Raw genomic sequence first — 72,089 nt, forward strand, 5'->3', positions numbered from 1 at the left:
AGCCCAATATATAAGCAGCTTCACTGAGGTCTTTCATTGAAAAATCCTATTCAAGCATCCTTTTATACTATCTAGAAATTCTGTATTATTTCCAATCAACAATATGTCATCCGCATATAATATTAGAAATGCTACAGAAACGCCACTAACTTTCTTGTAAATACAAGGTTCTCCAAAAGTCTGTATCAAACCATATGCTTTGATCACACTATCAAAGCGTATATTCCAACTCCGAGAGGCTTGCACAAGTCCATAAATGGATCACTGGAGCTTGCACACTTTGTTAGGACCATTAGGATTGACAAAACCTTCTGGTTCCATCATATACAACTCTTCTTTAAGAAATCCATTAAGGAATGCAGTTTTTTACATACGTTTGCTAGATTTCATAAAGTGTGGCAATTGCTAACATGATTTGGACACACTTACGCACTGCTATGAGTGAGAAAATCTCATCGTAGTCAAAACCTTGAACTTGTCAAAAACCTTTTGCGACAAGTCGAGCTTTGTAGATAGCAACACTACCATCAGGATCTGTCTTCCTCTTGAAGATCCATTTATTCTCAATGGCTCGCCGATCATCGGGCAAGTCAATCAAAGTCCACACTTTGTTCTCATACATGGATCCCATCTTAGATTTCATGGCCTCAAGTCATTTCACGGAATCTGGGCTCATCTTCGCTTCCTCATAGTTCGTAGGTTCGTCATGGTCTTGTAACATGACTTCCAGAAGAGGATTACCGTACCACTCTAGTGCGGAATGTACTTTGGTTAACCTACGAGGTTCGGTAGTAAATTGCTCTGAAGTTTCATGATCATCATCATTAACTTCCTCGCTAATTGGTGTCGGCATCACTGGAACTGATTTCTGTGATGAACTACTTTCCAATTCGAGAGAAGGTACAACTACCTCATCAAGTTCTAGTTTCCTCCCACTCACTTCTTTCGAGAGAAACTCCTTCTCCAGAAAGGATCCATTCTTAGCAACGAATATCTTGCCTTTGGATCTGTGATAGAAGGTGTACCGAACAATATCCTTTGGGTATCCTATGAAGACGCATTTCTCCGATTTGGGTTCGAGCTTATCAGGTTGAAGTTTTTTCACATAAGCACCGCAGCCCCAAACTTTAAGAAACGATAGCTTAGGTTTCTTGCCAAACCACAGTTCATACGGTGTCGTCTCAATGGATTTAGATGGTGCCCTATTTAACGTGAATGCAGCTGTCTCTAATGCATAACCCCAAAAACGGTAGTGGTAAATCGGTAAGAGACATCATAGATCGCACTATATCCAATAAAGTATGGACACACTATTACATTGTGGTGTTCCAGGTGGCATGAGTTGTGAATCTATTCCACATTGTTTTAAATGAAGGGAAAACTCGTAACTCAAATATTCGCCTTCGTGATCAGATCATAGAAACTTTATTTTATTAGTACGATGATTCTCCACTTCACTCTGAAATTCTTTGAACTTTTGAAATGTTTCATACTTGTGTTTCATTAAGTAGATATACCCATATCTGCTCAAATCATCTGTGAAGGTCGGAAAATAATGATACTCGCCGTAAGCCTCAACACTCATCGGACCACATACATCGGTATGTATTATTTCCAATAAGTCGGCGGCTCACTCCATTGTTTCGGAGAACAGAGTCTTAGTCATTGTGCCCATGAGGCATGGTTCGCAAGCATCAAATGATTCATAATCAAGTGATTCCAAAAGTCCATCCGCATGGAGTTTCTTCATTCGCTTTACACCAATATGACCTAAATGGCAGTGCCACAAATATGTTGCACTATCATTATCAACTTTGCATCTTTTGGCATCAATATTATGAATATATGTATCACTACGACCGAGATTCAATAAACTATTTATATTGAGTGTATGACCATAGAAGGTTTTATTCATGTAAACAAAACGACAATTATTCTCTGACTTAAATGAATAACCGTATCGCAACAAACATGGTCCAATCATATTCACAACGCAAACACCAAATAACATTTATTTTAGGTCCAACACCAATCCCAAAGGTGGAGGGAGTGTGTCGGAGTAAATGACCACGGGTAGCCTCATCAGCTCCCCATGGTATTTCAAGACATCGGGGTCGACTGCATCCCTCACACCTCCCGGAAAAATGACTGCCTTCTTGGGCCGGCTGGTCCAAGCGGCCGGCTGCTAGAAGGAGGCAGAATACGAGAAGGCGGGTACGAGGCGGCCCACTTCTAGCAGGCGGCCCCTCGTGCGCTCAAAGTTTGCACCCACATAACTGTGACGGGATGGGGCGTGGCTATAGTGCAACCTGCCACCCCCGAATCTAGGGTTGATCGTGGCTACAGTACGGGTGTACCCGGTGGGGTACTGTAGCCACGCTGCCCATGACATCACCTACTACATAGGGAGCTTCGCTCCCATGACGGCCTGTCGGTACGGCCCATAGGCGGCGGGCCCTAGCTGTCGGCGAGCCCCAAAAGGCAGCTAAACCCCTGCAGGCGGCAAAGGGGGCAGGCCGCCTCCTAGCAGGCGCCCCCTCAAGGTTTGTGCGTCATTAACCGAAAGAGATGGGGAATGGCTAAAGTGAATGCCCACCAGGCGGCGGTACTGTAGCCATGCTTCCCCCGACAAAGCATCCATCTTTAGTAGCAAGGCTATAGTATAGAGTGATTAACCAGACCCGCAAGCGGCGGGCATGGCCTGTCGGCCGAGTACACGACAGTCGATGGGACCCACCAAGCAGGGGGCCCAGCAGTCGGCGGAGAAGCCGACGTCTAGAGAGATTGACAGCCGGGTTCCACACCCAATCGGATTAGCATTGTACCCCTGGGGGTAGGCCTATATAAACCCCCCAGGTCACCCATGTAAAGGATTCAGAACCATAGAGGACACACACCCACATAGAGAGCGCAAAGTTGGGCTAGCCTTGTTCTTCGTCCTCCTCTAGACAAACAGCTCAAGGAGCAAGCTTGTAGCTACCTCCGGATGGCATCTGCATCGACACACTGCGCGGCGCAGAAGGCGCTTGTGCCACGAACAGTCTCGCCGACCTCGTCGGTGGGATCCGTCTCTCCGACGAGCCTGCGCCTGACGTGGGAGTAGCCCGCTCTAAAAGCTGCCTCATTGACCTCCTTGGCAGCGTCGATATCGCCAACGAGCCCGCCTTCTACATAGAGTCTGTTGGCTCCACCGACCTGATGCTCATCGACTTTGGCATGGCATCTCTCGATTCCTTCCCTGCCAACGTGGTGGTCATCGACGAACCGCTCCCTCCTACGACTAGCAATGCCAGCACCAGCACCGTCACGGAGGTGCTGGTCATCAGCCACAATGGAGCCTCCAATGGGGCTGCTCGTGACCCGCTGTAGGCGGCAGTGGGGGGGGGGGATTATCCGCACCCGTTGCGGAGAACATGGACGGAACGATGCTAGAAGTCTTCCGCGTCTCGCTCCTCGAGAGCGCCCCGAAGCTGGCAGCCATGAGACGCCTCAGCGAAGCCTACCAGCGCGAAATCGATCGCGCCGTCTGCGGCACGCCGGCTCCTGGTGAACCGAGCCGGATGGGCACCGTTCGGCAGCATGGTGCGGCTGTTGCCAGCATGCTGGGAGCTGACTGCCCCATCTACGCCACGCATTTGGAGAATCTGCATGCTGCCCAGGCAACAATAGACGAACTGGATCACCTGGAGGGTGACGAGCGACGCTGCATGATGGAGCGCGTCCAGCAGCTCCTTGACGCGGTAGCATAGCAAGAAGCTGGCCGCCGTGTGGCGGAACCTGGCCTGCATGCAAAGAACCTCCCCTCCCCCCTGCCGAGAACACAGCGCGACCTCCCGGACGCCAACAAGTGTCGCACGCGATTGAAGAGACCCAGAGCCGGCTGCTAGCCGTAGCCGGACACGCATCACCATCGAGCGCGACCAAGACGGCCGCCCTCGAGCAATCGAATAGTATGGCGATTGTCCGCCTGCCCGCGCAGGGAGAGGCGTGTATCCCCACTGGCCGTTGAGCACCCGACTCTCGGAGATCGGCTAGGCCCCCATGAATTGGAGAAAACAACGCCCGCCATCAAGTCGACCGACTGGCTCAATCCCTGGCAGTAGAAGAAGAAGATGCAATCAGCCCGCCTTGTTTCGACCCCCGCATTCGCGACGAGACCTTCCCCAAAGGGTTCTCGCTCCCTCTAGACACTCCCATGTACAACGGGTCCGTGAGGCCGGAAGATTGGTTGGTTGACTACTCCACTGCCATCAACATAGAAAATGGCAACGAGCGCGTTGCCGTGAAGTACATTCCGCTCATGGTCCAGGGCACGACCCAGACATGGCTGAACAGCCTCAAGCCCTACAGCGTCAACAGCTGGCTGGACTTCATCAAAGTCTTCGTCCGCAACTTCACCAGCACCTACAAGCGACCGCCCAAGCCCCTCCAGCTTTTTCTGTGCGTCCAAGGCCCGACCGAGTCCACCCGCGAGTACTTGACGTGGTGCATGAGGTGCAAGCCATAGAGTACTTCACTGTCGGGTGCCGGGAGGGCACCCTACTCAAGCACCAACTCCTCTGCAACGAGCCAGCTACACCGGACGAACTGCTGATCATAGTAGACAAATACGCCACTGCCGACTCCTCCATGAAGTCGGAGCTCCGAGTAGACGCGCGTGGGAAAGTGCTCCCTCCGGCTCCATAGATGTCGGCTGGTGACAACAATCGGCAACATCAATAGAACGACAACAAGCGCAAGGCCCAGCACCCGGCTTCCACCAGCTGGCAAGTGGCAACAGTTGAAGATCAACAGTCGAAGGGTCAGCCCGGCCCCAAGCGTCAGAAGGGCGGAAAGCCCGCTTGGTTTCCCGCCTTCTCCTATGAGCAAACCCTTGATGCTCCCTCCAAGTTGCACAGCGATGCAAAGCCATCCAAGCACACAACCTGGATGTGCCATTGGCTCACCTGAATTGCCAAGGGCAAACGACTGCCACCTCCACCTGCCGGCCAGCCGGCTCCGCCTCCTCATCAGCCGGCGGTCCGCCTGTTGCCGACATCCAACATGAGTTCCCTGAAGAACGCGGAGCCTATGTCTTCTTCACCAGTATGGCCGACGGCAGGCACAGCTGGCATCAGCAGCACCGCGAGGTGAATGCTATCACTTCCGAAGCCCCAGAGTTCATGCACTGGTCCGAAAGGCCCATCAGCTGGAGCCGCGCTGATCACCCAGAGGTGATGCCTTCTCTGGGTTCCTACGCCCTCATACTGGATGCCACCTTTTCAAGAGATAGGTGAGCTGCTCGCTTCTCCCGAGTCCTGATAGATGGCGGTAGCAGCATCAACATCCTCTTCCGCGACACCATGGAGAAACTACACATCAAAGAGAAGCAACTCCTGCCCAGTCGGACTGTCTTCCATGGCACTGTACCCGGCCTTTCCTGCTCACCTATCAGCAAGATCAAGATAGACGTCCTCTTCGGAGACAAAGATCACTTCTGCCGAGAGCCAATCTGGTTCGAGGTGGTTGACCTCGAGAGCCCCTACCATGCGCTCCTTGGGCGGCCGGCTCTGGCCAAGTTCATGGCGGTGCCGCACTATGGCTACCTCAAGATGAAGATGCCAGGAACCAAGGGCATTATCACTATAGCCGGTGACTACAAGAAGTCGGTCGCCTGTGCTACTGCTAGTAGCCGGTTGGCCGAGTCCCTCATGATTGCTGCCGAGAAGAAGCTCCTTGACTAGGTTGTGGCCATGGCTAGCAAGCAGCCAGACCTGTCGCCAGACCCCATGGAGTCAGAAGCACAAGGTTCCTTCCAGCCGGCCAAAGAAACAAAGATCCCCTTAGGCCCCGACAACCCAGAGAGGCACGCTATCGTGGGGACCAACCTCGATAGCAAATAGGAAAGCGAGCTTGTCGATTTCCTCTGTGAGAATCGGGACATCTTCACATGGTCTCACAAAGACATGCTGGGTGTTCCGACGGATTTCGCCGAGCACAAGCTACATGTCAGATCAGATGCAAATCCAGTCAAGTAGCCCCTCCGCCGCCTGTCAGAAGAAAAGAGAATGATTGTTGGTGAAGAGATCGCCCGGCTGCTAGCAGCCGGCTTAATCATAGAAGTGTTCTTTCCAGAGTGGCTTGTCAACCCAGTCCTTGTACTGCAGAAGAACAACAAGTGGTGCATGTGTATTGATTACACTAGCCTCAACAAAGCATGCCCCGAATATCCATTTGCTCTGCCCTGGATTGATCAAGTGATAGACTCCACAGTCGGATGCGAGTTACTGTCTTTCCTTGATGCTTACTTCGGCTACCACCAGATCAAGCTGAACATAGCCGATCGGCTGAAGACCGCCTTCATCACACCATTCGAAGCCTTCTACTAGCTGACCATGACATTCATCTTGACAAATGCCGGTGCCACTTTTCAGCATTGCATGCAGAAGTGCCTCCTCAAGCAACTCGGCAGAAATGCCCAAGTCTATGTAGACAATATAGTGGTGAAGACGAAGAAGTGTGGCACCCTCTTGGAATACCTAAAGGAGACTTTTGACAATCTGCGCTGTTTTCAAATCAAGCTCAACCCAGAGAAGTGTGTCTTCGGAGTCCCAGCCGGCCAGCTCCTTGGTTTCCTTGTCTCAGAACGCGGCATCAAGTGCAACCCTGTGATGATCAAGGGCATTGAGCAGATGGAGAGGCCCACCCCACTGCGAGAGGTCTAGAAGTTAACCGGCTGCTTGGCGTCCATCAGCCGTTTCATCGGCTGGCTGGGCGAGAAGGCTCTTCACCTCTACCAGTTAGTGAAGAAAACCACTCACTTCGAGTGGAACGGCAAGGTGGACGAGGCCTTCCTCCAGCTCAAGAAAATGTTGACTACGTCACCTGTCCTGGCGGCTCTGGTTGCTAAGGAGCCCATGTTCCTCTACATCGCCGCCACCAGCCTGGTAGTCAACACTGCCATTGTGGTAGAGCGCCCAGAAGACGGCAGGGCACAGCCGGTCTAGTGGCCCGTGTACTACTTGAGTGAGGTGTTGTCGGCCTCCAAACAGAATTACCCTCACTACCAAAAGATGTGCTACGGCGTGTACTTTGCCGCCAAGAAGCTCAAGAAACATTTCCAAGAGCACTCCATCATGGTCGTTTGCACCGCCCCGCTTGCTGAGATCATAGGCAACAGAGATGCATCAGGCCGGGTGGCCAAATGGGCAATCGAGCTGGCCCCTTACACCATCTTCTACCAGCCACTCACCGCCATCAAGTCCCAAGCACTGGCCGACTTCCTCGTCGACTGGGCCAAGACCCCGTACCTACCGCCAGCTCCAGACTCCACCCATTGGTAGATGCACTTTGATGGATCGAAGATGCACACCGGCCTGGGAGTCGGCATCGTCCTCACATCTCCCAAAGGCGACAAGCTCAGATACATGCTACAAATTCACTTTGCCACCTCCTGCAATGTGGCCGAGTACGAGGCGCTCATACACGGACTCCGACTGGCCAAGCAGATTGGCATCCGCCAGATTCTGTGCTACGATGACTCGGACTTGGTGGTCCAGCAGTCATCTAGCGACTAGGACGCCAAGGATGCAAACATGGCGAGCTACCGCTTCCTCATCGAGCAGATTAGTGGATACTTTGACGGGTGCGAGTTACTTCACGTGCCACGGGCCAACAACGAGCAAGCTGATGCCCTGGCATAGATCGGCTCCACCCGCCAAGCGATACCAGCCGTCGTCTCCCTCTAGTGCCTCCGCAAGCCATCTATCAAGCCTTCACCGGAATAAGAGTCCATCTTCGTACCAGCTGCTCCCGAAATAGCTGGATCCGACTCGGGGGCTGTAGCAGCCGGCCTGGGGACTTCGGTAGGCGGCTCGGGGACTACAATAGTCGCACTCGGCCCGGGGACTTTAGAACCCGGCCCGGGGGCAGCAGCAGGCGGCCCGGGAACTTCGGCAGGCAATTCGGGGCCTGCAGCAGTCACACCCGACCCGGGTACTTCAGAACCCAGCCTGGGGGTTGCAGCAGACGGCCCGGGGACTTCGACAACGCAGCCAGTGGCAGCTGGCTCCAACCCGCCGCCTCCCAACCCAACAACCCTAGTACTAGTGGCCGTGATGACAGTGGTTGAAGCACCATCATGGGCGCAGCCCATCCTCAACTTCCTGGTAAGCGGAGAGCTACCAGCCGATGAGATCCTGGCCAGGCAAGTGCAACGCCATGCAGCAGCATACACGATAGTAAAAAGAGAGCTCGTCCGAAGCAGTGTGACTAGCATATTCCAGCGTTGTGTAGAGCCGGAGAAGGGCAGAGCAATCCTCAAAGATATTCATCATGGCGAGTGTGACCACCATGCGGCCTCCAAATCCCTTGTCGCCAAAGCTTTCTGCCACAATTTCTTCTGCCCGACTGCTTTGGATGATGCCAAAGACTTGGTCAAGAAGTGCAACGGATGCCAACGTTTCAGCTCCAACAACACCTGCTGGCTTCTACACTCAAGACCATCACCCTCACTTGGCCATTTGCCGTCTGGGGACTGCACATGGTGGGCCCATTCAAGACAGCACGCGGCGGCATGACCCATCTACTGGTCGCCACGGACAAATTCACCAAGTGGATTGAAGCGAAGCCAATCAAGAAACTGAATGGTCTGACTGATGTGACCTTCATTGTAGATATCACTGTCCGGTATGGTGTGCCGGACAGCATCATCACCGACAACGGCACAAACTTTGCCAAAGGCACCTTGGCCCGTTTCTGCGCGACGCAAGGCGTCCAACTAGACTTAGCGTCTGTTGCCCATCCGCAGTAAAATGGCCAAGTCGAGCGAGCAAACGACCTCATCTTGTCCGGCATCAAGCCCCGACTGGTCAAGCCACCGGAGCGCTCGGCCGGCTGCCAGATCGACGAGCTGCGGGCCGTCCTCTGGAGTATCCGAACCACGCCGAACAAATCAACCGGCTTCACTCATTTCTTACTTGTGTACAGGGCTGAGGCCGTCATCCCAACTGACATCTAGTTTGACTCACCTTGCGTCACCATGTACACGGAGGTGGGAGCAAAGGAAGCACGAGAAGATGGCGTCAACCTGCTGGAAGAAGGACGGCTGCTAGCACTCAGTCGGTCCGCCATCTACCAACAGGGTCTGCGCCGCTTCCACAGCCGGAAGGATAGGCCTCGATCTTTCCGAGAGGGAGACCTTGTGCTCCGACTGATCCAGCGAACAACGGGCCAGCACAAGCTCTCGACCCCGTGGGAGGGACCTTTTGTCAGCAGCAAAGCCTTGGGAAACAACTCCTACTACCTCATCGACACGCAGAAGCATAGGGCGCGCAAGAGGGACGATTCCGGCAAGGAGATGGAGCGTCCATGGAACGCAAATCTCCTTCAAAGATTTTACAGTTAATGCAGTATGTACCACGCTACCTTTTGTATTAAGAGAAAAGACATCGAGTCCCTCGAGGAGAACTCGAGGGCTACCCTTTTATCTATATGATAATATTATTCCTATGAGTGTGTTATTCTTTTCTTCCTTCCGCCTGGCACCGGGTCCGACCAGTCATCCCACGCGCTCGCCACCTTGTCCTATGCTGATAATACCTGCAGTCGGACAAGTAGTGTGCCGACATTTAAACCCTCTCTTGCTATAAGCCACAACTCGCAGAGCGACTGTCCAGCTGGCAAGAGCTAAAGGCGGCAAAAGGTGTCTAAGGGAGTCCTGGATTAGGGGGTCCTCCGACAGCTGGACTATATACTTTGGCCGGACTGTTGGACTATGAAGATACAAGATTGAAGGCTTCACCCCGTGTCCGGGTGTGACTCTCCTTTGCGTGGAAGACAAGCTTGGCGATTCGGATATGTAGATCTCCTTCTCTGTAACCGACTCTGTGTAACCCTAGCCCCCTCCGGTGTCTATATAAACCGTAGGGTTTAGTCCGTAAGACAAGAACAATCACAATCATAGGCTTGCTTCTAGGGTTTAGCCTCTACGATCTCATGGTAGATTAACTCTTGTAATACTCATATCATCAAGATCAATCAAGCAGGAAGTAGGGTATTACCTCCATCGAGAGGGCCTGAACCTGGGTAAACATTGTGTTCCCCGCCTCCTGTTACCATCAGCCTTAGACACACAGTTCAGGACCCCCTACCCGAGATCCGACGGTTTTGACACCGACATTGGTGCTTTCATTGAGAGTTGAAATGTGCTGTCATGATAAAGGCTTGATGGCTCCTTCGATCATTGGCAACGATGCGATCCAGGGTGAGGTTTTTCCCCCCGGACAGATCTTCGTATTCGGCGGCTTCATACTGCGGGCCAACTCGCTTGGCCATCTGGAGCAGATCGATAGCTATTCCCCTGGCCATCAGGTCACATTTGGAAGCTTGAACTATACTACCGACATCCGCAGAGAGTTGATCTTCGACGGATTCGAGCCCACGTCAGGTGCGCCGCACAGTCACGACGAGCGTGACTTAGCTCTGCCGTCGGACGGTATTCGGGAGATCACACCTGCAGCTACTCCGGCCCTCAATCCGGAGCAGATCGTACCGTCCGAGGACGGGTGGATGGACCCCGCCATGGAGGCCGAACACTCAGCGGCAATAGAGTTGAATACTGACTTCACCTCCTATGAGACCTGTGTCATCGGACCCTTGGATTCGTCCCCGGCCACAGGCTCCGAACCGCTTGCATCCGTGCCAATTGAATCTGATTGGGAACCGATCATGGAGTTTACCTCCGTGGATATCTTTCAGCCCTCGCCCTTGGGTGACGTGTTAAATTCATTGAGGTCTCTCTCCTTGTCAGGAGACCTTTGGCCGAACTATGTCCGGCTTGAGTGGGAAGCGGACGACGAAGAAATTCATTCCCCACCCACCACCCACTTAATAGCTGACATGCTTGATTTCGGCTCCGAAGACATCAACGGTATGGACAACGATGCAGGAGAAGAACAGGAACCACCGCCCACAGGGCGCTGGACAACCACCTCATCATATGATATATGGTGGACACCCCCAAAGAAAGCGATGGCAATAAGGCAACGGAGGGTAATCCCCTCGAGAAGCAATCTAAGCACTGGCGTCATCGACGACGCTCTAAGCCCCACAAGAGAAAAACCAGCGATACCGGCACAAGAGACAATAATGCTATGGATGGTGCCGAAGACGAAGACAATCCCCTCCATCCAGGCTTCGAGCGGGAGGATGGGCAAGCCAGCCCTAAGGAACAGGCGACAGACGGAGAATCAGAGGATGACAATTACATGCCCCTCTATGAAGACGAGGTGAGCCTCAGTGACGAAGAATTCATCATGCCTGAGGATGCCGTCGAGCAGGAGCGCTTCAAGCGCCATCTTATAGCCACAGCAAAAAGCCTGAAGAAAAAGTAGCAGCAGCTTCAAGATGATCAAGATCTGCTAGTGGATAGATGGACCAAGGTCCTGGCAGCCGAGGAATACGAACTCGAGTGCCCAACCAAAAGTTAGCCAAAGTGCAGGTTGCTACCCCAACTCGAGGAGGAAGCATTAAAGCCTACACTACCAGCGTATGATGCGGCTGACCGGCCACCCCATGGCCGAGACGAAGCGGCGTATCAGCCCGATGTCCAGCCCGCACCACGTCGCCAGTCAAACAAAAACACCAAGGCCTGGGGCTACACGCAGGACCTGCGAGACATATTGGAAAACAAAGCAGGACATACAAGATCGGTCTACGGATCACGGGGGCGCGCCCAATGCGTGACGACCACCGTCACACCGGATATACTAAAAGCAAATCCGGCCGGGCCAAATACCGTAGACAAGACTCGTATGAACTGCCTCGTGATATAGCCAAGCACAGAGGTGCCGCACACCCCCTATACTTCACTGATGAAGTAATGCATCATGAATTCCCAGAAGGGTTTAAACCCATGAACATTGAATCATATGATGGTACTACAGACCCCGCGGTATGGATAGAGGATTTCTTCCTCGACATTCACATGGCCTGCGGGGATGATCTACACGCCATCAAGTATCTCCTACTAAAACTCAAAGGGCCGGCTTGGCATTGGCTGAATAGCTTGCCGGCAAACTCCATCGGAAGTTGGGAGAACCTGGCAGACGCATTTCTAGACAACTTCCAGGGCAGTTATGTGCGACCACCGGATGCTGATGATTTAAGTCACATAACCCAATAGCCCGGAGAGTCGGCCAGGAAATTCTGCACTCGGTTCCTAACTAAAAAGAACAAAATTGTCGAATGTCCGGATGCCGAAGCCCTAGCGGCCTTTATACATAACATCCGTGACGAGTGGCTTTCTCGATATCTCGGCCAAGAGAAGCCAAAATCCATGGCGGCCCTCATGACACTCACGACCCGCTTTTGCGCGGCCGAGGATAGCTGGTTGGCCCGTAGCAACAACACAGCAAGCAATCCTGGCACATCAGAGGCCAGAGATAGCAATGGCAAACCCTGACGCAACAAACACAAGCGTCGATAAAATGGTGGTAACGCCGAAGACACAACAATCAATGCCGGATTCAGTGGCTCTAAGTCCGGTCAGCGGAAAAGGCCATTCAAAAATGACAATTCAGGCCCGTCCAGTCTGGACCGCATATTCGACCGTGCATGCCAAAAACATTGCACCCCAGGAACACCAGCCAATCATACCAACAGAGAATGCTGGGTCTTCAAACAAGCCGGTAGGTTAGGTGTAGAAAACAAGGAGAAGGGGCCTCAAAGCGATGATGGCGATGAGGAGCCCAGATCACTGAATACAGGAGGGCAAAAGAAATTTCCCCCGCAAATCCAAACGGTGAACGTGGTAAACACCATCCACACTCCCAACCCGGAACAGATGCGCACCCTTAGTGATGTTGACTTAACGGAACCATTCGCCCCACAATATAAACTAGGGCCGATCACCTTCAACCGCACGGATCATCCGGTTAATACCAATCAGGGAAATTCAGCCGCACTAGTCCTCGACCCAATAATTGACATGTTCCACCTCAAATGAGTCATTATGGATGGAGGCAGCAGTCAAAACCTGCTATACCAGGACACAGTGCACAAGATGGGTAACGATCATTCGATGATCAAGCCCACTAAAGCCACCTTTAAAGGTATTACACAAGGTGTGGAGGCCAGCTGTATAGGCTCCATCGCCCTTGAGGTAGTCTTCGGATCACCCGACAATTACCATGTCGAAGAGTTAATCTTCGACATCGTCCCCTTTCGTAGTGATTATCAGGCACTACTCAGACGAACCGTGTTCGCTTGATTCAACGCGGTGCCACATTATGCCTACCGTAAGCTCAAGATGCCCGGTCCGTGCGGCGTCATCACGGTTAATGGCAAGCCCGAACTCCCCCTCAGTGCCAAAGAGTATACCGCTGCTTTAACAGCAGAAGCAATGAGTGGCACCTTTCAATTGAACCTCGAGTTGACGGCCAAGCTCCCGGACACCGCCAAAGGACTCCGAACTACTTCGCGGCAGGATAGCCCGGCTCGTCTAGAGCTCAATTAAACACTCCAGCAAAACCCAGGACAGGCCACATACTGCGGCTCAACTGCTCTGTGGCACACAAACATTTCTTACATTTTCTTTATAGGTTCATTTTTGCCCAGGCCAGGACTGGCAATATGGAAACAGCTCGAACACGCAAGGGAACCCTTAGATATTCCCCTCGATGACCATCCGACTGCACTCCGGATCTGCACACAGCTTCTTCCCGCCTGGTCTCAGTATCTTCCGCAGTCACTTTCTCTTTTTATTACATTACATGTACTCATACGCATCGACGTATTATTCAAATACAACATGTGGATTTATATGATGCTTATCTCCCGTTATCTCTTATTGAAACTCTTTTGTCAAATGGCATTCGTACACCGCGATATGCCTTAATATGCTAGGGGCTTCGTTTTACCCATAATACGACAATAAAGTCCGAACACCTTCATGGTAGTTCGGCACCCCGAACTTATAGCATTATATGCATCAGCTCCGAATCATGTCTTGGGTCAAATATTGGGTTTGCCCAGCTCCCATGTTTTGCTGCCTTACGTTCCACTATATCGGCTAAGGCGGCACATGGAGAACTAATGCGATTGTGTCCCGGTTCTTCCGGACGAGCACCTCAGTAGAGAAAGCCGAAAACTGACTGTCATGATACGGCGAGAGCTGGTCAGCTATTCAAGAGGTTGTAAAATCTTTAAAGATTCCTCCTGCATAATGCCATAACCAATGCGGCATGCGATGGATCGGCTTTTCTTCCAATCAGGTGCTTATAGAGCCCCTCGTGCGGTCTTCCGAACACCAGGGGCTGCGCCTACCTTCCTTTTCTAAAGATCCTATGGCTAAGTGAGAGTGATAAAGCCCTATAGTCCGATTGCCTCGTTCGTTGTGCTGAAAACCTCCTTCGAAGGACCCGAAACTAGGATAAAGAGTGATCAGGTTTATCCGGAACACCCCCGTACTTCCTACATGGGGGCAGAAGCCGACGACTGGCCAACTCTCAGGATTAATATATAAAACGGCCACGCAGGAGGATAAACTTTCATATAACATGCAATAAATAATAGAAATGACTTTGTTCAACATTACAAAGGACAACATGATTGTATTCATGGAAATATAATATCCTTGGTGCATTGCTCCGCCGCAAGGAAGGATCCCTTCAGGACACTTTCATAATATAACTCAGGCTTGCGGTGCTCCTTTCCCTCTAGCGGTCCCTCTCGGTCACTAGCTTTTCAGCATCCATCTTCCACAGTGCAACTTTGCACGGGCAATGGCCATTCGCGCACCCTCTATACAGACCGACCGCTTGACGACGTCCAGTCGAGGGCAGGCACTCGCAAGATGCTTCAAGAGCCCGAAGTAGTTGCTTGGAATCGGCTCAGTGAGCCATAGCCGGATAATCAAATCCTTCATGGCTAGCTCGGCTGCCTTATGCAGTTCGATCAGCTGCTTCAGTTGATCGGCAAAAGGCACCGAACAATTCGGTGCCAGATACTGTGACCAGAAGAGCTTATCCGCAGTGTTCCTTTCTTCGGCTCGGTAGAATTGTGCGGCATCAGATATGCTGCATGGGAGCTCCGCAAATACCCCTGGAGAAATCCGAACTAAAGATTAGAAACATGATTTTCTCCCCAAACACTTTCCTTACATGGAACAAGCCTTACCCGGTGCGATCTTCCTCGCCTCTTGGATCTCCTGCAGGGCACCTTGGGTTTCCCCCTGGGCATCGCATGTGGCCTTATGAGCCTTGGTAAGTTCGGATTCTTTCTCTGTTAGACTCTGCTCCAAGGCCTCGCATCTTTTCACGACCTCTTGAAGCTCTTGCTCAGCTTCAATAACCCTGGCCTCGTTCTTCTCACGAAGAGCCTGCTCTGTGGCTGCCTCTCTCTCGGCCTCCGCAACAGCCTTCTTAAGAGCCTCGACTTCGGTCATCGCCCCTGGCGCAAATCATAAAACATATTTTAAATTCGTTCACACTAAATGTGAGCAAGGTTTGTGCATACCTTGTTTATCCTCCAACTGCCTTTTCCACTGGCCCAATTCTTCTGTGGACTGTTCCAGACTTTGATTTAGTCCAGAGACCTCCGCAGTATGAGAGGCGTCAGTCGCTATAGACGCCTGTTTATAAAAGAAGAGAAGTGAATGTCATCAAGTGAGTCTCCTGCGAACATAGATTTGATCCTCTGTCCGGTTCTTTATCTAACCGAACAATGTATCAAGGGCTACTATCTATACTGTGACACTCTTCGAAACCTCATAAAACATACCTCAAAGCCTCTTATAAGGATAATACAGGCTTTATTCAGTCCACTCTCCACAGACTAAATCTTCTCAATCACCGCACCCATAAGGGCACGGTGTTTATCCACGATGGAGGCGTTTTCAGCGCCGCCAATAAAGTATCCAACACCTCTGGTTGGACAAAGGTTGCCGGTGGAGCAAGTACACCTCCTCTAGCCGAGGGAGCCCGCCTTCTTGATTCTGGAACCATATTGGTCTCCGGAATTGCGTCCGGCTGGGGCCCGAATTCAAGATGGCTCCCGCCGACGACGCCCATGGGAGCCTTCTCTCCCATGTGTCTGACCACTGAAGTTTGACCTCATGGCGCCACCTTTGCAATCTCCCCCCCTCCTTGGCCTGGGTCCTCCTAGAACGAAGCCTCGGTGTCATTCACATGTTTGGGGGAAGGGGCCTTTAGGGGTGTCCCGCTCTCCATAGCATCCGAGCCTAGCAAATCATCCGACTTGGATTTCTCGGCGCGGGACCTCGCTGGACTGCAAAAAGTATGGCCCAGATTAAAATATTATGCCATGATGAGTCTGGATGCATAAACGTGCTCGGATTTTATATACTCACGAGTTCACCAGGGGCTGAGCCCTGGGATCCCATTCCGGGCTGCTATCAGTGGCAGTGGACTCCTCTGGAAGACGATTTTTTCCCCTTCTTAGGCGACTCGGCCTCCAAGGATTTGGAGGCTGTCCTTTTCTTTCCTTCCCCCGCTGGGGATTCATCTTCCTCCTCCTCGTCATCCTATTCGGAGGAAGATGGGCATTGGAGTCTTCGGATATTGTGTCCAAGGCGCTACGATGACGGAGGACGCCCCTGGTCTTCTTGGCCTCTCTCTCGGCCTTCTTCTACGACGCCTTATAGGGTGCCGGGAACAATATCTTCGTTAGAAGCAGGTCGGTCGGTTCTTCAGGTAGCGGGGCCAGACAGTAGATCCGCCTCGCCTTCTTCGTCCAGTCGTAGGAGATTTGTGGAAAACACATTAAGCGTTTCTGTTGGATTATGCGAATAAAACTTATAATGGCTTACCGAACTTGCGGGGCGGGATAGGTGGAACCCGCGGTCCTCGGCTGAGTCCGGCCATGATTTCCTGGACTTAAAAAGCACCTTCCAGTTGTCTTTGTGTGAGGAGCCAAAGAGCTCTCGCAGGGTCTGGTGCTTGGCCGGGTCGAATTCCCATAAATTGCAAGCCCGGTGTTGACAAGGAAGGATCCGGCGAACTAACATCACCTGGACTACATTGACAAGTTTGATATTCTTGTCTTCCATATCCTTGACGCGCATCTGGAGCGCCGACAGCTCGTCGGACGAAGACCAATCCAGGCCCTTCTTGGGCTAGGATATAAGCCGCAGGGGGGCTCCGGATCGCAATTCAGGAGCAGCGGCCCATTTCGTGCCACGCGGCTCAGTGATGTAAAACCACTGCTGCTGCCACCCTTTGACAAAATCATTGAAAGTACCTGTTGGCCATGTGATGCTGGGCATCTTGCTCACCATGGCGCCTCCGCACTCGGCGTGCTCACCGCCCACTACCTTGGGCATCACATTAAAGATCTTCAGCCATAAGCCGAAGTGTGGCGAGATGCGGAGAAAGGCCTCGCACATGATGATGAACGTCGAGATGTTGAGGAAGGAATTGGGGGATAGATCATGAAAATCAATCCCATAGTAATACATGATGCCACGAACGAATGGGTGGATTGGAAGTACCAGCCCGCGGAGAAAATGAGGGAGGAAAACAACCCTCTCACAGGGTTCCGGAGTAGCGACGATCTGTCCTACAGTCGGGAGACGGTGGCTGATTTTCTGGGCCAGGTACCCGGCCTCCCGATGCTTTTTGATATCCTTCTCCCAGACGGTAGAGGCCATCCACTTGCCTCCTGCTCCGGATCCAGACATTTTTGGAAGGCCTTTGCGGGCGGAGAGGACGAATGCTTGGGCGCTGGGGCTCGAGTGAAGGGGAATGGATAAGCAGAAGAAGAAGACGTGGGTCAAAAAGGGGAGTCCTTATCTCCTTATAAAGGCGACAGGGATCCATCGCCTCCCCACTTTCAAGGTAAACTCGCTTATTCCCCAAGCGTCGCGTTGAAGACGCGGTTGGATTGCCCATACCCGTATTGATGAGAATCCCGAGATAGGGGGACACGATCTCTTCTTCGATAAGACATGCCCATAAAACCGCCTCGCAACATGCGCAGTAGCTGGCTAGGGAGAACGGTTCGAATAAAGACCGGGCCATGGTGTGGTGTCACGTTAGGAAAAGTTGTCAGCGGATTAGATTTCTGCAATATTGTACTTGATGTCTACTACACAACCTTCTTCTTGTAGACGTTGTTGGGCCTCCAAGTGCAGAGGTTTGTAGGATCGTAGCAAATTTCCCTCAAGTGGATGACCTAAGGTTTATCAATCCGTAGGAGGCGTAGGATGAAGATGGTCTCTCTCAAGCAACCCTGCAACCAAATAACAAAGAGTCTCTTGTGTCTCCAACACACCCAATACAATGGTAAATTGTATAGGTGCACTAGTTCGGCGAAGAGATGGTGATACAAGTGGTATATGGATGGTAGATAAAGGTTTTTGTAATCTGAAAATATAAAAACAGCAAGGTAACTAATGATAAAAGTGAGCGTAAACGGTATTGGAATGCGTTGAAACAAGGCCTAGGGTTCATACTTTCACTAGTGTAAGTTCTCTCAACAATAATAACATGCAACAAAGAGTTCCCTCAACATGCCTAGGGTTCATACATTCACTAGTGCAAGTTCCCTCAACATGCAACAAAGAGTCATTCCAAAGTCACTAATAGCGGAGAACAAACGAAGAGATTATGGTAGGGTACGAAACCACCTAAAGTTATTCTTTCCAATCAATCCGTTGGGCTATTCCTATAAGTGTCACAAACAGCCCTAGAGTTCGTAATAGAATAACACCTTAAGACACAAATCAACCAAAACCCTAATGTCACCTAGATACTCCAATGTCACCTCAAGTATCCGTGCGTATGATTATACGATATGCATCACACAATCTCAGATTCATCTATTCAACCAACACATAGAACCTCAAAGAGTGCCCCAAAGTTTCTACCGGAGAATAACAATGAAAACGTGTGCCAACCCCTATGCATAGGTTCATGGGCGGAACCCGCAAGTTGATCACCAAAACATACATCAAGTGAATCACGTGATATCCCATTGTCACCACAGATACGCACGACAACACATACATCAAGTGTTCTCAAATCTTTAAAGACTCAATCCGATAAGATAACTTCAAAGGGAAAACTCAATCCATTACAAGAGAGTAGAGGGGGAGAAACATCATAAGATCCAACTATAATAGCAAAGCTCGCGATACATCTAGATCATGCCACCTAAAGAACACGAGAGAGAGAGAGAGAGATCAAACACATAGCTACTGGTACATACCCTCAGCCCCGAGGGAGAACTACTCCCTCCTTGTCATGGAAAGCGTCGGGATGATGAAGATGGCCACCGGAGAGGGTTTCCCCCTCCGGCAGGGTGCCGGAACAGGTCTAGATTGACTTTCGGTGGCTACGGAGGCTTCTGGCGGCGGATCACCCGATCTATTATGCTCCCTGATAGTTTTAGGGTATATGTATATATATAGGCGGAAGAAATACATCAGGGGAGCCACGAGGGGCCCACGAGGGTGGAGGGCGCGCCCCCTGCCTCGTGCTCTCCTCGTTGATCCCCTCACGTGCACTCCAAGTCTCCTGTATTGCTTTCTTTCCAAAAATAACTTCCCCAAAGGTTTCATTCCATTTGGACTCCGTTTCATATTCCTTTTCTGTGAAACACTGAAACAAGGGAAAAACAGAAACTGGCACTGGCACTGGGCTCTGGTTAGTACTTTAGTCCCAAAAAATAATATAAAAGTGTATAATAAAGCCCATAAACATCCAAAGTTGGTAATATAATAGCATGGAACAATAAAAAATTATAGATACGTTGGAGACATATCAGTACTCTCTACAGTGGTATGTGGAATTTTTTTTGCAGATCCGGACACGATCCTTGTGTTCAAACTCTTCTATGGAGTATTCGGAGAAGGAACCCTCCTTGCAATGCCGAGGACAATCTGCGCGCCGTACTCATCGTCATTGAAGCCTGGTTCAGGGCCTACTCAGGGAGTCCTGGATTAGGGGGTCCTCGGACAGCCGGACTATATACTTTGGCCGGACAGTTGGACTATGAGATACAAGATTGAAGGCTTCACCCCGTGTCTGGGTGGGACTCTGCTTTGCGTGGAAGGCAAGCTTGGCGATTCGGATATGTAGATCTCCTCCTCTGTAACCAACTATGTGTAACCCTAGCCCCCTCCGGTGTCTATATAAACCAGAGGGTTTAGTCCGTAGGACAAGAACATTCATAATCATAGGCTAGCTTCTAGGGTTTAGCCTCTATGATCTCGTGGTAGATCAACTCTTGTAATACTCATATCATCAAGATCAATCAAGCAGGAAGTAGGGTATTACCTCCATCAAGAGGGCCCAAACCTGGGTAAACATTGTGCCCCCCGCCTCCTGTTACCATCAGCCTTAGACGCACACTTTGGGACCCCCCTACCCGAGATCTGCCGGTTTTGACCCCGACGGTGTCCACACGAAAAATGTCTAAGGAAAAAATCAGCATAGGCCAAGCCGTCTCCTTACCTCACCCTCCGGCTGCTGGGCAGCCGGCAGGCCGGCTTCTCACTTGAATTGCTACGTTCTAGGCGGCCAAAGTACTTGTCTATCCAAAAAATGGCCAAGTCCCTGACCCAGCCACACACTGCAGACCGGCTGTCAGGCTGGCATGGCGGCACCCAAAGGGAAGACGACAAAGGAAAAAGCCAAGATAGAACAGAAGAGCAAGGTAAAGTGGAACCCGGCAAAGCACAGACTTGTGCGAATAAATTAATTACATAAAGGCCCTTGGCCAGTATTCAACAGAGTTTGAAAATGTACCCCCAGCGGGTGGAATTGCGTGAAACTAACTTGTCTGAAAGATTATAAGAATAGGAAAAGATAAGATAAATTGGCCGTCTAGGCCAACGGAGCAGCACGCGGGTCTGGCAGGTTGGCGGAGGCAGCGGCGCCGGATGGTGGAGCGGCCAACTGTGAGGTCTCAGCCTGATCAGCTCCGGAAGGACTCGGCGTGGAAACACGCGGCTCGTCAATTGAGACTTGGTCGGGTTGAGGCCGTTGTCCGCTTCGTCGACTGGTCAATCGTATTCGCTGTCCTCGTCCTCCTCGTCTTCACCATCGTCGCTGCAGGCGATCTCCTCCGCCGAGTCGTCCCATACTCTGGGTTCAATCCGGACCAATTGGGCAGCACTTCAGCGCCCTCATCGTTCTGCTCAGGGATGAGCACGGTGATGTCGGCATAGTTGCGATCGCCGCCACGCATTGAGCAAGGTCGCGGCTCCCTACCGCCAGCTCTGGGGTGGCCTCCTGTCGGTAGGTGGCCAGCTGGGCCAGGTCCAGACCCGGGTACCATGCCTTGGTGAAATCCAAGGCCCTTTGAGCGCCAGCCCGGGCCGCGGCGCCCTTCCAAGCCTCGAAGCGGTCGACTGCTACCTCCAGCCAGTCGGTGGTCCGGCAAGGGGTGCGTGGGATCTAGGCATCCGGCCAGAGGGCAGTCAGGACCTGAGAACCGACGCGCTGTAGATGGCGGAGCATCCGATGAGCCGGCTGCAGGCGCGCCTGGTCGGCGAGAAGCTGCTCGCCAAGAGTCGAGGGCGCGTTGGGTGTGAAGGAAATATGCCCTAGAGGCAATAATAATGTTATTATTTATTTCCTTATATCATGATAAATGTTTATTATTAATGCTAGAATTGTATTAACCGGAAACTTAGTACATGTGTGAATACATAGACAAAGTGTCACTAGTATGCCTCTACTTGACTAGCTAGTTGAATCGAAGATGGTTAAGTTTCCTAGCCATAGAAATGAGTTGTCATTTGATTAATGGGATAACATCACTATATAATGATGTGATTGACTTGACCCATTACGTTAGCTTAGCTATGATGATCATTTAGTTTGTTGCTACTACTTTTTTCATGACTTATACATGTTCCTCTAACTATGAGATTATGCAACTCCCGAACACCGGAGGAACACTTTGTGTGCTACCAAATGTCACAACGTAACTGGGTGATTGTAAAGGTGCTCTACAGGTATCTCGAATGGTACTTGTTGAGTTAGCATATATTGAGATTAGGATTTGTCACTCCGATTGTTCGAGAGGTATCTCTGGGCCCTCTCGGTAATGCACATCACTATAAGCCTTGCAAGCATTGTGACTAATGAGTTAGTTGCGGGATGATGCATTACGGAACGAGTAAAGAGACTTGCCAGTAACGAGATTGAACTAGGTATAAGGATACCGACGATCGAATCTCGGGCAAGTAACATACCGATGACAAAGGGAACAACATATGTTGTTATAAGGTTTGACCGATAAAGATATTCGTAGAATATGTAGGAACCAATATGAGAATCCAAGTTTCGCTATTGGTTATTAACTAGACACGAGTCTCGGTCATGTCTAAATAGTTCTAAAACCCGTAGGGTCCGCATGCTTAAAGTTCGGTGACGATCCATAATATGAGTTTATGTGTTTTGATGTACTGAAGGTAGTTCGGAGTCTCGGATATGATCATAGACATGACGAGGAGTCTCGAAATGGTAGAGACATAAAGATCAACATATTGGAAGCCTATATTTGGACATCCGAATAGTTCCGGGTGAAATCGGGATTTTATCAGAGTACCGGGAGGTTACCGGAACCCCCCGTTAAATGTATGGGCCTTATTGAGCCATAGTTGAGAGAGAGAGGAGACCAGGGCAGGCCGCGCGCCCCCTCTCCCTCTGGTCCGAATTGGACTAGGAGGGGGGGCGCCCCCCTTTCCTTCCTCCCTCTCTCCCCCTTCCTTCTCTCCTAGTCCAACTAGGGAAAGGGGGGAATCCTACTCCTGGTGGGACTAGGACTCCTCCTAGAGTGCCCTGTTAGGGCCGGCGGCCTCCCCCTTGCTCCTTTATATACGGGTGTAGGGGCACCCCAAAACAGACAAGTTGATCACTTGATCTTTTAGCCGTGTGCGGTGCCCCCCTCCACCAAAATCCACCTCGGTCATATCATAGCGGTGCTTAGGCAAAGCCCTGCATCGGTAGCATCATCATCACCATCATCACGCCGTCGTGATGATGGAACTCTCCCTCAAAGCTCTGCTGGATCGGAGTTCGCGGGACGTCACCGAGCTGAACGTGTGCTGAACTCGGAGATGCCGTACATTCGGTACTTCGATTGGTCGGATCGTGAAGACGTACGACTACATCAACCGCGTTCTCATAACGCTTCCGCTTACGGTCTACGAGGGTACATGGACGAAACTCTCCCATCTCGTAGCTATGCATCACCATGATCTTGGTGTGTGCGTAGGAATTTTTTTGAAATTACTGCGTTCCCCAACAGTGGCATCCGAGCCAGGTTTATGCGTAGATGTTATATGCATGAGTAGAACACAAAGGAGTTGTGGGCGTGGGTATATACATATTGCTTGCCGTTACTAGTTGATTCTTGATTCAGCGGTATTGTTGGATGAAGCGGCCCAAATCGACATTACGCGTACTCTTACGCCAGACTGGTTCTACCGCCGTGCTTCGCACACAGGTGGCTGGTGGGTGTCTGTTTCCCCAACTTTAGTTGAATCGGATTCAATTAACATGGTTCTTTCTGAAGATCAAAAAGCAATCACTGTACTACGTTGTGGTTTTTGATGCGTAGGTAAGAACGGTTCTTGCTCAGCTCGTAGCGGCCACGTAAAACTTGGAACAACAAAGTAGAGGACGTCTAACTTGTTTTTGCAGGGCATGTTGTGATGTGATATGGTCAAGACGTGATGCGATATAAGTTGTTGTATGAGACGATCATGTTTTGTTGAAGTTATCGGCAACTGGCAAAAGCCTTATGGTTGTCTCTTTATTGCATAAGATGCAAGCGCCAAATAATTGCTTTACTTTATCACTATGCGATAGCAATAGTTGCAAGAGAAATAGTTGGCGAGACGACCATATGATGACACATTGATAGAGATCAAGATGACGGAGATCATGGTGTCATGCCGGTGATGATAGAGATCATGACGGTACTTTGGAGATGGAGATCAAAGGCGCAAGATGATCAAGGCCATATCATGTCACATATTTTGATTGCATGTGATGTTTATCCTTTATGTATCTTATTTTCTTAGTTCGGCCATAGCATTATAAGATGATCTCTGACTAAATTTCAAGGTATAAGTGTTCTCCCTGAGTATGCACCATTGAGAAAGTTCTTCGTGCTCAGAGACCACGTGATGATCGGGTGTGATAGGCTCTACGTTCACATACAACGGGTTTAAGCCTGTTTTGCACACGCGGAATACTCGGGTTAAACTTGACGAGCCTAGCATATGCAGATATGGCCTCGGAAAACTAGAGACCGAAAGGTCGAGCATGAATCATATAGTAGATATGATCAACATAGTGATGTTCACCATTGAAAACTACTCCATCTCACGTGATGATCAGACATGGTTTAGTTGATTTGGATCACGTGATCATTTAGATGACTAGAGGGATGTCTCTCTAAGTGGGAATTCTTAAGTAATATGATTAATTGAACTTTAATTTATCATGAACTTAGTCCTGATAGTATTTGCATAACTATGTTGTAGATCAATAGCTCGCGATGTAGCTCCTTGTTTATTTTTGATATGTTCCTAGAGAAAAACTATGTTGAAAGATGATAGTAGCAATGATGCAGACTAAGTCCATGATCTGAGGATTATCCTCATTGCTGCACAGAAGAATTATGATGACTACTTGATAGTTTAGTGCACCATGCTTTACGACTTCAAAAATGTTTTGAATGCCACAGAGCATATAAGATGTTCTAAGAGTTGAAATTGGTATTTCATACTCATGCCCGTGTCGAGAGGTAGAAGACCTCTGATAGTACTTTGCCTACAAGATGGAGGAGAATAGGTCAACTAGTGAGCATGTGCTCAGATTGTCTGGGTACTACAATTGCTTGAATCAAGTGGGAGTTAATCTTCGAGATAAGATAGTAATTGACAAAAGTTCTCTAGTCACTATCACCAAGTTACTAGAACTTCGTGATGAACTATAATATGCAAGGGATGATGAAAAACAATTCCCAAGCTCTTCGCAATGCTAAAATCGGCGAAGGTAGAAATCAAGAAAAGCATCAAGTGTTGATGGTTGACAAGACCACTAGTTTCAATAAAAAGGGCAAAGGGAAGAGGGGAACTTCAAGAAGAACGGCAAGCAAGTTGCTGCTCAAGTGAAGAAGCCCAAGTTTGGACCTAAGTCTGAGACTAAGTGCTTCTGCTGCAAAAGGACTGGTCACTAGAAGTGGAACTTCCCCAAGTATTTGGCGGATAAGAATGATTGCAAAGTGAACAAAGGTATATTTGATATACATATTATTGATGTGTACTTCACTAGTGTTTATAGAAACCCCTCAGTATTTGATACTAGTTCAGTTTCTAAGATTAGTAACTCGAAACGGGAGTTGCAGAATGAACATAGAGTAATTAAGGGTGAAGTGACGATGTGTGTTGGAAGTGGTTCCAAGATAGATATGATCATCATCGCACACTCCCTATACTTTCGGGATTAGTGTTGAACGTAAATAAATGTTAATTGGTGTTTGCGTTGAGCATGAATATGATTTGATCATGTTTATTGCAATACGGTTATTCATTTAAAGTGAGAGAATAATTTTTGTTCCATTTACATGAATAAAACCTTCGATGGTCATACACCCAATGAAAATAGTTTGTTGCATCTCGATCGTAGTGATACACATATTCATAATATTGAAGCCAAAGGATGTAAAGATAATAATGATAGTGCAACTTATTTGTGGCACTGCCATTTAGGCCATATTGGTGTAAAGCGCATGAAGAAACTCCATGCTGATGGACTTTTGGAATCACTTGATTATGAATCATTTGATGCTTGCGAACCATGCCTCATGGGCAAGATGACAAAAACTTGGTTCTCCGGAACAATGGAGCGAGCTACTGACTTATTGGGAATAATACATACTGATGTATGCGGTCCGATGAGTGTTAAGGCTCACGGAGGGTTTCATTATTTTCTGACATTCACAAATGATTTAAGCAGATATGGGTATATCTGCTTAACGAAACACAAGTCTCAAACAGTTGAAAAGTTTAAAGAATTTCAGAGCGAAGTTGAGAATCATCATAACAAGAAAATAAAGTTTCTACAATCTGATCGTAGAGCCAAATATTTGAGTTACGAGTTTGGCCTTCAATTAAAACAATGTGGAATAGTTTCACAAACTCATGCCACCTGGAACACCACAACATAATGGTGTGTTCGGACGTCATAATTGTACTTTATTGGATATAGTGCAATCTATGATGTCTCTTACCGATTTACCACTATCGTTTTGGGGTTATGCATTGGAGACAGCTGCATTCACGTTAAATAGGGCTCCATCTAAATCCGTTGAGACGACATCGTATGAACTATGGTTTGCCAAGAAACCGAAGCTGTCGTTTCTTAAAGTTTGGGGTTGGGATGCTTATGTGAAAAAGTTTCAAACTAATAAGCTCGAACCCAAATCGGAGAAGTGCGTCTTCATAGGATACCCAAAAGAAACTGTTGGTACACCTTCTATCACAGATCTGAAGGCAAGATATTTTGTTTGTAAGAATGGATCCTTTCTAGGGAAGGAGTTTCTCTCAAAAGAAGTGGGTGGGAGGAAAGTAGAACTTGATGAGGTAATTGTACCTTCTCCTGAATTGGAAAGTAGATCGTCACAGAAATCATTTCCAGTGATTCCTACACCAATTAGTGAGGAAGCTAATGACGATGATCATGAGACTTCAAATCAAGTTACTACCAAATCTCGTATGTCAACCAGACTATGGTTCGCACCAGAGTGGTATGGTAATCTTGTTCTCGAAGTCATGTTACTAGACCATGACAAACCTACGAACTATGAGGAAGCGATGATGAGCCCAGATTCCGCAAAATGGCTTGAGGCCATGAAATCTGAGATGGGATCCATGTATGAGAACAAAGTATGGACTTTCATTGACTTGCCCATTGATCGGTGAGTCATTAAGAATAAAGGGATCTTGAAGAGGAAGATAGACGCTAATAGTAGTGTTACTACCTACAAAGCTCGAATTGTCGCAAAATGTTTTCAACAAGTTCAAGGTGTTGACTATGATGAGATTTTCTCTCTCATATCGATGCTTAAAAGTCTGTCTGAATCATGTTAGCATTTGCCGCATTTTATGAAATTTGGCAAATGGATGTCAAAACTGCATTCCTTAATGAATTTCTTAAAGAAGAGTTGTATATGATGCAACCAGAAGGTTTTGTTGATCCTAAATGTGCTAACAAAGTATGAGAACTCCAGCAATCCATCTATGGACTAGTGCAAGCATCTCGGAGTTGGAATATACGCTTTGATGAGTTGATCAAAGCATATGTTTTATATAGACTGGTGGTGAAGACTGTATTTACAAGAAAGTGAGTGGGAGCACTACATCATTTCTGATAAGTATATGTGAATGACATATTGTTGATCGGAAATAATGTAGAATTTTCTAGAAAGCATAAATGAGTATTTGAAAGGAGTTTTTCAAAGAAAGATCTCGATGAAGCTGCTTACACATTGAGCATCAAGATCTATAGAGATAGATCAAGACGCTTGATAAGTTTTTTCAATGAGTACATACCTTGACAAGATTTTGAAGTAGTTCAAAGTCAAATAGTCAAAGAAGGAGTTCTTGCCTGTGTTGAAAGGTGTGAAGTTGAGTAAATACTCAAAACCCGACCACAACAGAAAATAGAAAGAGAATGAAAAGTCATTCCCTATGCCTCAGTCATAGATTCTATAAAGTATGATATGCTGTTTACCAGTCCTATTGTGTCGGGTGGTAGGTGCGACATATGCCAACGGGTGGCTTATCTTTGTGGGAACCAGTAAGACGTCGCCGGTGCCTGGAAGCGGGATGAGGCGAAGACATGCTCGCCGGTGGATCTTACCCAGCTTCGGGGCTCTCCGAGGAGATAACACCCCTACTGCTGCTCTGCGGGGTCTCCGCATGCTCACTAGATGAATCGAGTAGCTACGCAACGCTCCTTGAGCTGTTTTGGGGGAGGAGGAGGAAGAAAGGGCACGGCTAGCCTGCTTCTCCTCCTTGTATGGTATCTAGAACTAGCGGGGGGTCGAACCCTTTGCATGGGTGCCCCGGGGGGTTTATATAGGCCTACCCCCCGGGGGTACAATGGTAATCCGGCTGGGCACGGGCCCAGCCGTCTGTGACTGCACTCGCCGGCTTCTGCGCCGACTGCTGGGGCCCGCCGGCTGGTGCGTCCCGCCGGCTGTCAACTCCTTGGTCACTGTGGCTTCATCTTGCTGACGTGAGCTTCATCGTGGCAAGCGCGGCTACAGTACCGCCGCCTGCCGGGTGATCGCTGTAGGCTTACCGCGTCTTCTCTCCTTAATGGGGCGTCCTCTTCAAGGGAAGCGGCGGGCCGGCTGGCGGAGCCGGCTCCGTCTTGGGCCGGCTGGTTGGAAGCGCGGCCGCCTTCGGCCGTCTCCCTGCTCTAAGGGGCCCACCACCTGTGGGCCACGCTGGCGGCCCGTCGTGGGTGACGCCAGGGTCAACATGGCAACTATGCTGCGTCGGACGGGTCATGCCTACCTCGTACGGCGCACTGTGCCAGGCATGCTCCGGGATTCGGGGGTGGCAGGCTCTTCTGTAGCCATGCCCCGTCGCACCGCCGTTAGGTGGGTGAAAACTTTGTGGGTACGGTCTAGACTACTTTATGGGGAGCCGGCTTGAAGGAGTCGGCTTTCTCGTAGCCGGCTTCTTGGAGTCGGCCCTCTCATGAAGGTTGAAGTCGGACCGCCTTCCCAAAGCCGGCCTAGATCGCAGCCGGCGGGGGGAAGGCGGCCCCGTGTCTTGGATTTTTGAGAGCCGGGCAGGCTCGTAATTTTTGCAGAAGTGCCAGGGGAAGCCGGCTAGGCTACCCATGGCCATTTACTCCGACAGTAGTCCCCGAAGCTGATCGAGCTCCGAGGTGAACAAGGGGACGAGAAGCTTGGTCAGCTTCCTATCCCGGAGAGCCGGCTTCGCGGGCGTACGCCGACTTCTGATAACCCGCGTAAGCGGGAGGAGAGGGGGCCTGCATGCTGACCACGGGCCCTCTTGCGGCCACGTGGCGGCAGGATTCTGCGAGCGCACGCGCCTGATGGGACGCCGCCGCAGGCCCGGGCCCGCCACTCGCGAGCCTCGGTCCGGGCGCGGATCTCCCGTGGCCCATAGGGCCGCTCGCCTTCTCTAGGCAGTTTCGCCTCGCCATTAAGGATCGGTAATCGTGGGGCGTGGGAAGTGGGCACGATCGACCCCCACGCTTCCCCACACCCCGCCTCCTCGACTCCGTCACGTGAGCCTATAAGTAGGGGGAGGAGAGGGAGCGACAGAGGTTCGCGCGCTCCCTCCCACTCCGTCCCTCCTAGCCCTCGTCTCCTTACTCTCGCTGCCGCCGCAGCCTCCTCCTCAACGCCGTCGCTTCTCCACGCCACCTCGTCGCCATGGCACTGTCAAGCTCCTGGGACGGCTCCAACGTCCATGAGGATCACGTGGAGTTCCTTCGCCAGACCCGGCACCTGCCCGGCGCCGACCGCGTTCAGGTCCGTCTGGCGCCCGAGAGGGAGATCTCGCTGACGCCGGAGGAGAGCGAGCGGGTCGGCTTCCGCTCGCACTGCCTGCGCGGCTTCGGCCTCCCGGCGAGCGGGTTTCTTCGTTCCTTCCTCGACTTCTACAAGCTCCAGCCGCATCACCTCACGCCCAATGCGGTGATGCTGCTGTCGGCCTTCGTCTCCCTCTGCGAAGGCTTCTTGGGGCTGCTCCCCACCCTGGAGCTCTGGGGAGAATTCTTCCAGAGCAAGCTCGGCACGGTCGTCGCCGGCGTGCCCGCCCCCTGCGGAGCCTTCATCACCATGAGGAGGGCGAGCGAGAACAATCCATTCCCGCCCATCCCCCTGATCCAGTCGGTGAAGGTCTGGTAGAGATCTTACTTCTATGTGAAGAACGTCGCCGAGCAAGAAGACTACATCAACTTGCCGGCTTACGTAGCCGGCCCGCCGGCTGGGAGGCAGCCCTCGTGGAGCTTCCGATCCCGGTCGTTGTCTCCGGCCGGGAACGCCGCCATCTCCCGGCTTCGGGTGCTCATTCAGTCGGAAGGCCTGCGCGGGGCCGACTTGGTGGCCGCCTTTGTGGAGCGCCGGATCCTTCCTCTCTAGAGCCGGCCCCACATGATGTGTCAGATGAGCGGCCGGTTCGACCCAAGCCGACTCAGCACATGGGAGATGCCCCACGCGGAGGTGGCGCTTATGGTTAATTACATCGCCAATTGCAAGCTCAGCGGGGACTGGCAGTACGGCAAGGCGCCGTACTCTCGCGCGAATCCTCCACCCGTGGTAAGCTTCTCTCTTTATCCTCTTTTTCATTGTCAGCCGGCTTCGCGACGGCCGGCTTCTGACCTTCCGGCTCTTTGTGCAGAACCCTCTTCTCCCGCCGCCGGCTGGGGTGGCAGGGATCGAGCGCCAGTACGTCCCCGACCGCACGGTGGATGATGTTGACGACCCGGACTTGGGGGCGGCTGCCATGGAGGATGCCGTCGTGGGGGACAGCGCCGAGCACGGAGGCTCAAAGTTCACCGCGAGCTTAGAGGACTAGCCGGACGACTTCGAAGCCGAAGTCGTTCCACGCCGCCAGCCGGCGGCCGATCAACAGGGCGCCGGCTCGTCCGTCGTGCCGGCTGTCGGCGGCGCGCAGAAACGTCGGGCCGCTCTAGGCCTCTTCGGCAGCCGGCCGAAGAAGTCCAAGCCCTCCGCCACGGCGACGAAGCGAGAAGAGGAGGCCGCGAAGGCGGCCCGCTTCCGTAAAGCCATGAAACAGCCCCAGGCGGTCTCGGCGTAAGTTTTTAACCGCTTGCCGTAGTCTCGTCATTGTTCTTTTTTCTTCAAATGCACTCTTAGCTTTCTTCGTTTGCTGGACAGGGCGCCGCTTTCTCTCGAGCGGGGCCCAGGCGGCTCCGTCGTGGGGCCGGCTGTAGGTTCTTCGAGCTCCCGCCGCGTGGACCCCCGCGCCGATCTTAGGGAGGCCACAGAGCGGAACGCCCGCGAAGCGCGGGAGGAGCGCGAGGCGGCGGAGAAGGCGGCCGCCCAGGCGGCAAAGGGGCAGGCTGAAGCCGTAGCCAAGGCCCAGAAGGAGGCGGCTCCTGCAGAGACGGAGGCGGAAAGCTCGCGCAGCCAGCCTCCACTGCTCGCCGTTCCCCTCCGAGCCGTGGCCCCCAACACCCCGTTGCCCATGGCGTAGGAGATCATCCAAGACCCACCGCTGTTGGAGAGGGAGGAGGAGCCCGTGGTCTTGGCTGGGAGAACGCCGCCTGCGGCGCCAACCGGGGTGGGCCAAGGCAGTCGATCGCCAGCGGGGTCGGAGGAGCCGGCCGTAGGTGAGCCAGGGAGCCGGGCCGGCCTCAAGGTGCAGCTGGCGACGGGCCGGCGTGCTGAAGGAGGCGCCGCTCCGCCGGAGTCGCGCCGAGCCGCGGGCGCAGGCCAGCCGGCAGGAGATCTGGAGGTGGCCAGCTCCGCCGTGTCCGAGTGGACTCCCACCGGGGGGACCGGTGAGCTAGAAGCAGCGGCTCAAGGGGTCCGGAGCCGGCTACGAGCTCAAGCCGCCCTGCTGCAGCAGCTCAACCAAGAGTTCTCGTCGACACGAACCTTTGTCCGGGTAAGTCCTTCGTTCTTGGCTGCTTTGCTTTCCTGACTTCTTCCGTGGGGGCGCGTTAGTGCACCCACTGGGTGTAGTCCCCGAGATTCGGGCCGACTGCTGCGCAATCGAGTCGGATCTTTCTCGACGGCCACCTTACTTTGCTTTCTTTCTAAACTTTCAGGAATACCGCAACCTTCGTGTTGCCGCCTTCGACTCGCAGGCTCGAGAGCTGAGCCGGCAGACCAACGACCTGGCCGACAGCCGAAGTAAGTACTTGGTTTGTTTGTCTCCTGTGGGGGCGCGCCAGCGCACCCACTTGGTGTAGTCCCCGAGATTCGGGCCGACTGCCGTGCAGTCGGGTCGAATCTTTCTTGACGACTCCTTTCTTATTGATTTTTCTTCTTCTTTGTCTTCAGGGGCCAACGCCGACTTGAGGAAGGAGCTTGGCGAAGCGAAGGCCGCCCTTTTCGCCAAAGAGGCCGAGTGCACTGCCTTGGCCCAGGAACGGGATCTCCTGGCCAAGAAGCTGGCCGACCAAGAGGAGAACCACAAAACGGCCCTTCAGGTGGCGAAGGAGAGCGAAGCCGCCGTGCTGGCGGAGTATGAGATAGCGGTGGCGACCTGGTCCGAGACCCAGCGAGGCCTGGAGGAAGGCTACGGCCGGATTAAAGACTTGATCGACGGTAAGCTGCTTTCCACGGCCTTCCCCCGTCCCTTGCCGTCTGGGTTTTTTTGACTTATCTTGGACTGCTGCTTGTTGTTTCTTGCAGATTACTTCCCGGGCTACTCCGTCTTCGCTGCCCAAACCTTCGAGGCTCATCGCGAAGCGCGCCGTCAAGCGGGGGCCGACGTTGCGCCGGATGCAAACCGGACCCTTGAGGAGCAGCTTCTGGCTGTCCAGGCGCGGCTGCAGCCGGCCCACCGGATGCTCCGCCGGCTCCAACGTGCAGGGGCGCAGGTGCTGGCCGCCCTCTGGCCTGGCGAGACGATCCCCGGCACCCCGAGCTGAACTGCCGACTGGCTGGAAGTCGCAGTCGGACGCTTCGAGGCTTGGAAGGCGTCAGCGGCCCGCCTCGGAGCCGGGCGGGCGTTGGAATTCGTAAGGGCTTGGTACCCAGGACTGAGCCTGGACCAGCTGCGTACTTGGCGGATGGAGGCCGACGCGGAGCTGGAGGAGGTGAGGCCGGCTATCGCCCAGCGAGCTTCAACGATCGCCGAGTGCACCGACATCAGCATTTTCGCACCCGAAATCGATGATGACGGTGTCGCGCAGCCGGAGGAGTGGTTCCGGCTGAACCCGGCGGTGGGCGAGGACTCGGCGGAGGAGATCGCCTCCAGCGACGAGGGCGAAGAGGACGAAGACGACGACGGCGGAGACGTCGAGCCGGCTGGTGGAACAACCAGCCGACCTCAGGCCGACCGTGCCTCCAGCAACGAGGCGCGTGGAAGCGCGCCCTCTGCGGGAGGCGGGGACCAAGCCGAAGTTCGTCAGCCGGCCGCTCCTTCAGCCGGCGCGACCGTCTCCGCCAACCAGTCGGCCGCTCCGCCAGCCTGACCTGCCGTCTTTATCTTTCCTGCTTTGTTGTCTTTGAACAATCTTTTGTTAAGTTTCGTAGTTCCACCCACTGGGGGTGTATCCAGACTATGTTGAATGCTGGCCTCTTGGAGGTCTTTTTATGTAAATATTATCACGTGCATGTTTGTTTTCCATTCACGTATGCTTATTTGTCCTTAGGCTTTTCCTTTGCCGCCTTCCCTCTTTGGGGAGGCAAGTACTTGAGCTTTCTTGGATTTAAAGTAAAGTGAATGGAAACCGGCCGGCCGGCTGCTCTGGTAGCCGGTCGACGGTGTGGGAGAAACCGGCTTTGTTGTATTAATTCGTTAGTCCCTAGCCGTTTTTCGTGTGGGCGGTCGTTTCTACCTTTGACCCTTGCCAGCCGGACAGCCTGTTCTTCGAACTGCGACTTTGGCAAGGGAAGGCTTGAGAGCCGGCACACTACTTGTCTGACTGCGGGTAGGACTTCTAATATAACTTCAGTCGGCCAGTCCCCGAGCCGACTAGTCGGACTCGGTGCCGGACAGAATAAGTAAATGATGCGACAAGCATGATATTTTCATTCATAAATAAGGGATGGCAGTCCCCGAGCCCTCCTCGGGGAGCCTATTGTCTTGTACTTAATACAAAAGTTAGCGTGATACATACTGCCTTTCAACTGTAAAATCTTCGAAGGAGGTTGGCGTTCCATGGCCGTTCCGACTCCTTGCCGGAGTCGTCTCTTTTGCGTGCCTTTGGCTTCTGTGCGTCGATCAGGTAGTAGGAGTCGTTTCCTAGAGCTCTGCTGATGACGAAAGGGCCTTCCCAAGGGGCTGAGAGCTTGTGCTGGCCGGCTGTTCGCTGAATCAGCCAGAGCACAAGGTCGCCCTCTTGGAAAGATCTTGGCCTGACCTTCCGGCTGTGGTAGCGGCGCAAACCCTGCTGGTAAATTGCAGACCGGCTGAGAGCTAACAGCCGGCTTTCTTCCAGCAGGTCGACGCCGTCTTCTCGTGCTTCCTTGGCCTCCGCTTCCGTGTACATGGTTACTCGAGGCGAGTCGAATTCGATGTCAGTTGGGATGACTGCCTCGGCACCGTACACAAGGAAGAAGGGGGTGAAGCCGGTTGACTTATTGGGTGTAGTGTGCAGACTCCAGAGGACAGCCGGCAGCTCATCGAGCCAACAGCCGGCCGAGCGCTCCAGAGGTACAACCAATCGAGGCTTGATGCCGGAGAGGATGAGGCCGTTGGCTCGCTCGACCTGGCCGTTTGACTGCGGATGGGCGACAGACGCTAAGTCCAGCCGGATGCCTTGGGCTGCACAGAAACGTGCCAAGGCTCCTTTGGCGAAATTCGTGCCATTGTCGGTGATGATGCTGTGCGGCACGCCATACCGAGTTGTTATGTCTGCGATGAAGGTCACGGCAGTCGGCCCATTCAGGTTCTTGATCGGCTTTGCTTCAATCCACTTGGTGAACTTGTCCACGGCGACGAGCAGATGCGTCATGCCGCCACGCGCCGTCTTGAATGGGCCCACCATGTCCAGTCCCCAATCGGCTAAGGGCCAAGTGAGGGGAATGGTATTGAGTGCCGAGGCCGGCATGTGTTGCTTGGAGCTGAAGAGCTGGCATCCCTTGCAATGCTTGACTAGTTCTTTGGCGTCGTCCAAAGTAGTCGGCCAGAAGAAACCATGGCGGAAGGCTTTGGTGACAAGTGATCTTGAGGCCGCATGGTGGCCGCACTCTCCTTGGTGAATGTCTGCGAGGATTGCAATGCCCTTCTCTTGCTCGACGCATCGCTGGAGGACTCCGGTGACGCTGCGCTTGAGTAGTTCTCTGTTGACGATTGTGTACGCTCCGGCTCGACGCTGGACTTGTCTTGCTTCTGTTTCGTCAGCCGGCAGGTCTTGGTTCACTAAGAAGTTGAGGATGGACTGAGCCCAAGATGGAGCCGCGATTTCTTCTACTGCCAAAGTGGCTACTGCCACTAGGGTGGGCGGGCTGGGCGGTGAGGTGCTGGAGTCGGCCACCGGCTGTAGTGCTGGTGCAGTCCCCGGGCCGGCTACCGCCGTCCCCGAGCCGGCTGCCGAAGTCCCCGGGCCGGCTACAAGGGTCTTGAGGTCGGCTACTTGATTCTTCGAGCCGGACCTGGCCGCATCGGGGTCAGGCGGCACGAAGATGGAATCGGATTCCGGAGACGGCTTGATAGACGGCTTGAATAGGCGTTGTAGAGCGACGCCGGTTGGAATTGCTTGCCGGGTGGAGCCTATTCGGGCCAAGGCATCGGCTGGCTCGTTGTCGGCTCGAGGTACGTGGAGGAACTCACACCCTTCAAAGTATCCGCTGCGTTGTTGGACCAGGAAACGGTAGCTCGCCATGTTCGCGTCCTTGGCGTCCCAGTCACCGGATGACTGCTGGACTACCAGGTCCGAGTCGCCATAACATAGGATCCGGCGGATGCCAAGCTCTTTGGCAAGCCGGAGCCCGTGTATGAGCGCCTCGTACTCGGCCACATTGTTGGAGGCGGCGAAGTGGATCTGTAGCGCGTATTTGAGCTTGTCGCCTTTGGGAGAGGTAAGGACGATGCCGGCTCCCAAGCCGGTGCGCATCTTGGACCCGTCGAAGTGCATGCGCCAATGGGTGGAGTCCGGAGCCGGCGGCAGGTACTGGGTCTTGGCCCAGTCGACGAGGAAGTCGGCCAGCGCTTGGGACTTGATGGCGGTGCGGGGTTGGTAGAAGATTGTGTAAGGGGCCAGCTCGATTGCCCATTTCGCGACCCGGCCGGACGCATCCCGGCTGCCTATGAACTCGGCTAGCGGGGCAGTGCATACGACCGTGACGGGATGCTCTTGAAAGTAGGGCTTCAGCTTCTTGGCGGTGAAGTACACGCCGTAACACATCTTTTGGTAGTGCGGGTAGTTCTGCTTTGAGGCGGACAGCACCTCGCTCAAATAATACACCGGCCTCTGGACCGGCTGGGCTCGGCCTTCTTCCGGGCACTGGACTACGATGACGGTGCTGACCACCCGGCTGGTTGCAGCGATGTAAAGGAGCATGGGCTCTTTCTCAGTCGGTGCTGCGAGGACAGGCGGCATGGCCAGCATCTTCTTCAACTCGTGGAAAGCTTGGTCGGCCTGGTCGTTCCACTCGAAGTGGGTGCTTTTCTTCATGAGGCGGTAGAGGGGGAGAGCTTTCTCTCCGAGCCGGCTCATGGATCGGTTCAAGGAGGCCAATTTCTGAATGTCTCGAAGCTTGGTGGGGATCGCCATTCTCTCGATGGCCTTGATCTTCGCTGGGTTGCATTCGATGCCGCGTTCGGAGACCAGGAAGCCTAGGAGCTGGCCGGCTGGCACCCCGAACACGCATTTCTCGGGGTTGAGCTTGATTTGGAACCGGCGCAGGTTCTCAAATGTTTCCTTGAGGTCTTCCAGCAAGGTGCCACGCTTCTCCGTCTTCACCACGATGTCTTCCACATAAACGTGGGCATTCCTGCCGAGCTGCTTGAGGAGGCACTTCTGCATGCAACGCTGAAAGGTGGCACCGGCATTTCTCAAGCCGAATGTCATAGTCAGGTAGCAGAAGGCTCCGAACGGCGTGATGAAGGCGGTCTTCAGGCGGTCATCCGGGTCTAGCTTTATCTGGTGATATCCAGAGTAAGCGTCCAAAAAACTCAACAGCTCGCATCCGGCTGTGGAGTCTATCACTTGGTCTATCCTTGGCAGGGCGAAAGGATCTTTGGGGCAGGCCTTGTTGAGGCTTGTGTAGTCTATACACATGCGCCACTTGTTATTCTTCTTCAACACAAGGACCGGGTTGGCGAGCCACTCAGGAAAGAAAACTTCCATGATGAAGCCGGCCGCCAAGAGCCGGGCTATCTCCTCCCCTACAATCCTGCGCTTCTCCTCTGACAGCCGGCGAAGGGGTTGTCTGACCGGCTTCGCGCATTCTCGAACATGCAGTTCGTGCTCGGCGAATTTCCTCGGAACACCCGGCATGTCCTTGGGGGACAATTGCGAAGATGTCCCGATTCTCACGGAGGAAATTGGCGAGCTCGCCTTCCTATTTGCTGTTCAGGTTTGCCCCGATGACGGCAAACCTCTCTGGATGCTCGGGGTCAAGGGGTATCTTCTTTGTCTCCTTGGCCGGCTGGAAAGATCCTTGATCATCCTGCTCCTTGGGGTCGGGGGACACGGCCGACTGCTTGCCGGCCATGGCCACGACTCGGTCCAGCATCTTCTTCTCTTCAGCGATCACAAGGGACTCGGCCAGCCGGCTGCTGGCCGCGGCGCACTCGGAGGACTTCTTGTAGTCGCCGGCTACGGTGATGACGCCTTTGGTGCTTGGTATCTTCATCTTGAGGTATGCATAGTGGGGAACCGCCATGAATTTGGCCAAGGCAGGTCGGCCCAGCAATGCATGGTAAGGGCTCTCCAGGTACACCACCTCAAACCAGATCGCTTCCCGGCGGAAATGCTCCTTGTCCCCAAAAAGTACATCAATCTTGATTTTGCCAATGGGGGCGCAGGACAGGCCGGGTATGATGCCATGGAACACTGTCCGAGTGGGCGTGAGCTGTTTCGTCTTGACGTTCAACTTCTCCAGGGTGTCACGATACAAGATGTTGATGCTGCTCCCGCCGTCTATCAATAGACGAGAGAAGCGGGCGGCGCGTCTGTCCGTTGCAAGGGTGGCTTCCAGGACCAAAGCATACGAGCCGGGATACGGCATCACCTCCGGGTGGTCGACCCGGCTCTAGCTGATGGGCTTTTCTGACCAATGCATGTGTTCAGCGGGGTTGGCAGCGACCACGCTGACTTCCTGGTGCTCTCGGCGTTTGCTGCGCCGGTCTTCGGGCTGGCTCGTGAAGACGACGTAGGTTGCTTGCTCATCAGGGAACTCGTCATGCACGGCTCCGACCGCGGGCCGAGCGGCCGGAGGCGGCGGAGGCGGAGGCGGCGGGCCGGCAGGCGGAGGTGGCAAGAGCCCCTCGCCTTTAGAGATTCGGGTGAGCCAGTTGCACTTCCGGGTCGTGTGGTTGGATGGCTTCGCGCCGCTGTGGAACTTGCAAGGGGCGTCGAGGGTTTGCTCGTAGGAGAAGGCGGGCTGCCAAGCCGGCCTGCCGCCCTTGGGCTTCTTGGGCGCCGGTCGTTCTTCAGGCGGCACATCTTCGACCGTGGCCACCTGCCGGCTAGCGGGAGGCGGCGCAGGGCCCTTGCGCTTGTTGTCTTTCGAGTTGGGGTGTCGGCCGGGCTCTCCAGCCGGCGTCTTGGGCGCCGGGTTGAGCACCTTCCCAGACGCGTCTACCCGAAGCTCGGTCTTCATCGAGGATTCGGCGGTGGCGTACTTGTCCGCTATGTCCAGAAGCTCGTCGAGAGTAGCCGGCTCGTCGCAGAGGAGCTTGTGCTTGAGGAGGGTGCCTTCTCGGCATCTGGCTGTGAAGTACTCTATGGCTTGTACCTCGTGCACCCCTTCACAGGAGTTGCGGAGCTCGGCCCAACGCGTGAGGTAATCGCGAGTGGACTCGGCGGGGCCTTGCACGCACAAGGAGAGCTGTCTGGGCTTGGGAGCCCGCTTGTAGGTGCTGGTGAAGTTGCGGATGAAGGCTTCTGTGAAGTCTAGCCAGCTGTTGATGCTACGCGGCTTGAGGCTGTTGAGCCAAGTCCGCGCCGTGCCTTGCAGCATGAGGGGCACGTACTTCACGGCGACTCGCCGGTTGCCGTTGGCTATGCTAACTGCGGTGGAGTAGTCGATCAACCAATCTTCCGGCTTCACGGAGCCGTTGTACTTGGGCGTGTCTCTTGGGAGCGAGAACCCTTTGGGAAAGGGCTCGTCGCGGATGCGGGGGCCAAAGCAAGGCGGGCCGGCATCGTCTTCTTCTTCCAATGCCAGGGATCGTGCCAGGCGGTCGAGCCGATGGCGGGCGTCGTTCTCGCCGATTCCTTCGCGGCGGCCCAGTCGGCCGCTAAGAGTCGGGTGCGCCACTGGCGGTGAGGCGGGGTATCTCTCTCCACGGGGCGGAGGCAGAAGCGGGTCGCCCCGCCACTCCATGGCTCGGGGATAACCGTCCACGTCCCGCTCGATGGAGATCCGGGTCCGGCGGCGGCTGGTAGCCGGCTCCTTCTCGCGTCGCGCGCGGGTATCGCTCGTAGTCGGCGTCCGGGACGTCGCGCCGTGTTCTCGACGCGGGGGAAGGCTTTCCGCGCGAGCGTCGGCTTCGTGCCGCTGCGTGGCGGCGTCGATCAACTGCTGGATGCGCCGGGTCATGTGGGGAAGGTCTTCGGGCTCCAGGCCGTCCAGCTCGTCTACGGCCGCCTGGGCGGCACGCAAGTTCTCGAGCGGAGTGGCATAGACCGGGCGGTCGACTCCCAGCGCGTCGGCGATGACGGTGCCGCGTTGCTTGACAAGGCCGGCCCTGCTTGGCCCGCTCGGGGCCGGCGTACCGAAGGCGGCACGGTCAGCCTCGCGCCGGTAGGCCTCAATGAGGCGTCTTACGGAGGCCAGCCTCCGGCCCTCTGCGAGGAGGGCGAGGCGGCGTGCTTCCAGGGCTTCGTCATCGGCGTCGGCCGGGAGAGGAGCGGACATGTCGTGGGCCGCCGCGCGCGAGGCATCGCGGGCGCTCTCGTCGGCCGAGCCGCTGTGGCCGACAACCATCACTTCGGCGGCGACAGCATCGTGGCCGTCGGCTCGGGGAAGCGGGTCGTTGTAGATCGCGACGTTGGCGGGGAAGGCGCCGTAGGAGGCCGTGTCGGAGTCGACAGGCATCGGGTCGGTGGAACCAACCGACTCCAGGCCCGCAGCGGGCTCGCTGGAGACGTGGAGCTGGCCGAGAAAGTTGGCGAGGCGGTCAGCGCCCGCATCGGAGGCGAGCTCGTCGGGGAGATCGGCGAGGCCGCTTGCCGCACAGATGCTGGCGACGCCTTGCAGCGCGTCGTGGCAAGCGCCATCGGGCGTGCCGGGCTGGCTACGCTCGCTGGGGAGGAATAGGGTTCCCGTCCAGAACAGGTCTCCGGACGACGGTGCGCCTGGCCCCACGGTGGGCGCCAAATGTCGGGTCGTAGGTGCGACATATGCCAACGGGTGGCTTATCTTTGTGGGAACCAGTAAGACATCGCCGGTGCCTGGAAGCGGGATGAGGCGAAGACATGCTCGCCGGCGGATCTTACCCAGCTTCGGGGCTCTCCGAGGAGATAACACCCCTACTGCTGCTCTCCGGGGTCTCCGCATGCTCACTAGATGAATCGAGTAGCTACGCAACGCTCCTTGAGCTGTTTTGGGGGAGGAGGAAGAAGAAAGGGCACGGCTAGCCTGCTTCTCCTCCTTGTATGGTATCTAGAACTAGCGGGGGGTCGAACCCTTTGCATGGGTGCCCCGGGGGGTTTATATAGGCCTACCCCCCGGGGGTACAATGGTAATCCGGCTGGGCGCGGGCCCAGCCGTCTGTGACTGCACTCGCCGGCTTCTGCGCCGACTGCTGGGGCCCGCCGGCTGGTGGGTCCCGCCGGCTGTCACTCCTTGGTCACTGTGGCTTCATCTTGCTGACGTGAGCTTCATCATGGCAAGCGCGGCTACAGTACCGCCGCCTGCCGGGTGATCGCTGTAGCCTTACCGCGTCTTGTCTCCTTAATGGTGCGTCCTCTTCGAGGGAAGCGGCGGGCCGGCTAGCGGAGCCGGCTCCGTCTTGGGCCGGCTGGTTGGAAGCGCGGCCGCCTTCGGCCGTCTCCCTGCTCTAAGGGGCCTACCGCCTGTGGACCACGCTGGCGGCCCGTCGTGGGTGACGCTAGGGTCAACATGGCAACAGTGCTGCGCCGGACGGGTCATGCCTACCTCGTACGGCGCACTGTGCCAGGCGTGCTCCAGGATTCGGGGGTGGCAGGCTCTTCTGTAGCCATGCCCCGTCGCACCGCCGTTAGGTGGGTGCAAACTTTGTGGGTACGGTCTTGACTACTTTATGGGGAGCCGGCTTGAAGGAGTCGGCTTTCTCGTAGCCGGCTTCTTGGAGTCGGCCCTCTCATGAAGGTTGAAGTCGGACCGCCTTCCCAAAGCCGGCCTAGATCGCAGCCGGCGGGGGGAAGGCGGCCCCGTGTCTTGGACTTTTGAGAGCCGGGCGGGCTCGTAATTTTTGCAGAAGTGCCAGGGGAAGACGGCTAGGCTACCCATGGCCATTTACTCCGACATATTGTATACCTTAACATGATTCCGGCAAGGGAGTACAATAGTGATCTAGGAGTAGATCACTGGACAGTGGTCAAAATTATCCTTAGAGGACTAAGGAAATATTTCTCGGTTATGGAGGTGATAAAAGAGTTCGTCGTAAAGAGTTACGTTGATGCAAGATTTTTACATCGATCTAGATAATTCTAAGTCTCAATCTGGATACATATTGAAAGTGGGAGCAATTAGCTAGAGTAGCTCTATGCAGAGCATTGTAGACATTGATTCTGCGAAATACATATGGATCTGAATGTTGCAGACCCGTAGACAAACTTGTCTCACAAGCAAAACATGATCACTCTTTGGGTGTTAATCACAAAGCGATGTGAACTAGATTATTGACTCTAGTAAACCCTTTGGGTATTAGTCACATGGAGATGTGAACTAATCGCATAAAGATGTGCACTAGATTATTGACTGTAGTGCAAGTGGGAGACTGAAGGAAATATGCCCTAGAGGCAATAATAAAGTTATTATTTATTTCTTATATCATGATAAATGTTTATTATTCATGCTAGAATTGTATTAACCGGAAACTTAGTACATGTATGAGTACATAGACAAACAGAGTATCAGTGGGAAACGACACCTATGGGATCACAAGAATCCCTACTGCGGTTGCGGGGCGCGGGGTTGAGAGAAGAGCAGGTCTAATAGAGAGCATGCGGTTCGTTTATCCAGGTTCGGACCGCGAGGATGCGTAAAACCCCCGTCCTGCTTTGGTGGATGTATACTGAGTTCTTGAACTAGCTACGGGGCGTAACGAGCTCCAAAAAGCCGAATCCCTCTCCTCGTCACCTTGGGCCTCCTTTTATAGAAAAAGGGGTTGCCACAGTGGCACACAGGAGGTGGAAAGGCAGCCGTGTTGCGAGGTTATCCTGGTATTATAGGACAAAGCGCATTAAATGCAAGGCTTAGGTGTCCCTCCACTTTATCGGGGGCGGGGGCGAGGCCTGTCCCGTCCGTCGCTGCTCCTCCAAGCTTCGACACGCGCCCTGGCCAGCGATGCATGCGGCGCCATGTAGGTAGGCAGGCAGCTGAGGTGGCGCGGTGGTGGAGTCTCCACGAAGGGCTACATGTCGCGACGCAGGTGCCTGCCCAGCTAGTTGGGTCGGCAGCTGCATGCGAACGACGGCGGAGACTTGGCTGGTGTGGGCCTGATGGTGGCCCTGCTGGTGCGCTTGGCAAGGGCCTTGCCAGGTGGCCCGGCAAGAGTCTTGCCGTGGCGTGCAGGCGTCCTCGGCAAGGATCTTGCCGCGGGTCTTGTGGGTTTCTTCGGTGAGGATGGCTGCCTTCCTACCCTCATTTGACCTTGACTATTCTTTGTCTTCACGAAGATCTGCATGCCACCACAGAGGTGCCTCCCGAGACCTATCCAATGCATTTGTCGAGTGTTGGTGGGCTCGAGGGTGGCTCGCTCGGCTGGTGTGGGCGAGCTACCCCGACAAGGGTCCTTGCCAGGGAAAACTGCTTTGCCCATCTGATCTTTGTGGCCTTGGTCCTTGTCGTTGCTTTGCTTCGTCTTGGGCTTCAATCTTACCTTGGCTTACCTCCCTTGCTCTGCTTGGTGTGGTCACGGGCGCGGCTCTGACTGCCCGTGCACGGGTAAAGGGGTAAAAAAATGTGCCCCTAGTTTTATACACCGACAGGAGCCCCCGGGCCTGGGACACACATAAGCGCGACACGTTGTTGGGTCAAGCCCAAAACGGTGCGCGGGCAGGCGGGGCAGTTTTTACTGTGTTAAGGTTTTTCGCGCGTTGTGCTTCCCACGACCCGCGCATGCGGCGTGGGGTGGAGAGGCGTGAGTGACGTGGGCGGCATGCGTGGGGCGGTTTCCACACGCAGGCGTCACATCGTGGTAAATGGGCGGCGCGACCCGCGGCTTCCCCATAAAAAGGGATAACCGCGGGTGCACTTTTCCTTTGACCCTTCGCGCGACCCCCATCTCGGAAACCTCCGCGTGTCTCCCTCTTCTTCTCCATGCTTCGCCTCCGCTCGCTGTCGTTGTGCTTCTGCTGCACTACGCTCCTCCCTCCTCCTTCAGCCACCATAGCGCCAAAATCCACCAGGGGCAAGGGGGTGGCCAAGGATGCTGGGGCTGTGGAGCCGCCGGAGTGCGCGCTGTCGGGGCAACAGACGCAGTCCGCCTTCTTCTTCCCCTCGGGGGTCGACGTGTTGGAGCTTAGGGACCTCTTCAGGCCCCTGTGGAGAGTGAAGACGGGGGGGGGGGGGGTTTTCGGGGCGTGGGGGGGGGGGGGGGGGGGGGGGGGGGGGGGGGGGGGATTCGGGGCACAAGGCCCCGCGCGTTATCCCCGCCGCCTGCGCCGACCCTGCCCCAAATTGGTACCCCTTTTTTTTGATTACCTTCCTTGCGGGCTCTGCCCTCCCTTCTCCTATTTCTTCAGTGACATCATGCACACCTTCGGCTTCCGTCTCTTGGATTTTACTCTGAATGCGGTGGCGTGCATGGCCCTTTTTGCGCACCTTTGCGGGGGCTTTGCCGGAGTACACCCCAGCACGGCGCTCATCCGGCACTATTTCTTCCCTCGGATCCAGCCGGGGGGTGCCATCTCTGGTTGCGTCACTTGGATCCCAAGATCCAAGGGGGTGTACCTGGACGGTGCCATGAAGGAGAGGTGGGAGGAATGGAGGGGCCGGTGGTGCTGGATTGAAGAGAAGGACCCGCCGGCCTTCTGCAAAGTTCGCCGGGTGCCGCCGATTCGCGGCCGCGATTGGAGCGACGTTGATGCCGCTCAAGGGAGGCTCACGGTTGCCACCACCAGGATTCTCCGGCCTACCCAGGTCGGGCTCACCCTTGAAATGATCATGGCGGATTTCATCCGCCGCCTGATTGCTCCGTTGCATAACAAGGGGAGGATAGCCTGGCTCTTCATGAACCCCGCTGACATCATGCGACTCCGCCCCGGCCTCGACCACAACTTTTACGGTCCTGGTGCACGCCCATTTCTGGCAGCAGCTCTTCTAGCTTGACGTGGGCTGCGACGGCGAGGTTGAGCAGACCGGCAAGGTTGCGAGGGCCACCGCAAAGGCCGGCAAGGTCCTCAAGGGGCCGTTGTTCAAGCTGCCAATGGGGGTGGTCCCGTTATGCAACAATTTGTGTCGGTCCGAGATCATTGCCATGATGCCGAACTGCAACGCGCATGGCCCCGACCCAAGTTGGAAGGAGCCGGAGGACCTCGAAGTGCAGCAGTTCTTTGACACCATGCACGAGGACGAGGAGCTCGCCCGGTGGATGAGGCCGCGATGGCTGCGGAGGACGAGGAGCTCGCCCGGTGGGCGGCGGCCGCCGGGGGAGCCAGCAGCGCCGACACCGAGGCTCCTCTGGTCGAGGGTGTGACTGGCGAGTCGTCATCGGAGGAGGACGAGACCGTAGATCCGACGCCACCTACAAGGAGGGGGCGAGTCTTGCGGCGGGCTAGTTCCGGCGAGCCGGTCTGGCCCCGCAGGGCTGCGCATCCGCAGCTGACCTCAGAGGGGTCCCGGCCCCACACGAGGGCCGCAGCGGCGAAGGAGCCAGCGAAGGTCACGATGAAGAAGAAGACGGCCGCTCCTTATTCATCCAAGCGTGCCCAGACGCCGCCTCCCTCCCCTCCTCCGGCGAACATCGGCGCGGGGATCACCTTTGATTATGGATCCCTTAGTTCGAGGAGGAAGAGGAAGGCAGCGGAGGAGGAGGAGGACGATGAGTAAGCATCCGGTTCCTCCCCAACCTGCGTTACAGATCGTGACTTGTCTTCATCTTTGCAGGGACGCAGAGATGCTGGCCCAAAGAGAAAAAAGGGCCAAGGCCTCGGCGGGTGGCCAACCCCCGGCTGGTACTTCGAGGGCGCCCTTGGTGGTATTGAGCAGCCCGGACAGCAGCCCCCGGCAAAGCCCCCAGCGTAAGTTCATCATTCTTCTCTCTTCGACATGTGTCTGGGGCACGACACTTTGGTGCTGACCTTGCCAGATGTGCAGGAGGGGAGCGGCAGCAGGAGGAGTGTGGGAGTCCTGGATTAGGGGGTCTCCGGACAGTCGGACTATCTCCATTGGCCGGACTGCTAGACTATGAAGATACAAGATTGAAGACTTCGTCTCGTGTCTGGATGGGACTCTACTTGGCATGGAAGGCAAGCTAGGCAATACGGATATGTGTATCTCCTCCTTTGTAACCGAACTTGTGTAACCCTAACCCTCTCCGGTGTCTATATAAACCACAGGGTTTTAGTCCATAGGACAACATACAATCATACCATAGGCTAGCTTCTAGGGTTTAGCCTCTCTGATCTCGTGGTAGATCTACTCTTGTACTACCCATATCATCAATATTAATCAAGCAGGATGTAGGGTTTTACCTCCATCAAGAGGGCCCGAACCTGGGTAAAACATCGTGTTCCCTGCCTCCTGTTACCATCCACCTTAGACGCACAGTTCGGGACCCCCTACCCGAGATCCGCGGTTTTGACACCGACATTGGTGCTTTCATTGAGAGTTCCTCTGTGTCGTTGCCGTTAGGCTTTATGGCCCCTACTATCATCGATAGCGATGCAGTCTGGGGTGAGACTTTTCTCCCCGGACAGATCTTCGTGTTCGGCGGCTTTGCACTGAGGGCCAATTCGCTTGGCCATCTGGAGCAGATTGAAAGTTACGCCCCTGGCCACCAGGTCAGGTTTGAAAGCTTAAACTACACGGCCGATATCCGTGGAGACTTGATCTTCGACGGATTCGAGCCTCTGCCTTGTGCGTCACGCGGTCACAATGAGTACGATTTAGCTCTATCGTCGGACAGTGTCCAGGAGATCGCACATGCAGCCGCTCCGAGCCTCAATTCTAAGCCAGTTGCGCAGTCCATGGATGGGTGGATGGACCCTGCCACGGAAGCCTTACCCTTAGCGGCGATCGAGCCGAAAATCGACCTTACCTTGCACGAGAGCCGTGTTGTTAAACTGCCGGATCCTTCCCCGGCCACGGACTCCGAGCCGCCTGTGCCCGTTCCTAGCGAACCCGATTGGGCGCCGATCATGGAGTTTACCTCCATGGATATTTTTCAGCACTCGCCCTTGGGCGACATACTGAACTCATTAAGGTCTCTCTCCTTGCCAGGAGGATCGTGGACGAACTATGTCCGGCAGGACTGGAATGCGGACGACGAAGAAATTCGCGGCCCACCCACCACCCACTTAGTAGCCACTGTCGATGACTTAACCGACATGCTTGACTTCGACTTCGAAGACATTGACGGTATGGACGACGATGCGGGAGACGAAGAGGAACCACTGCCCACAAGGCACTGGACAACCACTTCACCACATGACAACGAGGAATAGAAGGACGCAACGAAGGGTTGTCCCCTCGAGAAGCAGTCAAAGCGGCGGCGTAAGCGCCACCCCAAATCCCGCCTCAGTAGAAACAACGACTATACAGGCCCAGCGTCAGAGCAGGGTGAACCATTGCCGGACCACGGCAACATGGAGAATCAAAGCGAACAACCCGATTCTGTCAAAGATAATAGTCCGGATGACATAACACCGGACGGACACCCGGAGCAACAGAATGCCCATCAAAGGCTTGTTGCCACCGCGAGGAGTCTAAAAAAGCAGAAGCAAAGGCTCAAGGCTTCGCAAGACACACTCCAAATCAGATGGGGCAAAGTACTCAACACAGCAGCGAAGTATGGCGGTAATCGCCCCAGCAAGAGCTACCCGAAGCGGAAGTTGCTACCTGAATTCGATGAGGAGGCCTTAGACCCCCCACAACCAAAAATTAAAACGGCCACCTGGCCGGATAGACGACCTCACGGCCAACATAGAGCGGCAAGCAATGCCGCACATAAGACAATACGCGATCCACGCGAGGGCTCGCATCAAAAGGATGGCGCAACCAGATCCATCTATGGACCACGTAGGCGCGCTCCAGCATACGATGCAACACAACAAACATCCGAACACTACGGTACACCCAGATACAGGGGTGCCGCACACCCCCTATGTTTCACCGATGAGGTACTGGACCATGAATTTCTAGAGGGATTCAAACCCGTAAACATAGAGGCATACGACGGAACAACAGACCCTGGGGTCTGGATTGAGGACTATATCCTCCATATCCATATGGCTCGAGGAGATGATCTCCACGCCATTAAGTATTTACCCCTCAAACTCAAAGGGCCAGCTCGGCACTGTCTTAAAAGCCTCCCTGAAAGCTCCATTGGAAGCTGGGAAGAGCTCGAAGACGCTTTTCGGGGATATTTTCAAGGGACTTATGTTCGACCTCCGGACGCGGACGATTTGAGTCATATAACTCAACAGCCTGGAGAGTCAGCTCGAAAGCTTTGGAACAGGTTTCTTACCAAAAAGAACCAAATAGTCGACTGTCCGGACGATGAAGCCTTGGCATCTTTTAAGCATAGCGTCCATGACGAATGGCTTGCCAGACACCTCGGCCAAGAAAAGCCGAGAACAATGACAGCATTAACAAGCCTCATGACCCACTTTTGCGCGGGTGAGGATAGCTGGCTAGCCAGATGCAGCACCAGCGACCCTAGTACATCCGAAGTTAGAGATGGAAACGGGAAATCATGGCGCAACAACAATAACAAACGCCAGAATAAAAAGGACAGCACAAAGAGCATGGCAGTAAACACCGGATTCAAAAGCTCTCAACCAAGTCAGCAAAAGCCGCCCTCTAAAGGCGCGAGAGACGAATTGTCCATCCTAAACAAAATTCTGGACCAAGTATGTCAGATCCATAGCACCCCTGGTAAACCTGCTAATCATACCCACAGAGAATGTTGGGTCTTCAAGCAGTCCAGCAAGCTCAACACCGTACACAAGGGGGAGGATACACCAAGCGAAGACGAGGATGAGCCTCTCAAGCAAGACACTGGGGAACAAAGAAAATTTCCACCAGAAGTCAAAACAGTAAACGTGTTACACGTGATCAAGGGGAGAAACAAAGCGGCACTCCCAAAAAAACATGCCCAAGGGCCTATCACCGCGGAGTCCTGCCACTGGTCGTCTCAACCGATCACTTTTGACCATCGCGATTACTCAACAAGTACCCGGCGTACAGGATGGGCTGCCCTGGTATTAGACCCAATGATTAATGTATACCACTTTACACGAGTCCTGATGGACGGTGGCAGCAGTCTAAACCTCATATACCAGAACATAATCTGCGAAATGGGGATAGACCCAACAAAAATTTGCCAGAGCAATACTACCTTTACAAGAGTAACGCCAGGCCCAGGGGCTCATTTGCACGGGCTCCCTGCTACTAAAGGTTATATTCGGCTTCCCTGATAACTTCTGTAGTGAACATTTAACCTTCCACATCGCTCCGTTCCAAAGTGGCTATCAAGCACTACTCGGACGCGAAGCTTTCGCTCGCTTTAATGCAATACCACATTACGCTTCCCTTACGCTTAAGATGCCCGATCCACGTGGCATCATTGCAGTGAATGGAAATATTAAGCGATCCCTGCGCACCGAAGAAAGTGTGACTGCCTTGGCAGCCGCACACTAAAAATCGCCTCACCAGCTAAAGCATTTGATAGGTCGTCAAGACCACGGACATGGTTAGACGAGTCTGGTGCAGCTATATGTAACTCACACAGGTTTGATAAGGCACACCCCTATTACAAATACAAGGGGCTCAATGCGCGCAGACAAGTGGCGACTTTTACTCATCTTGAATTATACATGGTTTCTTTAAACCTACCTTTTCGCACGACAACTTTTCACCTAAGTTTCTCTCTTTTACAGATGACCATCGTGCTACAACCATCCAGGATACGGCACAACGGAGACACAGGCGCAGACGTGCAGTAGGGACCCGCCCCAAGGATTCTTTTTAGATTAAGACCCTGCGTCAACCTTTTTTACTGTCTCTTGTTGATACACATCCCTCGGATTATCAATACAATTGAGAAGGATGCTGGCGTCTTGGCATGTGGCCGCGTCAGAATAATGCACGTACCTGGACACCAGGGGCTTCTTACAAAGGGCACTATTTAGGCCGAGTTTATACCATAAAGACCGAATACCTTAGGGAGTGTTCGGCGTCGCGAGTTTGGCCTTATATGCATCAGCTCCGAATCATGTCTTTGGTCAAATGTTGGGTTTTCCCGGCTCCTATGTTTTGGTACCTTACGTTCCGCTCTATCGGCTAAGGTAGCACTAGGAGAACTACTGCGATTGTGCCCCGGGTCATCCGGACAAGCACCTTAGTAGAGAAAGCCGAAAACTGACTGTCATTATATAGCGTGAGACTGGTCAACCACTCGATGACCTATCGGAATGTTAGAATTCCTCTACCTTAACGAAGGGTCGTTTCCCGGCCAGGCATGTTCGCACCTCGAATTCGGCAGTGTGCGGAGCCAACAGGGGCTATATAGTAACCCCACCGTCAAACTCCTATGGTTAAGTGAAAGTGTTAAGCATCATAGTCCGGTTGCCTCGTTCGCTGCGCTATCACCTCCTTAATAGGACCAAGACGTTGGGTTAAGTGTGAACACGCGTCTTCTGCGAACACCTCCGCATTATATGCATGGGGGCTGAAGCCGACGACTGCAATCTTTCAGGTTAGACACATGTATACATAAACGGCCGCACAGGAGGCATCATATTACTTTCAGGCAAAAGTATAAACACAGCCTTAATAAATTTCATAAAAACATTGTGGTTACAATGGGAATACATGTCACTCGAACATAATATTCTTCGAGCATTGGGCCTCTATCAAACAAGCACCCACGAGAACCTCTTCGAAATAGTGCTTGGCAGCCACTCGGCCTACGGCCGAACCCTGTGCCGCAATAGTGGTAGCGTCCATCTCCGCCCTGTATGCTTTAACACGGGCAAGGGCCATCCGTGAACCTTCTATGCACGCCGACCTCTTCATCGCATTAATGTGTGGCGCCGCACCAAGGAACTGTTGCACTAAGCTGAAATAGCTGTTCAGCTTCGGCTTTTCCGTCCACAGCTAATCCACAACAGAACTCATGGAGAGTCCGGACAACCTATTTAGTTCGGCCCATTTGGCTAGCTGATCGGTCAATGGAAGTGGATGCTCTGGAACGTTGAATTGCGACAAGAACAGCTTGTGCACTTCACGATCTGTTTGACCTTGGAAGTATTTGGCCGCATCGGCAGCACTCGCCGCCATGTCCATATATGCGTCTACCGAACTACACAGCCGATCTAGAGGGGCATACCGTGGATCTCTGAACTTCCTCCACAGCATGAAGGGCTTCCCAACCGCAATACCCCGGCATCCCGCAGCTCCTCCTTCTTCGCTCTCATAGCAGAGCGGGTGTCTTTGTCTGCCATCGTGGCCTTTTCAAGGTCCGTTTGCTTCGCTCGGTTTTCTTTCTCAAGGAACCGACAACGGTCGGTAGTGTCTTTTAATTCTACGGCCATCTTCTCTTTGCTCTCGCAATGCGCGGCCTTCTCGGCTTTCAACTCTTCGGCCGCCTTCAAAGCAGCCGCATTACTAATCCTTGCTTGTTCCTTGGCTCAGGCAAGTTCTGCCCGCAAGGTTTCCACGGTGGCAGCTCCATCTGCAGTCACAACATATTAAAAATACTGGCATCATGCTGCTCTTACTATGTGGCATTCGCCAGAAAATAACACTTACCCTGTGCCTCGTCAAGCCTCTTGTTAACAAGCTCGATGTCGGCATCCGCCGCATCCAGTTGCCGCTTCAGTTCGGCAAATTCATGAGTCCGGCTAGCCACTGGAGCTCCCGCTACCTGCACATCAAAGCGGTATGGTTATTACCTGGAACTATGATCCGCTGTTTGCCGTCATTCTCGACGACAACCAGAGTCTCAGGGGCTACTATCTACACAGGGCACACCTAAAAATGTGCGGTACCATCACAAATATATATCATTTTACGTACCTCAATGCCCGTCAGTAGACTCATAAAGGCATCATGCAACCCGCTTTCGGCGGATGAAATCCTTTCCATCACCGTACCCATCAATGTACGGTGTTCTTGTGAGATGGCCGCACGCTCCAACAGCTCTCTCAGTACGTCCGACCGCATACCACACGTTGTCGGACTCTTCTGTTTGCTCTCTTCGAGAGCCGGACGCTGGGGACTTCGGGTGACTATAGGATTATCTTCTGGCCTCACCGGATTCGTAGAGGCCCTCCGTGACGACACTTCAATGTCGCCCGCTTCTTGAGCAGAGGAGTCCAGGGGAGGCGTTTCGCTCTCCATCATCTCTGGAATAAGATCCCCCGGAGACGAGCTCTACTAAGAAGGGCTAAGATCCGAACTGCAATAAATACTTCGGTTATTTTCCTCAGAGGTAAGGTAGTATATCTCCACTATTAAAGTACTTTTTGGTTACTTACAGCTTGTTCGAGGGCTGATCCCCGCACGGACTTTGTGCGGCAAGAGCACCCTCCAAGGCAGGACCCTCTGGTGGAGATTTCTTCTCCCGCTTGGAAACCTGGGTTTCCGGATCTTCAGAGGTAGTCCTCTTCCTTCCCCGGGGCGAGAGAATGTCCGATTCCTCCCCTCGGTTATCCTCCCTCATGGAGGCGCTCATTCCCTCGGTCGGAATAGGTAGCGACAGAGGCCCGCTTTTGCCCTCATTATTCCCCCCTTTGTCTTCCTTTGAGGGCTCAGGGCAAGGTGCTAGCTCGAGCATCTTTTCCAGTACCGGATTTTCCAAACCCTCACGAAGGGGGGCCGAACACCGAATCATCTTTGCCTTTGTTATCCAGTCCTGGTCAAAGAGCGATTTCTCAGGATGATGTCGTGGTAAATAAAAGACGGTGTGTTAGGCTAGAGGATTACTTACTTGGTCGGCTGTACGGTTGCTGCTCAGGCCCACGTCCTCGGTAGTATCCAGACACTCTATTTGGGGTCCGAAGAATGATTTGTACATCTCCTCGTGCGTCAGGCTGAGGAAATTCTGAATAGTACGCGGCCCTTATGGGTTGAATTCCCACATGCGGAGGGGCCGGCGTTTGCAAAGTTGGACTCGACGAACCAGCATGACTTGCGACACCATAATCAAACTGAAATCTCCTTTGAAGAGATTTTGGATGCGGCTTTGCAGTACAAGCACGTCCTTGGCAGGACCCCAGCTCAGCCCTCTGCTAATCCATGACATGAGTTGTGGTGGAGGGCCTGAGCGGAAAGCAGGGGAAGCCACCCACTTGGCACTTCTGGGAGCTGTGATGTAAAACCACTCCTGTTGCCATAATCCGGACACCTCTGGAAAGGAACCTTTGGGCCATGGAGCTCCTGCTATCTTGCTTATTAATGCGCCTCCGCACGCTGCATACTGCCCCTTGACTATCTTCGGCTTCACGTCAAAGGTCTTGAGCCACAGGCCGAAGTGAGGGGTAATGCGGAGGAAGGCCTCACACACGGCAATGAATGTCGAGATGTGGAGAAAGGAGTCCGGGGCTAGATCGTGGAAATCTAGCCCGTAATAAAACATCAACCCCCTAACGAAGGGATCCAGAGTGAGGCCTAGTCCTTGGAGGAAGTGGGAGATGAACATGACGTCTTCTTTGGGTTCAGGAGTAGGGACGACCTGCCCTTGGGCAGGCAGCCGATGCAAAACCTCGACGGTCAGATATCTGGCTCCCCTCAACTTCTTGATGTCTTCTTCCGTAACGGAGGAGGGCATCCATCAGCCTTGAAGGCTAGATCCGGACATGATTGAAGATCCGTAGCACCTGACCTGGGCTTTGGGTGTTAGAACTCAAGGCAGGGGAAGGATTCCATTGAGCATGGGATGGAAAAAAGTAAAAGCCTTGTCCCTTTATAAAGAGAGTGAATATCAAGCGTCCTCTCCGTAGCCGTTTGGGACTTGCCTATAATCTAGGACTCCTAGACACGGCTGGGTTACCCACTCCCGTATTGATGAGAATCCCGTAATAAGGGGACACGATCTCTGCTTCGACGAGACGTGTCAAAAAACTGCCTCGCGTTATGTGCGGGGCTAGTTAAACGAAACGGTTCGAATAATCACCGGGCCATGGCATAATGTCGTGTTGCCAAGACAAGTCAGCAAATTAGATTTGCGGAAATATTATTCTCTCTACGGTGGTATGTGGAACTTATTTTGCAGGGTCGGACACTATCCTTATATTCAAATTCTTCCGTGGTATATTCGGAGGAGGAACCCGCCTTGCAATGCCGAAGACAATACTGCGCGCCGGACTCATCGTCATTGAAGCCTGGTTCAGGGGCTAGTATGGGAGTCCTGGATTAGGGGGTCTCCAGATAGCCGGACTATCTCCATTGGCCGGACTGCTAGACTATGAAGATACAAGATTGAAGACTTCGTCTCGTGTCCGGATGGGACTCTACTTGGCGTGGAAGGCAATCTAGGAAATACGGATATGTGTATCTCCTGCTTTGTAACCGACCTTGTGTAACCCTAACCCTATCCGGTGTCTATATAAACCGGAGGGTTTTAGTCCGTAGGACAACATACAATCATACCATAGGCTAGCTTCTAGGGTTAAGCCTCTCCGATCGCGTGGTAGATCTACTCTTGTACTACCCATATCATCAATATTAATCAAGCAGGACATAGGGTTTTACCTCCATCAAGAGGGCCCGAACCTGGATAAAACATCGTGTTCCCTGCCTCCTATTACCATCTGCCATAGACGCACAGTTCGGGACCCCCTAACCAAGATCCACCGGTTTTGACACCGACAAGGAGCCACAGGGGGCTACTCTCAACACGCCGCCCCCATCGACCACGCCACCCCGAGGGACATCCCCGACAAGGGTGCCAAGCACCGGGCCCACACACATGGAGGAGGAGGAAGAGAACTTGGGCGCCGGTGGCTTTGCCTCGACGCCGAATGTTGGCGAAGAGGGGACTTCCGTTTCCTAGCCGGGTGTCGGCATCGGTAAGTCATTCGCCATTTTGTCCCTGCTTCTTCTTCTTTCCGGCTCTTGGTCTGGCTTTGCCTCACCTTGTCTTCGGTGCCCAGATTCCTTCTTTGGACCCAGAGGATGTGGACGCCATCATCGAGGGTGTTGCCAAGGCCGACAGGGCGGACGCTGAGAAGGTCGCCGCCGAGGAGGCCGCCAAGGACGCTCCCGAGGAGGCCGTCGGGGGGCCTTCCAGGGAGGCCAAAAAGGCTGCCACTGAAGAGGCCGGCAAGGGGCTTGCCGGGGAGACGGAGGAGGAGGCTAGTGATCGACCTTCCTCCTATGCTGCATCCGTCTCCGGCAAGTACCTGAGGGTGAGCGACAACTTGTTCGTCCACCTTCCGGGCGCGTCGAGCACCAGGACGCCTGTTGAAGGAGAGGTGTTCGATGATGAGGTGCTTAACGCCGCCGGGCTCGAAGTCGTTGATGAAACAATCGTCGGTGGCGGCGGTTCGCAGGAAGGGCGGCTCCTCCACGCCATGGGCGCCAGCTTCCGGAAGCTCCAGGCGCTCCACCACGCCCGGCTGGACAAGGTTGAGTCCAGGATGGTGGTGGTGGAGAATGCGGAGGCGGACCTCTAGGACCGCGTCACGGAAGCGCGGGATTGGTTCCGCGAGGCCACCGAGAAGTTCAAGGCGGCCCAGGACGAGCAGGCTAGGCACGACGTGGAGCTTACCATGAAGCTCGCCGACGTCGAGAAAGCCCAGGAGGCGGCGAAGAACTCGGCCGAGGCCGCCCAGGCCGTTTGACCTAGTGCGAGGCCGCGCTGAACTCCAGGAGGAGGATCTTGCTGCAGGCGTGGAGAAGCTCGCCGCCACACTTCGTGGAAAAGATGCCGAGGTGGAGAAGCTTGTCCTGCAGCGGACCAGTGAGCTGGAGTAGAGGCACAAGGAGGCACTCAATGCCCAGGCCCATGTTCACGCCGGCAAGGTGAAGGAGCTGGAGGAGGAGTGCCACAGGCTGACGGAGTAGGCATTGAAGCTGTCCCGGGAGAAGGACGCACTTAACCTTGCTCTGACAGAGGCACAGGGCGCGGTCATCGGCAAGGCTGGGGAGCTTGCCGAGGCCAACAACTCCATCGGGGATCTCAAACTAAAGCTGAAGGGTCTCGAGGAGGCGCTAGAGGAGGCCAAGACTCGAGAGGGAAACCTGGCCACAGCACTGGAGGGCGAGAAGTAGTTGCGGCAGAACGAAGGCCTCAACTTCGCCGATCATGAAGTGGGCGAGAACCGTTGGCTCGAACGCCTTGCTGTCGTCGCCAACCAGGCTGCCGCCAGGCTTGCCACCATGGGGATGCCGGACGTGAGGTATGCCCCGGAGTGGAACTTGAGCGCCGATTGCACCCTGACCTTGTTCTTTGAGAAGGTTGTCCATGCTCTGGAGCAGCTCCACGCCAACCGGGCGGCCTCACTGGCCGAGGAGTCCCGGATGCTTTACCAGGGCGCCATGACCAAGGTCCTCACCAAGTTGGCGCACTGGTACCCCGACCTCGACTTCTACGCCGGGCTGGAGAGCTTGTCGGAGGGGGTTGACCTCGCCAGCTCAGGGAGCGCATCAAGCCCATCATCAGCCGTGTTGGCGAAATTCTAAGGGTGGAGGGCCAGTGTCGGGATTAAGCATCCCGTTCCACATTGCCGCAGCGGGTTCACAACCAAGAGAATTGCTATCTCTAGTTAGAACCACGCAACAATTTGATGTAACATAAGTCTGCAGCACTTTCAGTACTATGCATGTTATTTCCTTGTTCAATTTCCTTTTGTATACACACCCTACGCCAACTGGGGAGGCTTGACGGCGCAGAAGCCCAAGGCGGCGTCTTGGGGACGGATCCCCATTGGCCTGCCGGGTATGCGGGCAGCCGAACGAGCCACCTTACCGTTCTTAACGCGGCCGCTCGAACTATCGAGCTTGACTCGAGTCAGAATCGAGAGTTTTTTCAATCGCGGAGGGCTAACCCTGCTGCACTCGACGCGGCCGCTTGAGCTGTTGAGCGGACTCGAAACAGGGCAAGGGCGTTGCCGATAGCGGGAGAGCCCCCTGGCGTGCAGGTTTACCATACAAAGGCACGACATCTTCGAGGGAAATAACCTTGTATAAAGAGGAAATAAAGTAGTCAGGGTTCAGTGTGACTTAGCTTCTACTTGTAGTCGCGCCGACGTCGATCTTTCGACCCCTTCTCCTACTTCTCTTAGAGCCATCTCCATGAAGAAACGCTCACTTAACTGCTAAAACCGATTCTCACAATGCGCTCCCCTATGTGCCGCGCCAAGGATGTCGGTGCGAAACGACACCTATGGGAACACAAGAATCCCTACTACGGTTGCGGGGGCGGGGTTGAGAGAAGAGCGGGTCTAACAGAGAGCATGCAGTTCGTTTATCCAGGTTCGGGCTGCGAGGATGCGTAAAACCCTAGTCCTGCTTTGGTGGATGTATTCTGAGTTCTTGAACTAGCTATGGGGTGTAACGACCTCCAAAAAGCCAAATCCCTGTCCTCGTCGCCTTGGGCCTCCTTTTATAGAAAAAGGGGTTGCCACAGTGGCACACAGGAGGTGGAAAGGCAACAGTGTTGCGAGGTTATCCTGGTATTACAGGACAAAGCGCATTAAATGCAAGGCTTAGGTCTCCCTCCACTTTATCGGGGGCGGGGGCATGGCCCGTCCCGTCCGTCGCCGCTCCTCCAGGCTTCGACACGCGCCCTGGCCAGCGATGCATGCGGCGCCATGTAGGTAAGAAGGCAGCTGAGGTGGCGCGGTGGTGGAGTCTCCACGAAGGGCTGCATGTCGCCACGCAGGTGCCTGTCCAGCTGGTTGGGTCGGCAGCTCCATGCGAATGGTGGCGGAGACTTGGCTGGTGTGGGCCTGACGGTGGCCCTACTGGTGCGCTTGACGAGGGCCTTGTCGGGTGGCCCGATAAGGGTCTTGCCGTGGCGTGCATGCGTCCCCGGCAAGGATCTTGCCGGGGGTCTTGTGGGTTTCTTCGGTGAGGATGGCTGCCTTCCTATCCTCATTTGACCTTGACTATTCTTTGTCTTCACAAAGATCTGCATGCCACCATAGAGGTGCCTCCCAAGCCCTGTCCAATGCATTTGTTGAGTGTTGCTGAGCTCGAGGGTGGCTCGCTTGGCTAGCGTGGGCGAGCTGCCCTGGCAAGGGTCTTGTCGGGGCCGCTGAGGCTGCCCCGGCAAGGGTCCTTGCCGGGGAAACCTGCTTTGCCCATCTGATCTTTGTGGCCTTGGTCCTTGTCGTTGCTTTTCTTCGTCTTGGTCTTCAATCTTACCTTGGCTTACCTCCCTTGCTCTGCTTGGTGTGGTCACGGGCGCGGCTCTGACTGCCCATGCACAAGTAAAGGGGTGCAAAAATGGGCCCCTAGTTTTGTACACCGACATAGGGTGTCACTAGTATGCCTCTACTTGACTAGCTCGTTGAATCAAAGATGGTTTAGTTTCCTAGCCATAGACATGAGTTGTCATTTGGTTAACGGGATCACATCATTATAGAATGGTGTGATTGACTTGACCCATTCCGTTAGCTTAGCACGATGATCGTTTAGTTTGTAGCTACTGCTTTTTTCATGACTTATACATGTTCCTATGACTATGAGATTATGCAACTCCCGAATACCGGAGGAACACTTTGTGTGCTACCAAACATCACAACGTAACTGGGTGATTATAAAGGTGCTCTACAGGTGTCTCCGATGGTACTTGTTGAGTTGGCATAGATCGAGATTAGGATTTGTCACTCCGATTGTTGGAGAGGTATCTCTGGGCCCTCTCGGTAATGCATATCACTATAAGCCTTGCAAGCATTGTGACTAATGAGTTAGTTGTGGGATGATGCATTAAGGAACGAGTAAAGAGTGTTGCCGGTAACGAGAATGAACTAGGTATAAGGATACCGACGATCGAATCTCAGGCAAGTAACATATAGATGACAAAGGGAACAACGTATGCTGTTGTGCGGTTTGACCGATAAAGATATTCATAGAATATGTAGGAACCAATATGAGCATCTAGGTTCCGCTATTGGTTATTGACCGGAGACGAGTCTTGGTCATGTCTACATAGTTCTCGAACCCGTAGGGTCCGCACGCTTAAAGTTCGGTGACGATCAGTAATATGAGTTTTTGTGTTTTGATGTACCGAAGGTAGTTCAGAGTCCCGGATATGATCACGGACATGGCAAGGAGTCTCGAAATAGTCGAGACATAAATATCGATATATTGGAAGCCTATATTTGGACATCGGACTAGTTCCGGGTCAAATCGGGATTTTATCGGAGTACCGGGAGGTTACCGGAACCCCCCGGTAAATGTATGGGCCTTATTGGGCCATAGTGGAGAGACAGAGGAGACCAGGGCAGGCCGCGCGCTCCCTCTCCCTTTGGTCCGAATTGGACTACGAGGGATGGCGGCGCCCCCTTTCCTTCCTCCCTCTCTCCCCCTTCCTTCTCTCCTAGTCCAACTAGGGAAAGGGGGAATCCTACTTCCGTTGGGAGTAGGACTCCTCCTGGCGCGCCCTGCCAGGGCCGGCCGGCCTCCACCCTTGCTCCTTTATATACGGGGGTAGGGGGCACCCCAAGACACACAAGTTGATCAGTTGATCTTTTAGCCGTGTGCGGTGCCCCCCTCCACCATAATCCACCTCGGTCATATTGTAGCGGTGCTTAGGCGAAGACCTGCGTCAGTAGCATCATCATCACCGTCATCATGCCGTCGTGCTGACAAAACTCTCCCTCTAAGCTCTGCTAGATCGGAGTTCATGGGACGTCACTGAGCTGAACATGTGCTGAACTCAGAGGTACCGTATGTTCGGTACTTGGATCAGTCTGATCATGAAGACGTACGACTAAATAAACCGTGTTCTCATAATGCTTCTTCTTACGGTCTACGTGGGTACATGGACAAAAATCTCCCATCTCTTTGCTATGCATCACCATGATATTGCGTGTGTGTAGGAAATTTTTTGAAATTGCAGATAAAGCATAGCCTAGTGGTGGGAAGGGGCTGATGCCTTCCCACCCACCCAGGTTCAAGGCATGGTACTTGCAAGTTGGGTTTGTGGCACCAATTATACTGTAGGGGGTTCCCCTACAGTCTTTCTGTCAATTTTTTTTTGAAATTACTGCTTTCCCCAACAGGGTGGGATTTCTACATCGGCCTTCTTCGCTCGTCGTGGCGTGCCTTGATGGGGCTGACTGCGACGGATTGACTCGGAAAGAATTCTGCACATAAGAAAAAAGAAGTTAGAAGCCAGAAGTTGGCTCATACAACAGTCGGCGGCTTAACAAAAGGAAGAAACAACTCACCATCGATCATATCCTCAATCTCGCCGTAGTCGTCGGACAGGGACTTCTCCTTCTCGGCGCAGTTCGAGCGAGAAGTCTCGAACTCGGCCTGAAGCTTGGCTTTGCTCGACTTCAGCTTCTGGAGCTCCGCCTGGTCTGCCAGATCCTTAGCCAGGCGGTCGCATTCCTTGGCCGCCTAGCTGCGCTCCTCCTCCTTGGCACAGAGATCCTCAGCAGTCGGCCCGAATCTCGGGGGCTACACCCAGCGAGTGCGCTGACGCGCCCCCGCGAAGAGAAACATAGAGAACTTACTCCGGCTGGTGTTGAGGTCGGCGGTCCGGGAGGCCAGCTCCTGGACTTGGGAGTTGTAGGCCGCCACATGGATGTTGTGATAATCCTGCAGCAAAAGCAACAAAAAGAAAATGCAAGTCGGCACTCGGAACTAACTTAAAGTTCTGAGCCGCCTACTCAGCAGCCGACCTGGAACTCGGGGGCTACAACCAGTGGGTGCGCTTGCGCGCCCCCATGGAAGATTACAAGGAATCAAAACAAAAATCAAGAAGAAAGAAAGCTACCTGGATGGCTGCTCGCGTCGCCACAAACTCCTATATGTACTGCTGGAGGGCGGCGCCTCGGGCGTTGAAGCGGGTCTAGACGTCTTGTGCAGCCAAGTTCAAGACAATGGTGCCGGCCCCAGGCGTCCAACCCAGTGGGGCGGCACTGGTGGCCTCAGTGTCTGGGGCCGACAAGCTAGCGGCCCTAGTCTCCAATGGCCGTGGCGCTGAGACCACCTTCTCCAAACACCGCCGCGCTGGAGAGTACGCCTCAGGAGTCAGCCCCACTACAAGTTCGACGCCCGATGGCACCTCAGGCCGACTGCCCGCAGCGTCGGCAATCGGCATGTGCGGGGGCACCTCCGCCTCCAAGACAACGGGGTCGCCCCCTCCCCTCTCCATGACTGGCTGCTCGGCGCTGGCTTCTCTTGTCGGCACCTGGCCCTCCGGCACCGGTGGGTCAGCGTGTTGCGGGCCGGTGGATTCCAGATCTCGGCTGCGGGACGGCTCCTTTGCCTGCGCCTTGGCGACCGCGTTGGATCGCGCCTTGGCCGTCGCGTCGGCCTGGGTCTTGGCTGCGGCATCGGCCTCCGCTTGCACTGCCTTGGCCGCCTCCGCCTTCGCCTGCTCTGTCTGCTCCCGCTCCTCGCGCGTCTCTCGCGCGTTCCTCTCTGTAGCCTCCTGGAGATTGGTGAACGGATCCACGCGACGGGGCTCCGCAGAGCCACTTGCCGCCCCAATCATCGAGCCAGACAGGGCCCGCGAGAGACAAAGCGGGGCCCTGATCGACAAGATAAGAGAAAGAGAAATAAGAAGTCAGGACACTTACCCAGACACCAGCGGGAGCCGCCTTGGGGCCTTCTGGAATTGGGCCGCCTTCGTGGCGACGATCGTGTTCTTGGCTTCTTGGGCCGGCTGCCATACAACCCAGCGTTAGCTTGGCACTTCAGTGCGCCGCCTGCGGCAGTCGGCACGGCCAAAGAACTCGCGCCCGCCCTATCGGTGCCGTGGCTTGTTGTCCTCCTCCTCATCGTCCGGCCATTCCCCAAGGCCGGCTCCTGAGGAGCCACCTGCTCCATCACCACCACCGCATGTGGTGTCGTCCTCTTCCAAGGTGCCCCCCCCCAAGTCGGGGTCGTCCACGTCGCTCACCGCCCGGTCCGGCAAGTACTGACGACCTGGCTCCAGGGTGTCGGCCGACTGGGTCAAGAAGATCTGCGCCATGGCTGACAGGTCATGCGGCAACAAGACCCCGGACAAATGAAGGGAAAAAGAATTAAAAGACACACTGCAGGCGCCGGGTGTGTGCGGCTATACAGCGGCTTGCCGAACCGCCACTCCTTCTCCGAGAGCTTGCACTTAGAGAAATAGTTAGCCGGAAAACCTCCACGTCCTGCAACTCCTTGGTGCTCATCCGGTAGGGATCCCGGTGCCTGCTCATGCGGCTGATGATGTGGGGTCGGGCCTGGAGGGAAAGCACTCAGTGCGCCACGAAGGCGGTGAGAAAATTTGAGGCCTTGAGGCCCTCTAACTCCGTCATCACCTGAAGCCGGGCGAGGGCGGCGGAGGAGGCGGCCAACGGGTTCTTCGGCTAAAATTGCCAATTGGTGCAGGGCTCGATCGGCAGGCCGGCTGCATATGCCGGCAGGTTGACGTAGTCCATCGATGGATGGATGTTCTTGATGTAGAAATAAGATCTCTGCCACAGCTTGGCCGACTGCAGCAAGGAGAGGGCTGAGAAGCGGACCCCGGAACCCAAACGCCGCACTGCGACGCAGGCTCCTTACTGGGCCGCCTTGTTCTTGGCAGCGGTTCCAAGGTTGAGGTAGAAGAACTCCCCCTAGAGCTCAAGGGTGGGGAGTGTTCCAAGGTAGCCTTCACACGGGGTGACGAGGGCGGCCAGCAGCACCACCGTATTCGGTGTGAGGTGGTGCAGCTGGACTTTGTAGAAAGAAAGGAAGGAACAGAAGAAGCCGCTCGTCAGCAGGCCAAAGCCGCGAATGAAGTGCGACTGAAAGACAACGTGTCCGCTGTCTTTCGGCACCGCCGAGATCTCTGCCTCGGGAAGAACACGCACCTTTACGGCGTTTCGCGAGGCAGCCGCTGCATCTGGCGAAGGAAGGTGAGGTGGTATTCATGGACGTTGGAGCCATCCCAGTCGCCAGCTCGTTCACGCGCCATGAATATGGGTGCTCGATGGAGCCGCGGTACGGTGGCGAGCGGGCGAATCCGCGGCGGAGCGAGGAAGCCCGGCAACGGCAAGCTGCCGTAGCGCCTCGGCAAGAGGAAGGAGCGCGGTGGTAGCAAGGAAGAGAGAGAGGAGAAAGGCGGGGATGAAGGGTTAGGAGGGCGCGCATGCGTCTGCCGCCCCCTCCTCCCCCTACTTATAGCCCCTGGCGGCGAGGCCGAGGGGCGAGACATGGGGGTCATGGGATTAACTGCGCCCACTCCCCCCATGACCCCATGCCTTCCGCGCCTTAACGACGCGCGTGGGCTGGCAGGCCGGCCTAGCCTGCTGGAGCCGTGTGGCGGGCGAGCAACGGGTGGCAAGCGTGTCATCCGGCTGGCGTGCCAACCGGCCCCCACCACGACGTTTTGAATTCACTAGGTGAACAGCCTGGTCAGGCCAGCTCCTAGCTGTTGACGCCCCAAGAAGACGGACGAAGCAAAGCTACTAGGCAACTCAAATTAGGAAGCTGCTGAGGCTCCTCGCCTCTGCAGCCGCGGCGCCCCATCGGCTTCGGGGACTACTGTCGGAGTAAGTGACCACGGGTAACCTCATCAGCTCGCCATGGTATTTCAAGACATCGGGGCTGACTGCGCCCCTCACACCTCCCGGAAAAACGGCTGCCATCTTGGGCCGGCTGGTCCAAACGGCCGGCTGCTAGAAGACAGCGGAATACCAGAATGCGGCTATGAGGTGGCTAGCTTCTAGCAGGCGGTCCCTCGTGCCCTCACAGTTTGCACCCACATAACTACGATGGGACAGGGCGTGGCTACAGTGCAACCTGCCACCCCCCGAATCCAGGACCGAATGTGGCTACAGGACGGGCGTACCTAGCGGACGCCCCCACCATCGGGGTACTGTAGCCACGCTGCCCATGACATCATCTACTACATACGGAGCCGTGCTCCAATGACGGCATGTCGGTATGGCCCACAGGCGGCGTGCCCTACCAGTCGGTGAGCCCTAGAAGGTGGCTAAACAGCAGCATGCAGCAACGGGGGCAGGCCGCCTCCTAGCAGGCGGCCCCCTCCCCCCGAAAAGTTTGTGCGCCATTAACCGGAGGAGACGGGGAATGGCTACAGTGAACGCCCACCAGGCGGCGGTACTGTAGCCATGCTTCCCCCGACAAAGCATCCATCATCAGTAGAAAGGATAAAGTGCAGAGTGATTAACCAGACCCGCAAGCGGCGGACACGGCATGTCGGCCGAGTACATGCCAGCCGGCGGGACCCCCCAACCGGCGGGCCCCAGCAGCCGGTGAAGAAGCTGGCGTGTAGACAGACTAACGACCGGGTTCCACACCTGGTCGGGTTACCATTATACTCTTGGGGTAGGCCTATATAAACCCCAGATCACCCATGCAAAGGGTTCAAAACCTTAGAGGACACACACCCACATAGAGAGAGCGAAGTAGGGCTAACCTTGTTCTTCTTCCTACTCTAGCCAAACAGCTCAAGGAGCAAGCTTGTAGCTACCTTGTTGAGATAGTGATCATGCGGAGACCCTGCAGAGCAGGACTAGGGGTGTTATCTCCTGGGAGAGCCCCGAACCTGTGTAAGATTCACAGGCGTATGCGGTCTCGCTCACACCCACTTCTAGAGCCCGGCGACGTACTCTTGTCCCTCTCCATGATAAGCCATCCCTTGGCATATGTCGCTCCACAACCCCGACAGAGTGTGTGATGCTGATCTTATCAACCTTGGAATCACTTCCAACACACATCATCACCTCGCTCTTAACTATTATATGTTCATTTTGCAACTCCTGTTTCGAGTTACAAATCTTAGCACCTGAACCGGTATTAAATACCCAGGGGCTACTATGAACACTAGTAAAGTAACATCAATGATATGTGTATCAAATATACCTTTGTTCACTTTGCCATCCTTCTTATCCGCCAAGTATTTGGGGTAGTTCCGCTTCCAATGACCATTCCCTTTGTAGTAGAAGCACTCATTTTCAGGCTTAGGTGTAGCTTTCGGCTTCTTCATGGGGGTGGAAAATTGCTTGTCATTCTTCTTGAAGTTCCCTTTCTTTTTCTTTGCCTTTTTCTTGAAACTAGTGGTCTTGTCAACCATCAACCATCAACACTTGATGCTTTTTCTTGATTTCTACCTTCACCGATTCAGCATCGTGAAGAGCTTGAGAATCGGTTTAGTCATCCCTTGCATGTTGTAGTTCATCACGAAGTTCTAGTAGCTTGGTGATAGTGACTAGAGAACTCTGTCAATCACTATCTTATCTGGAAGATTAACTCCCACTTGATTCAAGCGATTGTACAACCCAGACATTCTGAGTACATGCTCACTGGCTGAGCCATTCTCCTCCATCTTGTAGGCAAAGTACTTGTCAGAGGTCTCATACCTCTCGACATGGGCATGAGTCTAAAATAATAATTTCAACTCTTGGAACATATTATATGCTCCGTGGTGTTCAAAACATTTTTGAAGTCCCGGTTCTAAGCTGTTGGGGATATTACTACTGGACATAAACCGGCCAGGAGTGGCCGGGTTACTCTATAAGAATTAGAAGCCCAGAAGATAAAGGATGATGGCACTTCATGAGGGACCACGGCCCTAAGCCGGGTTAAGGCCTGTAGACATAAACCGACATTGTCATGTAACTTGTATTGCAAGATAGGAGGAATAGAGACCGAGTTGGACATGATGATGATCCGGCCTCGGGATTCTATAAACCGGCGGGCGTCGACCTGTGTATATAAAGGGACGACCCGGCAGCGTTTTAGGGACAACACACAACAACTCGAGAGCTAGGCAAAGCAGATTCACTCCCTAGTCATCGAAACCCTAGCAATTCCATCTGAACTGGAGTAGGCTTTTACCTTCATCATAAGGGGCCGAACCAGTATAAACTCCAGCATACCCGTTTAAGCTTTAACCCGTTTAAGCTTTAACCCCTTTAAGCTAACCCGTAGTGATGGCTCCATGACTAAGTCCTTTCACAAGGACATCTGCCGTGACAAAACCACGACAGTTGGCGCCCACCGTGGGGCAATCACACGATGGTTTCGAGTTCTTGAAGGGCAGCTTCGAAGGACTCAAGGGATACGCTATGGGCCGGATGACTAACAGTCGTCACGACAAGCTCTACATCGATGACGCAGGATGGGTCCCGAGGACGGTTCAATTGAATATGGGTACCGGGTCACCTTTGACGGAATTCACGTCTTCATCGGTAAGCTCGGCAAACCGGGCCCTGAGCCTGACATCTGCACCGACACCATCGAGATGGCTTAGCATGCAAGCTCTGCCCCGGTCCAGCCCGCCGTCAAGCATGTCTTCGTAGGTGTCATCCATGGAGCGAAATGTGAGGATAGATCGGCATCTGGTGCCGAAACCGTTGTATGCTTCGATGACGAGTCTTCAGCCGGAGAGACCGAGTCGCTATACCAGCTGCAGGATGGCTGGGTTAGTGGAGGTTCCTATAGAAACAGTATTCTGGACCCCCTTGATCTGCCAAACCGGGTCGCAGTCTTCATGGCCGGTACACAGCCAGCACATCACTCTTCTACCGCTGCGGCAGTGATCTCTGGTTCAGCAACAACGACGCCAGTAGGGGCAGGGGGCTCTCCGTCGTCTCCGGCTCAGGTTTTGTGCGATTTATTCAACGCTTTAGGAATGTTGCTGGCAGCGGAGGTGGATGCGGCAAACCGGGGTCAGCACAACGCGGAGATTGCAAAGATGAAGGATCTGATAACTCAGGATAACGCGGACCTGGCAACAGAGAATGCTAGGATGGCTACAGAACGGGCCGAGTTAGAGTCTCAGGCCTACCGGCTTAGGCTGGATCAGAGTGCCTTAGACAAAGTCATGAGGAGGAGATACCGGTCGCACCTCCTGCCTGGTTATGAGCCAAGAAATCTCTTCAACACGCCAGGAGCAGGAACCAGTAACCAGCCAGTGGTATACTAGACGGAGGTACCGGTAACAGGAGCGCCGGTTCAGCCACGCACGATGGACCCGCCTCGTCAGAACAACATTTTGGCACAGTGCGTTCTAACGCCCCGGGGGCATTACTCCAACCCGTTGGATAACATTGTGGCTGCCGCTTCGCCATTGGCGGCTCTCCCAATCGAAGGCGAGTCACCGGTGGCGGTTGAGACACGGCGGGCTAGAGAACTCCTCCAAACGGCTTTAACCCAGCAGTAGGCTTACTCACATAGTTGTGAGAGGATCCATTCCACCCCCCATCCAAGTCGGAGCTACAGCAGGCATATCGATGAACCGGCTGTGTCAAGCAGCGCGCGTCACCTTAACCCGGCGGGTGGCGGTGCTAATGCACAAGATGTGGTGGATCATGGCCGAGCACGTCGAGAGGCCGAGATAGCAGCTTAGCACGCAGCTCGTCAGCCTACTCCGGTGCGTCCAACCACCTCAGTGGAGCCAGGTGTGGTCTTTAGTTCTTTGGGGGTACCATGCCTCACCCCGGCCTTGCGTAATGTGCGACTGCCCAAGGATTTTAAGGGCCCTCGTAAGGTGCCCAATTACACCGCTGATTTGCCCCCTGAGTCATGGGTTGAGAGTTCTGAGATGGCGATGGAGATGCTAGATATGGATGAAGCGGTGTGTGCTAAGTATTTCACCATGATGTTGGAAGGAACAGCCCGTACCTGGTTAAAGAGTTTACCAGCTAATTCCATTGCGTCATGGGCCGAGTTAAAGAGCCGGTTTATCTAGAACTTTAAGGATACATGTAAGAAGCCCATGTCAATTGTGGACCTACCCGCTTGTGTTCAAGGATGGGGAGTCTACGACCCATTGGGTGAAGCGAGTCTCAGCTATTTTGCATTCATCAGACCGCATCAATGCCGATACAGTAGTCTTGACGTTGGAGGGCAACTGCCGGTGTATGCTATTAAAACTCAAGTTGGGAATGCTCAAATGTCATTGTAATGACATGTCAACGCTTACGATCGCTTTTGTTAAATATGCTGATTCAGATAGTATCAAGGACCCTGATTCCGAGGAGGAAAAACCAGGGAAGGGGAAAAAGAACGGTAGTGCCAAGGGGCAGCAGCACAACCCGACAGGCCATGGGAATAATGGTAAGCGCAAGACGGCTAATAGCTTGGACTTTGTGGCTAACACCAACGCCCAGGATAACGGTCAGCGTCGCAAGGGTTAACCACCCCAGCGGGGCGGAGGGTCGGGCCCCAATCTGGAGCGCCTGTTAAATCAACCTTGTCCAAAGCACGGATTAAAGGAGAAGCCAGGCTCGCATCTTTGGAAGGAATGCTTCATCATGAGAGAGTTCAAAAATTCCAATATGTCTCAATATGACAATGGCCCGCCCGGTGGTTCAGGAGGCGGTTTTCATGGGCCGGGTTATGGTGGTGGCAACGCTGGTTCAGGATTCCAAGGCAATCAAACTGGACATGGCAATCAAGGTAATCAGGGCAATCAGGGAGGTTATAACCATCAGGGGAATCAACAGCAGTAGTAGTCGGGTTATCAGAGCAATCCGAAGCTGTCGAACAGTGGTCAGTATCATGTCTTTACCACTAGTTTGTGTAAGTGCAATCAGAAGCTTCACAAAAGGGTCATGAACTCCGTTGAACCGGCGGTGCCTCAGTATTTGCGATGGTCGAAGCAACCCATTGTATGGAGCCGAGAGGATCATCCGCCCCGTGTTGATAATCCGGGTCATCTGGCCTTAGTAGTGGCACCTTAGGTTGGGGGTTACAAGTTCACCAAGGTGCTTATCGATGGAGGGAGCATTATCAATATCCTTTACTATGAAACCTTCCGTCACATGGGGCTGACAGATAAGGTTCTTAAACCATCGAACACCGTCTTTCATGGTGTGGTTCCTAGTAAATCGGCATATCCGGTTGGCAAGATAGCTCTAGAGGTGGCTTTCGGAGATGATTATGATTCCACATCGGAGACATTGACTTTTGAGGTGGTGAAAATCAATAGTCCATATCATGCCCTGTTCGGGAGGCCGTCTTATGCTAAGTTCATGGAGAGGCCATGTTATGTTTATCTGTAGCTTAAGATGTCGTGTCATAAGGGGAACATCACGATAAATGGGAGCAGGAAGATTGCCTTAGACTGTGAAGAAGGGGATGCGGCTTATGCCGAGTCAGTTTGTGACACAGAGGAGCTGAATTTTTATAAGGACAATGTTGATCCGGCGGATATGACTTCTCTGAAAAATCCGACTATAGAGCATGATCCGGCACTGAAATTTAAATCGGCTGTGGACACTAAAGCGATTGATTTTGTTCTTGGTGATTCATCTCAGCAGTTCAATATTAGCGCTAACATGTATCTGAAATAGGAAAGCGCGCTCCTCGAGTTTATCCGTGAGAACCGGGACATCTTTTCATGGAAGCCTTCTGACATGCCAGGTGTACCGAGGGATCTCGTTGAGCACACCCTTAATATAGATCCTAAGTTTAAACCGGTCAGGCAGTTTCTCCGCCGCTTCAACAAAGAGAGGCATAAGGCTATTGGTGAGGAGGTAGCCCGGCTTTTGGTAGCAGGGTTTATCGTGGAGGTTTTTCACCCTGAGTGGCTAGCTAATCCGGTGCTGGTACTTAAGAAAAATGGCACTTGGCGTATGTGTGTGGATTACACAGACTTAAACAAGGCCTGTCCAGCTGATCCCTTTGCTCCCCCGCGTATTGATCAGATTATTGATGCTATCGCGGGTTGTGACTGTTTGTGTTTTCTGGATGCTTATTATGGTTATCATCAGACTAAAATAGCAGTTAAGGACCAGGAGAAGACAACTTTCATAACTCCCTTTGGAGCCTTCTGCTATGTGTCTATGCCTTTCGGGCTCAAGAGCGCATAGGCGACTTATCAACGCTGTGTTCAAAATTGTCTTCATAAACAGACTGGCCACAATGTTCATGCTTATGTGGATGATATTGTGGTGAAATCTAGGAAGGAGGAAACATTGATAGAGGACCTGAGGGAGACTTTTGATAACCTCCGAGTCTATAAGATGATGCTTAATTCGACTAAATGTGTGTAACACCCACCATGGGGCTATATCTCCCACGTTCGGAGCACGACTTAGAGGCATTACCGCATTATAGGCAATGTCGCAAGAGGGGTAATCTTTACACATCCCATGTACTGAATAAGAAAGAGGTACAGAATTGGCTTACAATCGCCACTTCAAACAGATACAATCAAGGTCCGACTATGGAACCAAAATAAAGACAACCCCAAATGCATAAGATCCCCAATCGCCCCAACTGGGCTCCACTAGTGATCGTTTGGAAAGGAAACGTAGTAGCATCCTGAGTCCTCATTGAACTCCCACTTGCATCTGGTTTTTGAAGTAATCTGTGAGTCACGGGGACTCAGCAATCTCACACTCTCGCGATCAAGAATATTTAAGCTTATAGGTAGGGAAGATGTATGAGGTGGAGCAGCAGCAAGCACTAGCATATATGGTGACTAACATACGCAAATGAGAGCGAGAAGAGAAGGCGAAGCACGTTTGAGAATCTATGATCAAGAAGTGATCCTAGACTACTTACGTTCAAGCATAACACAAGACCGTGTTCTCTTCCCGTACTCCGCCGAAAAGAGACCATCACGACCACACACGTGGTTGATTCATTTTACTTAAGTTTCAGGTTCTCTACAACCGGACATTAACAAATTCCCATCTACTCATAACCGCGGGCACGGCTTTCGAAAGTTCAAAACCCTGCAGGTGTGTCCCAACTTAGCCCGTCACAAGCTCTCACGATCAACGAAGGATATTCCTTCTCCCAGGATGACTCGATCAGACTCAGAATCCCGGTTACAAGACATCTCGACAATGGTAAAACTAAACCAGCAAAGCTGCCCGATGTGCCGACAAATCCCGTTAGGAGTCGCATGTATCTCGTTCTCAGGGCATACCGGATGAACACTACGTACAACTAAAACCAACCCTCAAGATAACAACATGCAAAAGATATCAGGTTCACAGAATTAGTGAAAATAACATGTCAGGATTTAACATCAGGAAGCAATGTTTAGAGCAAGATAACAACATGCTACAGGAACATATCCTGGCAAAGCAAGGCATGGCATGAAACTAATCAAAGCATATAACAAAAATCCCTTACTGACCATAAGCCAAAAGGGATCAGAAAATACAATGGCAATCATCTAAACATAGCAAGTTTCGTTAACAGATTCAGACTTGGCAGAAAACTGGACATGGCAAAAACAGAGTTACGTAGGCATGTTTACAAGCTCGATGCACTCACCACAAGGCATTGCATGACAAACTAATCATACACCCGACAATAAGACATGATCAATAAGCTAACCATGTCAAGAACACTCTCATAGCATGCATGGAACAACTACAACAACCTCGGCAAAATTGATTAACACCTAAACAATCTGCCAGGAACATTTTATAGCAAAAGTAGAGCAAGATAGAGTCATGCTAGGATACCCCATAATTGCAAACAAATACATGGATGGATAGAACATAAAAATATCTCAAAATCATCCTTATTGAACATGCTCAAAAGAGGCATGGATCACTCTGTAGCAACAAGAATACAAGGCATAAAAATATCATCAAGGAAATGACTTGGAAGAATTCCAAGTCCCTGAAATCAGCAACATCTCAAGAGCTACTTTGCATGCTTGTGCTAGTCACCACATTGATCACAAAAATACATGCATACACCCCTGTAAAGATGGCATGACATAGCCCAAAACACATGTAGGGATCAAGTTTAAAGGAGGCACACATTAATCATGGCAAAAATGACAAATGTCCATAATCTGTTAAGAAACAGAAACTAACATTACATATAACTCTTGCAACAGCATTTAGGGCATCAAGATGAACTCAAACAAGCATTGTGCAATGGAATGAAATGAAGATCACATCCAGATGGACAATTTGATATATCACATGTGTGAAACGGAGCTATGGATGCAAAGTTATGATGCGATGGATAATGCTAAAAATATTAGGGACATTGGCAGAAAACGGGGTCAACCCTAGGGTTTCACTGCATGCTTCCTGAGGAGCGACGGGGCTCTCGCTGGAGTTCTTGCCAGACTAGCTAGAGAAGTGGGAAGAGGTGGCCGGACTTGCGGGCGCCGGATCCGGTCGCTCCTCGACCGGATTTGGCCGGAGCTCGAGGAGGACGAGGCGGCGAGGTGGCCGGCGTCGGGCGGTGGCGGCGGCCGGCGACGAGGTCCGGTCGGCGGCGGGACGGCGCGCGGCGGCCGGAGTCGGCAAGGAAGGCAGCTGGCGGCGGCGGATCTAACGGGCGTGGGCGGCGGCCGACTGGGGAGCGCGCGGGCCGGGGAGGGCCGCGGTCGGGCCACGCGGGCCGGCGCATCAGAGGCGGCGAAGTGGGGCTCGGGCTGCCCATGTGGCGACTGGCGATTGGTCCGGGAGGGGTGCAGACGCGTCCGGTGCCGGGCGGATGTGTCCGGTGCGCGGAGGAAGGGGGAGACTAGAGTTTGAACTGGGATTTTTGGGGGAGGCACCTATTTATACATAGAAGGAGCTAGGAGGCTCCAAATGAGGTGCGGTTTTCGACCACGCGATCGTGATCGAACGGCCGAGATGATGGAGGGGGTTTAGGTGGGTTTTGGGACACTTTGGAGAGGTGTTGGGCTGCAACACACACGAGGCCTTTACGGTTCCTCGGTTAACCGTTGGAGTATCAAACGAACTACAAATGGCACGAAACTTGACAGACGGTCTACCGGTAGTATACCAAGGCCG

Source organism: Triticum urartu, chromosome 2 (assembly GCF_003073215.2).
Source record: "Triticum urartu cultivar G1812 chromosome 2, Tu2.1, whole genome shotgun sequence".
In the NCBI taxonomy this organism is placed as follows: domain Eukaryota; kingdom Viridiplantae; phylum Streptophyta; class Magnoliopsida; order Poales; family Poaceae; genus Triticum; species Triticum urartu.